This window comes from Zingiber officinale, chromosome 7A (genome assembly GCF_018446385.1).
Source record: "Zingiber officinale cultivar Zhangliang chromosome 7A, Zo_v1.1, whole genome shotgun sequence".
Classification (NCBI taxonomy): domain Eukaryota; kingdom Viridiplantae; phylum Streptophyta; class Magnoliopsida; order Zingiberales; family Zingiberaceae; genus Zingiber; species Zingiber officinale.
The window spans coordinates 138,062,674-138,133,914 of NC_055998.1; the positions used below are offsets into that span (position 1 = coordinate 138,062,674).

At 37.9% G+C, this 71,241-nt stretch overlaps 6 protein-coding genes across 7 annotated transcripts; 2 read left to right on the forward strand and 4 right to left on the reverse strand.

The window, feature by feature from the left end:
• Window positions 1–4,663: 4,663 nt before the first annotated feature.
• LOC122002800 (dirigent protein 21-like) lies at window positions 4,664–5,601 on the reverse strand. Its single transcript, XM_042558136.1, has one exon. It carries the CDS (start codon window positions 5,415–5,417, stop codon window positions 4,761–4,763), a length of 657 nt encoding a protein of 218 aa, XP_042414070.1. The 5' UTR covers window positions 5,418–5,601; the 3' UTR covers window positions 4,664–4,760.
• Window positions 5,602–14,301: 8,700 nt separating this feature from the next.
• On the forward strand, window positions 14,302–40,122 carry LOC122002801 (clustered mitochondria protein-like). The gene is made up of 29 exons (XM_042558137.1): window positions 14,302–14,453; window positions 15,119–15,374; window positions 17,952–18,013; window positions 19,925–20,114; window positions 20,202–20,333; window positions 20,519–20,678; window positions 21,081–21,271; window positions 21,350–21,451; window positions 23,282–23,417; window positions 23,599–23,727; window positions 25,758–26,169; window positions 28,716–28,820; window positions 29,186–29,304; window positions 32,269–32,377; window positions 32,454–32,549; window positions 32,761–32,889; window positions 32,964–33,134; window positions 33,208–33,294; window positions 34,007–34,141; window positions 34,601–34,753; window positions 34,823–34,891; window positions 35,271–35,429; window positions 35,550–35,606; window positions 35,682–35,722; window positions 36,009–36,128; window positions 36,222–36,531; window positions 36,611–36,718; window positions 38,460–38,531; window positions 39,215–40,122. Exons 2-29 carry the CDS (start codon window positions 15,119–15,121, stop codon window positions 39,707–39,709), a joined length of 4,305 nt encoding a protein of 1,434 aa, XP_042414071.1. The 5' UTR covers window positions 14,302–14,453; the 3' UTR covers window positions 39,710–40,122.
• A 253-nt stretch (window positions 40,123–40,375) lies between these two features.
• On the reverse strand, window positions 40,376–41,075 carry LOC122000552. The gene is made up of 3 exons (XM_042554924.1): window positions 40,968–41,075; window positions 40,814–40,893; window positions 40,376–40,727 (listed from the first exon to the last, which is right to left on the reverse strand). The coding sequence occupies exons 1-3, from the start codon at window positions 41,050–41,052 to the stop codon at window positions 40,536–40,538; spliced, it is 357 nt and encodes a 118-aa protein (XP_042410858.1). The 5' UTR covers window positions 41,053–41,075; the 3' UTR covers window positions 40,376–40,535.
• Window positions 41,076–45,197: 4,122 nt separating this feature from the next.
• On the reverse strand, window positions 45,198–46,259 carry LOC121999763. Its single transcript, XM_042554401.1, has one exon. The coding sequence runs from the start codon at window positions 46,257–46,259 to the stop codon at window positions 45,198–45,200; it is 1,062 nt and encodes a 353-aa protein (XP_042410335.1).
• A 4,836-nt stretch (window positions 46,260–51,095) lies between these two features.
• On the forward strand, window positions 51,096–56,807 carry LOC122002802 (squamosa promoter-binding-like protein 15). Of its 2 annotated transcripts, none has more exons than XM_042558138.1 (11): window positions 51,096–51,357; window positions 51,515–52,254; window positions 52,522–52,712; window positions 52,798–53,642; window positions 53,724–53,798; window positions 53,867–53,974; window positions 54,050–54,167; window positions 54,255–54,390; window positions 54,473–54,617; window positions 54,733–55,332; window positions 55,481–56,807. In XM_042558138.1, exons 2-11 carry the CDS (start codon window positions 51,629–51,631, stop codon window positions 55,889–55,891), a joined length of 3,255 nt encoding a protein of 1,084 aa, XP_042414072.1. In that variant the 5' UTR covers window positions 51,096–51,357; window positions 51,515–51,628; the 3' UTR covers window positions 55,892–56,807. The 2 variants fall into 2 exon arrangements, with proteins under 2 accessions (XP_042414072.1, XP_042414074.1); XM_042558140.1 differs by having other exon boundaries at window positions 52,522–52,661.
• A 2,475-nt stretch (window positions 56,808–59,282) lies between these two features.
• Window positions 59,283–62,874, reverse strand: LOC122002803 (protein Iojap, chloroplastic-like). Its single transcript, XM_042558141.1, has 5 exons — window positions 62,493–62,874; window positions 62,214–62,343; window positions 61,020–61,158; window positions 60,761–60,849; window positions 59,283–59,603 (listed from the first exon to the last, which is right to left on the reverse strand). The coding sequence occupies exons 1-5, from the start codon at window positions 62,664–62,666 to the stop codon at window positions 59,482–59,484; spliced, it is 654 nt and encodes a 217-aa protein (XP_042414075.1). The 5' UTR covers window positions 62,667–62,874; the 3' UTR covers window positions 59,283–59,481.
• Between the last annotated feature and the right edge of the window lie 8,367 nt (window positions 62,875–71,241).

Genomic DNA, 71,241 nt, shown 5'->3' on the forward strand with positions numbered 1-71,241 from the left:
AGCGGAAGACCGTCGAGCTCCGACGTTAAATATCGAGAGACGAGCCGGCGTCTATAAACGTCCGAGCGGAAGACCGTCGAGCTCCGACGTTAAATATCGAGAGACGAGCCGGCGTCTATAAACGTCCGAGCGGAATACCGTCGAGCTCCGACGTTAAATATCGAGAGCGAGCGTCTATAAACGTCCGAGCGGAATACCGTCGAGCTCCGGCGTTAAATATCGAGAGACGAGCCGGTCTATAAACGTCCGGCGGAAGACCGTCGAGCTCGGACGTTAAATATCGAGAGACGCGCTGTCTATAAACGTCCGAGCGGAATACCGTCGAGCTCCGGCGTTAAATATCGAGACGAGCCGGCGTCTATAAACGTCCGGCGGAATATCGTCGAGCTCAACGTTAAATATCGAGAGACGAGCGGCGTCTAAACCGTCCGGCGGAAGACCGTCGAGCTCCGGCGTTAAATATCGAGAGCGGCGCCGGCAACGTCCGAGCGGAAGATCGTCGAGCTCCGACGTTAAATATCGAGAGACGAGCCGGCGTCTATAAACGTCCGAGCGGATAGCCAGTCACATGATACAATCAACGATAGCCTGGTTATACGGCTGAGCGGCTCGCTCATCAAAAATGTACGAAAAATCCCTTTGGGGGTAAGGCACAAAGAAAAAGTTGGTCAGTGAAAGTTAGGGATATTAGCATGTAAATGCCGAGCGGTTACGTCCAAAAACTTAGCGGTTGCGCGGTCGCATGATAGATGTAATTAAGACGATCGAATTGAGCCGGACGGAATCGTGGTGCCGAGCGGAAAGGATATAAAGAACACTTTGGCGTGACGAGGGAAAAATGCCTTGCTAAAACAGAAGTGAAAGGAGCAGAAGGTCATCTATTACTCATTAGGTAAATCAAACAAGTCATTACAGAGATAAGTTGGGCCAAACGGCGGGAATACAAAAAAGTTCATGAAAACGCTCCTCACGCATCAAAATCAAAAAGAGCGTCGGGGATGGAGTCCATCACGCTCGCGAGGTCCTCGGGGGGGGATGGTCAGCTCGGCAGGCAGGTGACCTTTGGTCTTCAGATAGCCCACCGCCGCCTTGATAGCCTCCTCGAAAGTGAGGGATATCTTGTCGGTAAACTTCTCTCCGAAGTCTTCCGAGCGGAGGAACGCCTTCCTCCCTTCTTCGGAGCGAGCCGACTCCCCCTCTTGATATTCTTTGAGCGCGGCGTGGGCAGCGTCGTTAGCGGCCTGAAGATCCTTCAAATCTCCATCAAATCTTTGGAGATCGGCCGAGCGGCTCTCTTTCTCGGTGGCTAGCAGGGCGTCCAAATCTTTGATGCGTTGTTCCAGCCCCCTGATCTCCACCTTCATGCGGTCCATATCATTGATGGCCTGTTGCTTCCGAGTGGTCGCCGTTTTGATCTCCTTATCTCGTTGCTTGATCATCGTTTCAAGCCGAACGACCTTGCTCGCCAAATCGGAAGCCCTTTTCCGTTCGGCATCCAGTAGTTTTTTGGCCTTCTCCGGAGCGGCCGTCGACTGCTCGGTACCCCCCGCAGCTTTTTGTTTTTTCAACTCGTCCTCCAGTTCGGCCAATCGATCGCTAATGGCGATCTGCTCCACTCAGTTCTGCTAGCAAATGTGGACAGGTTAAAAACATAATTTAAATACGCAAACAAAGAAACAGAGCATACCCCGGTGGCCTGTTGTAGATTGCTGTCGCCGAGCTGCCCGAGAATCAGCCTGGCTATTCGACGCCGAGCATCCACCCAAGCTTGGGCCAGAGGGCCTGTCAAGGTAATTTGCTGCTCGGGGACCACAGGCCGATCAGCAGCAGCCATGTACGCCTCCGAAGGAAGGCGCAGAACGGTTTTAATTAAATTCTGGCCGCTCGGCTCGCTCTTGGAAGCGTCGGCCTTACCGGACGGCCCACCGGTGGACGAGGAGGGAAGCTCGCCCAAGCGCCTGATACGGCGCAAAGTTCTTGAAGGGCTGGACGGCGGCACCTCAGAGCTGGCCCTCGGAGAACCACGAGGGGTCGGAGTACTCTCGAGGGAAACCGTCCCGGACAGCACCGGTGCATCCGCGCCCCGCTCGGGCTGTGACTCATCAAGTGTAGTTGAGGCAGATGCGGATTCCGGTCGTCGGCGCTTCCGAGTGCGTAGCGGCACGTCATCGGCCGAACGGCCCTCCACCTCGGCTTCGGTAGGAGGTTCTATGTCGCCCGCGGCCTCATCGTGAGAGGCAGGGGCGTCTGAGGCTTCGGGGACAGTTGGTGTCCCCTCACCTTCTTCACCGGCCGGATCAGCTGGAGAAAGGCCCCGTTCGGCGGCCTCCTTGTTCATCACCGCCTCGATCTGGGCGGCCTTCAATTTGAGCTTCTCGGTAGCTTTGGCGCGCCACATGACTTCAGCTGCAGAAGCAAAAAATAAATCAGTTAGAACAAAACAAACGGGAAGATAAGGGAACTTACTCATGCTGCAGGGCAGGTCGGCTGTGGTAGAGGACAAGCCGAATATGTGCATTACTCCCGGGAGGAGTAGCTTGTCAATATGATAGCGCTGGCCAACTAGCCGTTCGGCTGCATGAAGGTAGGCCGCGTCGCCTCTAAATTTGCCGAGCTCCGGTTGCGCCGGCATCGCCGTCTGCCACTTGGTCCGAAAAGTTGGCCGCTCGGGAAAACGTATATAGAAAAAATGCTCCTTCCAATGTTTGTTGGAGCTCGGCATGTTATCGAAGAGTACGAAACCTATCCTAGATTGAAAAACAAAAGTACCCCACTCGGCCTGCTTGGGATAGTAAAAGTAGTGGAAGATTTTTGGATCTAAGGGGATGCCGTTCAGTTTGAACAAAACTATTACTCCGCTCAGCAGCCTAATAGAGTTGGGAACTACTTGGCCGAGCGGAATACGGAAGTAATTGCAGACTTGCAGGAAAAATTCATGGGGTGGGAAGCGTAGTCCGGCCAGAAATTGGTCTCGGAAAAAAAGAACTGTGCCGATCGACGGTTCATGAGGCCGATCGGCTGGTGTGGCTAATACTATTTGGTGGTCGGAAGGAATGTCGTAATTCCGAGCGAGAAGCAACGCGTCCTCCTCATCAAAACGACTTTCCATGTTCGAATACCAAAGACCCGGAGCACCGCCGGTCGACTGCGAGGTGCTAGTCATGGTCGACAGACAAGGATACGGGACCAAAAAGGAAGGTTCAAGCAAGGAATGGAGGAAAACCGACTGAAGGAAACGATTAACAGAAAGAGGAAAACGTTGGGAACGAGAAGGAGGGTCTTACGAGCAAGAAAGATGATCGACGGGGGCCTGAGGGTTGCCGAAGAATCGAGGGGCGAGGTCGCAGGAGAAAAAAAAAAGCGAGCAGAGGAGCGCCGGATGAAGACGAAGCAACAAGGCGGCGGAAACGGTGTCGCGGGCTTTATATCGCCGCCCGGAAGCAACCTCCACCGTCCGATCCAGGTCGTCGATAACGAGGTCATCATCCAGCCGTCCATTTCAAATGGCGGTTGTCCCATCGGAAGTGACGCCACCGTCATACGCTGACAAACGCATGATCGCCACGTGTCAGCGGGATACTGGCCGCATTTAATGAGCTCCCCTTACCGTGCGCAGTGCACGTGATGAACAGTAGGGGAGAGCATAGGACATGGAGTTCAAGAGACCACAAGGCACGGACCAGATATCGCCGAACAGACGAGCATCATTAGGCCTAGTCGAGCGGCCCAATGCAATGATCGTTGTTCTGGCAGATCGGCAGTCCAGTCAGTCGGACTTCGCCTCCTTCGACTAGACTCGAGGGGGAGGCAAGTGATCCGGTGGTAAGAGCCCGGGACCCCCTAACGAGGGGTCAATGCTACGTGGAGGTCAGAGGGCCAGGTGGTCCGTCGAAGAAGGGTGAGCCGACCGGACGTATGACAAAAGGGCAGGCCGAGCGACCTGCCCGTACACGTCTGATAGTGAAAGACGCCCTGACAGGGGTCGGGGTTCCGACGCTCAATGAAGTAGTAAATGACCGAGCGGAAGGCCTAAGAGAAGGCAGGACATAATGGGCGCGCCGGCCGGCTGGCGCCGGGAATTAAGGCCGTCCGGACGACGCTCTTCGCGCCGGTCGGCCGGACGGACGTCCCGGACGGGCGGTGGGTGAAGAATAAGGACATCTTCTGACAACCGTCAAGTCCTATGGCTAGGCCATACTCTAAGTCTGACAACAAGATGCTCTGTTGTCCCATCAAATACGTGATTGAACTGTAGCAGTATGGTGTCAGGTAAGCTCTCTGACAGGTACATGCCGAGGTATGGGCTGCGGACACGTATGCGCCTCGGTGGACGTGCATTAATTCTTTCACCGCTCTATATAAAGAGCCTCTTCCTTCGCCGGAGGTACGCGTTCTTGGATTTTTGGAACCACCTTTTGCTGTCCGCTTACCTGACTTGAGCGTCGGAGGGTCGCCGCCGGGAACCCCTTCCCGGCCCGACTTCTGTGCAGGTTCGCCGGAGATTCGTGCGACCCGACGGAGGCCTACACCATCGACTAGGAGTGCGCCACGTGCCCAACGTCCTTTGGTTCGGCGATTCGGACAGGATCAGCGTGTTTTCCAGAAAATGAAAATGGAAAACGCGCGTACCAAACGCCCCCTTAGATTTTCACATGCGCCTAAATTGCCGTTAAATCTTTTATTATAATACAATAATTGGAAAATCTCGTTGATATTGAGATTTATAAACAAGAGAAGATAATATCACGTTCACAAAATTATCAGTTTTCCTCTTCCATTTTGCTCGTCAAAACATGGACGATGAAGATGAACAATAAAGGAAGGTGAACGGTGTAAGAAGCTGAGGAAGATGATGATGATCCTTCATTCGTGGAGGGGGCTGTGGCGGCGGTCAGGTCTCCCTGCTTGGAATTGCTCCCGGCGAGGTGCAACTCCCACTCCAACACAGCGTCGCCGGTGCTGATGTCGAGCTTGTGCGTCCTCGCGAGCACGTAGCCGAGGGCGAGGCGGAAGGCGCCGGAGCCGCCCACCACCGGCAGCTCCCGCACCGGCGCCGAGAGGAGGTCGTGGCCCACCACCTCCACCGTGCTCGCGTTGGCGAACACCAGGTTGAGGCTCAGCAGCAGCGCCGGCGCGTCGGCCCGCCGCGACACGAAGGCGTAGAACCCCTGCGCCCGGCCGACCGCCCGGGAGTCGGCGGCGGGCCCCTCCGTCAGCGGGTCGTCCACCACGAAGACGTCGCCGAAGCTGAAGCCGGTGGAGTTTGGCCCCCGCACCACCCGCACCGCGCTGGGGCTCGCCCCGCTCACCGTGTCGTGCATGTAGAATCTCATCGACGTCGCCGTCTCCGGCGCGGCCGCTGCTGCCGCCGCGGCGAAGGATAGTAGTAGGAGGAGGTTGGTTCTCAAAGAAGCCATGGCTATGACTTATCGACTTGCGATCTGCTGCTCTCTCCTCCTATGTCTCATATAATCGGAGGACAGAAGAAGGCGGTGGAGAACAGGCTGTAAAGGGCGAACAGCCAGTTTTTTTTTAAGCTTCTGAATGATAAGAATTGCTTCGCACTCACTGCTGTTCCCACCTACTACCGATCCCAACCTCACTTCCGTCAACCCTAACCAAACCTATCTGACTTGGCGTTTGGGGATTGTGGGGTTTGGGGGTTTGTGGGGTTTAGGGTTTGGGGATTGTGGGGTTTGGGCGATTGTGGGGTTCAGGGTTGGGGGATTGTGGGGTTTGGGGTTCCAAGGGATCTTCTCACTGATTGCTTACTCAAGGCCACCACACCCATACGGAACCCAACCGATCTAATTTGGGGTTTTGTGATTTTGAGACTTAGAATTTAAGGTTTAGGGGTTTTAGAATGGTTGTTTGAAGGTCATCTTGTCAACTGACCACTGGTAGGGTAGGTGGAATGTTTTTTTGGAAGAACCCGGCCAATGGAGGTTTTCAGATTTTGAGGTTTAGAATTTGCAGAAATCATGTCCTTGGTTGCTCAAAAGTCATCTTCATCCCCAGTACTCCAAGGGGGTTAGGTGACTCCAAGAGCTATAATCGAGCCTGGACCACTGGTAGGATAGTGGGACTCTTTGAAGTTACTCTTATTAATCCAAGTATCTAGAATCTGATTAATTTGAGAGATGGACGATATTCCCCTAATTCATCCCTTGGCTAAATCGGAAAACACAAATGGCTCCCCACATGACAGCCCAAACTCACAAGCTCGATTGAGCTCGAGCTCAAGTCGAGTCCGAGCCGAGCTCAAGTTTAAAGGGCAACCTGATACACGAAGCTCCCGCCATGTGGGATTCCAGGAAAGGATCCATTGTACGCAACCTTACCCTGTTTTTTACAAGAGACTGTTTCAAGGATTCGAACCCGTGACCTTTTGGTCACATGACAACAACTTTACCGTTGTGTCAAGGCTCCCCTTCACATATCTTCCGAAAATAGAGCTCATCACGACGATAGCCGGCCATGAGGCAAGCCAAAGTGCGAGGGGGCGAGCCGAGCTCAAGTTTGATTTGGAAAAATAAATTAAAAATCTATTCAAATAGGGATTCTTACACCAAATGACATGCTCTAGCCACAAACTCCTCCTAAACTTATCTTTCATTTTAAAAGTAATAATAATTTTAATTATTAAAATATTAAATTAACCTGACTTGACAAGACTCGACGAGCCCTCGAGCCAATGTTAAATGAGCTCAAGCTTGACTTGAATGTTAAATGCGCTAGCTCGAGCTCGGTCAAATTCGAACTCAAGTCGAGATTTGACCGAGCTGCTCACAAGCGGCTCGACTCATTTGCACCCCTAACTCAACGGTCCCATTATTTCAAGCAAGGCGGGTGTAATATTGTCATCTGAAATTACTCTCATGATAATAGTTTGGTAGGTACCATGAGAATGGATTTTTTTTTTCTTTTTTATAATAAATTGATTATACGATTTTTTTATAATGGAATGTAAGAGTATCCATCATATAGGAATTCATTTAAGTGAAATTCATGGAGACAGCAAACTGCAATGTTATAGTTCAAGATGCTTGCAGCTACTACTGCATTCCTTACAGATCGATATGTCGATATAAGGGCGACAAAAATATGAGTTGCAGAATAGGACGCAAGAATAATATAATTAACTTTACCGCACAAAGCCAAAGATATTCATAACAAGAGAATTGTCACTTGTTTCTTTTGTAGTAATATGGGACACTGATGGTTCAAAAAAGTTATGTTTAGATGTAGAATTTACTCTCAAGGGGTTGGCTTTTTATTATTTGTAGAACAGATTAGTGACTAATTACAATGGAATCTCCAGTTCCAAATTCCAAATAATCAAAATCAACTAGCATCAGTATCAAGACTGATCGAGACTGGGAAATTTATGACTAACAGCTTTAAAGAAATAACAGACCTGGGTGGCATAAAATCATCCACAATGCACTCTTCAGGCTACGAAATCTTCCTCTTTAACATTTTTATGAACCTACTAATGATAGGAAGAGATTGTTCTATTAGGATTCTTTCCATGCCTCCACGATTCTTGCTTTCAATAATCTCACAAGTAGGGAGCTTGGGCAATTGAAGGATATGTGGGCATAAAGAAACCCAAAATTAATAAACTTGGCCAAAAGTCATGTAAATATTTTTTGTGATACTTTTTTTTAAATAACAAGCATCTGACATGTTATCCTCCAAATCGCCGGTTAAGGTAACTTCCAATGGGGCTAAGATAGTGTTTAAATCACAAAATATATGGGTATATTGATCTTACACCTTACACCTTTAAGTAAGCTCTGGTATTGAAGAGCCAAAAAATATATATCGCGATTGTAACAAAATAGAGCCAGATGACAGGATGTATTGAAGAGCTTGAAAGTTTGCTGAAGTGCATATGTCTGTGACAATGATTCACAGATTCTACCATTAAGTTTATTGACGTGTTTAAATTATAATGTCAATACAAGGAAGCTTGAATTCTTGCTGAGAATAAGAAATAGGTGCATTCTATGCTTTTCTGGATCCAAATAACTGTTTGTACTAAACATGTACTGCAATGCTAGCAAGGGCCACATATGCATGTCAAAATATCAGGATAAGGCAAGATAAGATACTATACTGTTCCCAGTGCCCACACAAATGACATGGAGAGAAGAAATGCAAAAGATTGCTACTGCAGATAAATGATTCAGAAGACAAACTGAAAACTGTAATGAAATAAAGTCAAGTTTTTCAGTGATGCCGTTAATTATTTAAGGGTTCGCAAGTTCAATAATCACATTCCTGAAGACAAATTATTTTTTCATTAGTTATTTACTGGTTTGCAAGTTCAATAATTGTAGGCAATAATCTGGAGATTCAAACATTATGCCCCAAAGTTAGTACAGAGGAAATAAACAGTTAGTTAACAGCGAAAAACCTGTAACGTTGTCTCTTTTTTTCAGTGAAAATAAGAGAAAAAGGCTAACAAAGACCTTTTTTTCAACAATCAGACAATATAGAGTTCAATGAATCTTATCCATTCATTGAACTCTATGTCAGAGTATATTATTAGTAATATACTAATCAATCAACACAGTCTATATTAGATTATTACATTGACTAATGTTTTTCGGTCAGCTTCTACCCCTTACATTTTCATTCTAATTGATAGAACTCTTCTAATTATAGAGTCTACTGGTCACCTTTGAAGATGAAAATATCCTCCGAACCTATTGCAAGCTACACCTAATTGTTTTCTGATATGAGTATTTTCTTGTTCAATTAAAAATGGTGAAACAATGTGTAAAACCTTTCTGAGGATAGGATGATCAACTTGCTCTTACCATAAGAACCTCCAATAGAGTAGTTTCACAAACTAATGACAACATGTGAATCTAATTTCCAAAGCAATTTATGCAATCTAGAATAAAATTTCAAACATCAAGTTCTTCCAATAAAGAATAAGATTCTTAAGGATAGAAATAATCTTACAAAACGGGTACAAAACCAGGGAAGCCACTCACCTTCAATCTATTTGCAACCTGTCATGCCATCAACTTCCTTTTCAGTAAGATATAAAAAAATTTATAAAATAAAAGGGAAACTTATCCAAGAAGTATGTGATGCTCACCGCTTGAAATATGACTGACAGTCCCACTCCAATTCCAACCCAAAACAGCGGTGAACCTCTACAGTTTCCAAGGGAGATTAAAGGGGGGTGATGAGTCACACGAGTATCATAAACATATATGCAAACAGAAACAAGTCCACCCATGTCAATGAGAATGAAGAAGTTTTTAGTTCAAACCATGGGCAAATGAGTAATAGGGGCTCAATTTCAAACACAAGGAAAAATCCTACAGGACGTACATGGATGACGATGATGAGGCACTGCAACTGGGGCAACTGCGCTACCAGTTGTCATCTGGTTGTTGCCAGAAGACGAAACGCTAGCAAAAAGCTGTTTAGTAACTACCTCTTTCCCTACGCACAAACATTAAGTAACTGTGTTCGCAAACCAAATCTACTAAGAGAAAAGGCAGTGACAATCTTAAAGAGAAGCAGATGCAGAAAAAGAATGAAAAGGTAATCAACATTTGCAAGACATCGCAAAAGAATAATTATAATCTGTGATATTCCGGCACCTCAGTCTGCAAAAAACAGTTTTTACTCACAAACATGAACAAAACTATCTGCAGAAACTTCCGAGACATGAGACGGTCAGCCAATCGAAGGCTGGCGGAAGATCTTTTGAGTTTATGAAGCGAGGCAATACCAACACTAGATGAGGCTCGGCCATTTCTTGCGCTCGCGACAGCGAAGGTAACGAATCCAGCACCTATGCTTCCTACCCTTCTGCTTCTTCTCGCAGGGAGAGATGGGGAGGGAAAAAGAGCAGGTCGCCGCTGGCTGAGAATCTCGTGGGGATTCCGACCCGCGGCGACAGGGGAGAAACTGTCCATTGATGGGGACTGAATGAAACCCCAGAGATCGATCTGCCCGCAATCTGCTGCTGGGTTTTTTTTGCTCTTCCCTGCTCAAGACCAGGAGGGGAGAGGGGTTATCAGTGACTAAGCCGGCAAAAATTAGAAGGACGTCTTTAATTATTAATTTACTTTTTTTTGCAAAAAAATAATAATAATAATATAGCATTTATTATATTTTATCAGTTGAAAATATTTGGATAGAATAAAAAAAAAGACAAAAGTCAATGGATTTTTTTAAAATAACTAGTCAAGATGGTTTTTAGGACAAATTAAAAGGGTATCCATTATGTTTTTATTTTTATTAGATGGACATTTTTTTTTAAGTTAAATTACATATTTTGAAAATACCCCTCAATTTAATGTTGTTGTAGAAACCATTGGCTAGCTTCTACAACAAATTACACGTTATAAAAATTAAATATTAATTTCGACATATTCAATCATATTTATATTATGTTCATTTAAAATATAATGAGTATCATGGAGTATTAATTATTTGATTTACTTGTTGAAATATTATTTTAATCATATTATCATTTAAAAAATTAAAATCCAAATGATATAAAATTATCGTTGTAGATGCTAGCAACTAGCTTCTACGCGATTGAACGATTGTAGAAGTTATTTGTTGGCTTCTAAATATTGTAAAAGTTGGATGTTAGTTTCTTCAATTATAAAAATTAGTTATTAGCTTCTATACGGTTGAATGTTCAAATAGGATAGATTATTTTAAAAGGGGTACAGAGGGGTGCTTATTTAACTTTTTTTAGAAAAAGATGTGCCCATGTAACGAAAATCCAAATTATGGTGTCATTTTGATTTTTGCTCTTGATTTTTTTTATTAAAATGATACCTCGCCCTATGTATAATTACCTAACTACCCTCCACTACATTGTAACATTTTTTTCTTATTATTATCTCTCTCTTTTTCTCGTCTAAATTGGTGCATTATAACATCTACGAACTCATAACTACTACACAATTATAGCAGTTACGATTTCTACAACTAAATTGTTACCCAATTGCAACAGTTATAATTTCATAGGTGCTATCTTATGATTTCATAGATGTTACAACATAGGAAAAAATTGACTAAAATTATTTAGAGCCTCTAGAAATAATTTAAACGGTATTTTTTTAGTCTAAAATCTAACCATTAAGGGTTCAACTTAGTAATCAGTTATAAATATCTGAACGAACTTCGATTTAATATATCGTGTATTCCATGATTCAACCTGAGTCAAAAGTTATGATATATTAAAGTTTATGATTTAACATTCATATTATAACAACTACGAAACTAAAGTTGTTACTATTGAATTGTCACACAGTTTTATCAGTTACAGTTTCATAGCTGCTACAACGTCAATGTTGAATTATAAACTTTCAAAAACCATAATTTTTTTACTCAGATTAAATCACGGAATGTATAATATATCAATTAAAGCTCCATTATAGATCTATAATTAGTTGTGGTGTGAATTCGTAATTATCCAATTGTAGACTCAAAAATATATCGTTTAAATTATTTTCGGAGTCTCCGAACAATTTTAGTATTAAAAAAACATATTGTAACAGCTATGAAATCATAGCAGCTGCAACTAATAATAACTATAACAAATTGTAGTTGATATAAATGTGTGACATTTTAATTATAGCAGTTATGATTTTATAATTATTACGGCATGCCCAATTTACATGGGAAACATGATAATAATAAAATAATATTATATAACAGTCGTGTAATTTTATAAGGAGTGTGATATCCTTTCGATAAAAAATCAACCATCAAGGATACCTAGTTAATGATTCAATAAAAAAACGTCCTTTTGACTTTTGTCCAATTTTAAAAACACTTTGTATTTATCAAATGAATATCTCCTTTTATGAAAAACAAAACAAAATTATGCTTCACTGTTTGAGAGTACTTTTATTTTTAAAGTTGTTGTAATAATTCCATAAGCTGCTAAGTCTTAAACACAATTTTAATTAAACCTTAAATTTTAAACTTCGAAACTTAAATCCTGAATACTATCATATCGAAATACTATTTATCAACATGGTAAAAAATATTTAAACTTTATCAAAGTTATTTTAAAATAATTATAGAAGTCACTAAGCAATTACTACACTGTTATAAAAGTTAATAAATAGTTGCTACATAGTTATAAAAAATATCTAAAATTATAAACTTTGAACCTTAATTTTAAATCACGAATATTATTATATTAAAATATTTTTTATCAACTCGGTTAAAATTATTTAAATTTTATAAAAAATAATTTTAAAATAATTGTGAAAACTATTATAGCTATACCATTGTAGGAGTTATTAAGTAACCGCTTTAATACTATAATAATATTGTATTAATTGTTAGATATTGTAGTAGTTAGTTGTATATACTACAACAACACTAAAATTAAGGGTATTAATGAAAAATGAAATGTTATTTTCATTCTTTTTTAAAAGGCATATACGAAGATTTATATAAATATGAGACGCTCTTTTGATTTTTTTCATCTAAAATATTTTTACTTCAATACTATTTTAATAACTACAATTATTATAATATATACTGTTAAAATATTTTTTAAATTCAATTTGATAAAATAATATATATGTATATATTAATTTAATTACAATTCTTTAAATGGATCAAAATTGTTAAATTTTAAAATTATCTTAAAACTATTAAAAGAGTTTATCGTATGTACCTCTTCGTATCATTATGTACCTCTTCAAACGTTATTATTTTTTTCTACAATTAAAATTATTAGAATGATTATTTAGTTGACAAAATATATTATTATAATAAATATTAAATAATTATTATAATAATTTAAAATTGATCATGTCAAATTTAAATAATTTTAACTAATTTAGTAAATAATTTATTATATAAAATTTATATAAATTATAAAGTTCCCTAAACTCCCTAATAGCAAAATCACCTACCTCCTTAGTCCTTACATCAAAAAATGTATTCATGTGATTATTTTTTTTTTGCCTCAACTCCATTTAATTCCCTAATGCACACCACCTAATTGCCCTTATTTTATAGATATAAAGAGTTTAAAATGAAATATAATTTCTCCTAAATTCAATAACATTTAATTAGAATTGAGTTTATTTTTTAGTCAATTGAGCATATGTTTTTTTCGCTTGACCAATCGATTGAGAGCCTATACCAATTAATTGATTCAAACTTTATTGATTTCACCTAAGTCAATCGATTGGTATGAATACTTAATTTATTGGCCACACATAAAAAGAATCGTCCTCAATTAGATAAAAAATATACTCGATTTTAATTAAATGCTATTAAATTTAAGAAGAATTAAATCTCATTTTGAACTTTTTGCATTTATAAAAAATAATGAGGGCTTCTATTCTCTTGTGATAAACTGATTAATTGTCAATCGATTCCTAATCCATTCGAGTTGTCAAATTGATAGAAAATATATTATATTATAATTAAATGATTTTAAATTAGGAGAAATTATATTTTATTTTAATTTTTTACTTAAAAAATATGACAATTAGGTAAATATGTGTTAGGGAGTTGAAGTAAATTAAAATTTATATATATAAGGAGTGAGGATATATATTTTTTTACCAAGATTAACGACGATAAGTTTACTATTAAAAATTTTAGAATAATTTACTGGACTTTATAAAATGGAAAATATAACAAAAATATTATTTTAATATAAAAGGCATCCTTTTAACGTTTCACGATAATAAAATGATGCTTTTCTTCTTATAAAAGGCATCCTTTTGTCTATGACTACATACATCACTGTTGTGTTTAACAATTTTTTTTTGTTAATAATATCATAATTATCTTAATAATTACTAACGATCAGAAAGATTAACCAGTATAACTGCTAAATCATTTGCTTAAATAAATGAAATTCTGATGAAATAAATTAAGCCCACGCTAATTGAGCGGTCTAATCTAAAACCCTAATCAAGGTCGTCTGTCTCTCAAACATTTGATCACCCGTAAAACCTTTCAGGCCTTACGTGGCGAGGGCCCTACCTACTCACTCCTGAGACAATTTTCACCCGAGTAAAATATCCGTCTGAGTCAGCCCGTAGAGTGGAGCCCGACTGCTGCAGCTAATTAAACCCTTCCCGTGACAGAAAAATGAGTGATGGAACCTTTTCGACGACTTTAACTCCTACAGTACCCGCACCTTAATCGGAGGAAATGTGGAGCCGACGCGGGTCCACTATGGATCCAGGAATTTTGTTCAATAAATGGAAGGGTAGCTTTAGTGGGTTGAAAAGTGCGGTTGATATGTTCCTATACGTGAGAGTCTCGGAGGTTAAATTCCGTAGTAGCCCCTGCTTCCCCACTCAAAGCCAGAGGACGGTCTTCAATCATCATCTCGACCTACCGCCGCCTCCCAAAACCCTTCCCTCTTCTCTCTTCCCGTCGCCGTGATCTTCGCCTCTCCGGTTCTCCGTATCTCACCGGTGATTCTCTGCTGCTCCGGTTCCTTTCTGTCCGTGTTACTTGCTTGGTGCAGTAGGAGTCTTTGATTTGTTACGATGGTTTGGTGGTTCGCATTTGGAGATGCTGTTGCCTGATTAGTAGGGAGATCAGTGGATTTGTAACTTTGATCAAGTTTGACTATTGCCTTCGGTTTTCGATGAATTTTGCTAGAAAATTGTGTCGAGGAAGAGCGTCTTTGGTTTCTGCTATATATGATGCAGAATCTGTATAGCAGTATCGTTTTTTTTTTTTTTTTGCTGATTGATGTACTATCTTCTGTTTTCCTTGTCGAGCGATTGCTCACTAAGTGGTGTGCGTTGTTTCTTTCAGAACGCTGAAATTTACTGATGAAAGAAATCGCTGTCTTTATTTTATTCGTTCGAGACATTTTTTTAAAAATTTTTCTCGCTATCCTCAATTTTCATGCGAGAATTAGAGGACAAAGGCTTTGGTTCTGGTGTGTTCGTATGAATTCATAACTTGTTCATTTTGATTTTTCTTCTGTGGCCTGCCTTTTCAACTCCCGTATTTTTACTACATATGTTTAGCAGCGCTTTGAATTGGTTGAACATCACATTCGCTCTTAAAATACTGGTCTCCTCTTTCTTGTACTGAAATAAATCACATTCTTTTGTTGGATGGGCAGATGGCTGGAAAGTCCAACAGGGGTAAGAACAAGGGCCGAGCACTGAATTCTAATTCTGTCAAGGCATCAGAAACACAACTAAAACCAAATGAGTCCTTGACACCCTCAAACAATGTTTCTGATTCGGTGAGAGCTTCTCATGATGACGAACACGTGGTAGAAGAGTTAGTTAGTAAATCTATTGCAGTACCCGAGAGTGGAGGCAATGGGGAAAGCACAAATAGTCAGACAGTAGCAACAGCCAAACAGGCTGAAGGTATAGTGTTAGCTTCTCATATGCTGTTTTGTTTCCTGCTTTTTGTTCTGTCATTCACGACCACAACTAAGGTGACATACTTGACACAATCTGGTACGCTGTTTATGCAACTAGTTTTGCGCTTTGTCTGACCTTTTCTGGTGGATATTGACCATTGCTAAAGTAAAGCTTTGACTGGACTACCTAAGATGAATAATAATAATTGTGGGTAACTTCATGGAATCTCACATACAATAACATAGGAAGCTGACTAAGAAGAATCCATTGACGTCTTATTCTCAAATTGTAAACACTTCATGAAGAAATTATATATTCTCAATGAACATGTTTCTTAGATAGCGTGGTTTAACTCACAGGTTATATGCATAGTTATTGCAATAGTTTACAGATATTATTAATTTCTTGGATCTGTCATGAGACTCTCTTTGCAAACATTCTTCAATGTCCTACTTTCTACAATCAATTTCTGTAAGTGTACCTTCCCTGTTGAGCTATTATTATTATTATTTTTGAATTGACTGAAAAGGATGTAGTTTTTCATATGCTATTTTTTATTATGGAAAATGATTTTTTAGGAAATATCTTTTTTTTTTCCTTTTTTATATACAATTGGAAATTACAACCCAAAAGTATAGGAAAAGCCACTATTTATACGGTGATTCTCTAATTCAGTGCTTGGAAGTTGGAGCCGGCCTTGATGATTAGTTTCTAAAATGATATAATGATTGGGTTGGTTGTGGTCCTAACTTTGAATCTTGGTAATTTTAGATTTGAGTTTCAGCTCCTACTACTTACAATAAAACCACCTAAAAATTTGAACTGGAACCATCAAATAAAAACCGGGGCTTGTACTACCTAGAATATTCTACAAACATTTTTTCCGTTTCACATATAATTGTAAAGTAGATCCCAAAAAGAAGTAAGTAAAACCATTATTTATATAGTGATTCTCTATTTCAGTGCTTGGAACCAGCTTCGATGGGTGGTTCTAAAGTTCTAGCATGATTGGGTTGGTAATGGTCCTAAACATTGAACTTGGTAACTTTAAAGTTTGGTTTCAGTGTCTAATATTACAACATAGCCATGTAGAACATGAACCCAAATCTTCAAATAGAACTGCACTTTGTAAAACATGCTTGAACGATTATTTAAGCTTATCATTTTCTTGATTTATTAGTAATATATAAATATGTTCAGAACATAAGGCCCACCACTTAAATCCAGTAAGTTCTTACAATGTAGCAGTAACTACCCTATAGACCATTCCAGAACTATACTTATTGGGTAGGTTTCTACACTGAAATTCAGGAATTGGTTATTTTGGTTTCAATTTTAATAGGGTAACAAGTATCAGTCAGTATATGCTCACCCTTAGATAACAGAAATCTTAAAGTGAGCCTAAGAGATCACGCTTCAATTACAACAACAATAATCAAGCCTTTTATCTCACCCAGTGTGGTTGGCTATATGTATCCTCTAATGCCATTGGACTCGATTCCCTACTATATCCTCATATATCTTATCCTATGTTATTGTTTTTTTTTGTGTAGAAAATTACCAAAATGCCATTACTCAATGTTTTTAGCAAGCATTTATGTTAGCATGAATGTTAGATCCATGATGACCATGATGATTCCTATCTTTGTTGCATGACTAAATTCATGAGGGCATTGGCATTTTTTTGCAACATTGACTCAAATTTCTGAGTTCATTAAGGAATTGTTAATGTTCTCAAAAGTGACATCAGGACTGGAACTTCTTCATCCTTTTATTGCCCTGAGGCTATGTTACCTATGAAATTGCATACAACTTAGCGGGGGGATATGGTACACATAGTTGACTTCAAATAGTTATGACATAATCTTGTCATATTGTTTCTGTGGGGTTCAACGGTATTCTTTTCATTAGAAGTGAGATTCACTGTTTCATTTTTCTGAACATGCTGCGAAGAATTGAGATATCTTTGAGCTTTTGTAGCCTTAGAGGCTCCTTCTTCCTGATAAATTTGAAACTGAAGTCCTCTCGTTTGAATATGGTAGGCTCATTTTGTGAATATTGACGAAGATCCATAGGATCCTTTGGATATGTTCAGACTATCTTTCACTTTAGTAATGCTTTCCTCATAGGTTCTTACCTTTCCTCATAGGCTTCTTGAAGGATGTGGATTTCTTTGAACCCTATAAGATTATTGATGGTAAATTATAGAACAATCTCTCTGACAAGTGTGACACTTCAATCATGCACCTTAATTTCCGCTTTAGTGGCGTTCTCTTAGACAGATACGTAATAAATGTATTTAGTGGCTGCATTACATTCTTAAAACTTTTCTATATCTCATTGAAGTTTCTCTTCCCAAACTAACATATAGGATTGTATCATCCACATGAATGACTATGGAAAGCTTGAATATTCTTTTTGATCCATGTGCACAAACTGTGACAAATTCTGGGCAGGAAGGATTCTATTGCATGTTTCATGGATTGTGATTGTTTTGAATATAGTGTTGTTTAAGTTTATAATAGCAATTTGCAAGCAAACCACTAATATTTCATTTGCTTCACCTGTTCCGCTAAGCAGGCGATATTCATCTCTATCCTGTCCAGGTCAAAGCACTTTCAGGTGAAAAACTGGAGTTACAGGTTAGTTTGTCAAACAATACTTCTCTTGGCTAGTGATACCTTTGCAAATACAAATAATTATTAGAGGAATCTCTCAATGCTCTATCCTAATTCTCTTCTTTCTTTTGTGACTGTTGGCTTACTGTGTATAATTTGCCCAGGACAATGTAGTTCACTTGTAGATACTAGAGATGCACCAGCATCCTCTGTATTTTATGTGATGTAATGAGTACAGTTAAATTTGACAGCTTCTTTCAGAGTGGAATGTATAGTTTATGCTAAAGAATTTTTGGAGGATCTATTGTTGTCATCACTAGGAAGATGTTATGTTGGCAACTGTCTTCTATCAGTTCTACGGAATTGACACATTATAAAATTAGAAGTTGTTGTAAAGTTCTCTTTTTGGTTGCTTACATCAACTCAAAATTGGGGATATAAATGGGTTCATGTTTCCTAAAGCAACTCTGGCATGGTTTAAAATCTCAACCCGTGCTAAGGTTTCGGTCTTGGACCGGAATGATACAGTTTCGGTATCGTATCACGTTGTACCGATATAGTTTCAGTAATTTTTAATTATATAATATATTAATTAAAAATAAAATATTTAACATAAATATTTACAATATAAAAATAATCTAGAAATAAATATGAAAATAGATAAATAAATAAATAAAAAATTTATTATATTTTTTAGAATTAAAATAAATTAATTAGATAATTTTATTTGAGTTTAATAAAGCCTCTTTATATTATCCCTATCATAACTAGGAGTTAATTAAAATAATTTATTTAAGTTTTAATTAAAAAAATCCCACCCACCATACTTGGTGAGAAAATCGTGTGACTACGCGGTTGTGGGGTTTGTGTGACTCCGGTGCGGCCGTGGGGGTTGCGTGACTCCTCCGGCGCGACCATGGGGGTTGCACGACCCCTCTAACGCGAGCGTGGAGGTTGTGTGACCCCTCTGTGGCGGACACGGGGGTTGCGTGCCCCCTTTGCAGCTGTCGTGGGGTCGCGTGACTCCTCCGTTGCATATGCGGGGGTCGTGTGACCTCTTCGCGGTGGCTGTGAGGTCGTGCGACCTCCGCAGCGGCTGTGGGGTCGCGCGACGCCTCTTTGCTACCGTAGGGCCTGGTACCGGGGTCATGCCGACGCCGCCGGTGGTGGTGGTTCCAGTGCCGATCGGTGGACGGAATGAGATGTTTAATCCGTTTCGACTGGTTTTGCACAATATTTTAATCCCTAAACTCTGCATTGTAGAATCTCAAGAACTCGAAAGGTATATAGCCTAACAATGACAGGTTTCTGAGCAATTCAACTAAAGAAATTTGTCAATCACATGAAAAGTGGATATGGGCTTCTATTATCCATTATTATCAAATGATCTAATAGGAAGCTGTAGCCCAATTATTTGGAGTTAGTTATGCATAATTTATCTTGTCATTTACTTATGCAAGGTCATATAGCTAACAGTACAAGCTATTTAGATTCTGCCATGATAGATATATTCTCTTTCAACTCCTTTTACCCATCAACACTTATTGATTACTCAAAGGACCTTATGTGGTGGACTAGCTTACTTAGATACCATGCACGGGTCTCGGAAGAAATACATTGAATGTTAAATCTGAGTGTGTGATTGATCATGAAATGTACAACTCAATCCAACACTAATTTGAAGAACATGAATACTGAACCTGCTAAATAGAAATTTTAGCATTTAAAGTTCGATTCCTTTTTCCTTGTAATGCTTCTAGAGTTGTGTTTATCTCTGCAACAAAATGAGCCAGGCTGAGCTCATGCTTTTGATAATTCATGCTGTTTGCGTCAATATTACTCAACTTATTGATATGCCTGACTTTAAGCATACAGAACCTACTCATTTCTTTGTTATTCAGCACTTCACATGTCAGTTTTGGTATTGGATTTCAGCTAAGCCCTGGTGATTCTGTGATGGATGTCAGACAATTTCTTCTTGATGCTCCTGAAACTTGTTTCTTTACTTGCTATGATTTGATTCTGCATACTAGAGATGGGACATCTCATTATTTAGAAGATTACAATGAAATTTCTGAAGTTGCAGACATTACTTCTGGTGGTTGCTCCATAGAGATGGTTGCTGGTATGCAAACTTAATTCGATCACTCGTCTCTGCTTTGCATCTGAGATGTAACTAATGCAAGTGGGAAAATCCATGTATTTTTTGCAGCATTATATGATGATAGATCCATTAGATCTCATGTGGGCCGGGCCAGAGAATTGCTCTCTCTTTCTAGTTTTCAAACCTCTCTGTCAACACATCTGGCTTTGCAGCATGAAAGCACTCAACAAAAAACTGCAGGTATCTCTACGTGATTATACTTTTATGCACAATGACCATATAAATGTCATTGTTAGGTGAAGTTATTTAACCAAACATCCTTAGTGGTTTTGATACAATTTGCCTTCTATATTTGCCATAACATGTCTATGTTTCATCTTTCATTATTTCTTGTGCATTCTGATTAGGAATATTCTGTTACACAGATGCTGCAAAAATGGAATCTGCAGAGCAGGATGGATTGGGATTTATGGAGGATAACAATGATGCTCTTTCTGATTTGGTCTTTTCAGTGCCTTCTAAGGAGATTAAATGTGTCGAGAGCATAGTGTTTTCTACTTTTAATCCACCTCCATGTTACAGGAGGTAAATTGCCGTATCTTCTTAACAACATAGATCATATATGATTGTTTTGGAGCTCCACAGCTTGATTTTGTATGCTAGCTTTAATTTCTTTTCAAAAATCAATACCATGACAAATCCTGGGTTTTTATTTGAATTCCTTCTCACCGCTCATTTTCTTGTCAATCATCGTTGTTGCACTAACCTACTTGTTTCTGGAATCTTTTGTCTTATCTATACTATGTGTCAGAAAGGAACTAAAAATGATGGATGAAAAAGACGTGGCTTTTGGATGTCTTTTATAGTTTATAACCTTTTCTAAAAAACTGATGAACCACATGTAATGGCAAGGGGTTTAGATTTATCAAATGCTACTGGTTTGTAGTGTTCTTTGAAACCTACATGACTAGTTTCTACCTTTTGTAGATTAGTTGGAGATCTGATCTATATGGATGTAGTGTCACTAGAAGGAAACAAATATTGTATCACAGGAACCACTAGAAGTTTCTATGTGAATTCTAGCACAAATATTTTGGACCCCAAACCATCTAAACCTGCTTATGAGGCAAGCACTCTAGTTGGTTTGCTGCAAAAGATCAGTTCCAAGTTCAAGAAAGGTAATCTATAATGTTATAGGTCTTCAATATCATATTTTGGCATCATTATTGATTATGATTTAAACAATAATGTTATAGGTCTTCGTGAAATTTTGGACCAGAAAGCATCTGCTCATCCTTTTGAAGGTGTTCAATCACTTTTGCCCCCAAATACATGGCTAGGATCCTTTCCTATTCCAGGTACTAGTAATGAGCAATAGTAACATAGCTTCTTATTTGATTTTAATTTCTTAGGTCTCTTTCTTGATATTCTAAATATATCTATAATTTAGCTTGTTTTGAATCTACAGTAGTTACTTATTTGGAGATTTATGAATTGTTTCCAATCGAATGCACAAGATATTAAGCACAATTTTTTAATTCCATTATGTGTCTTGATTTTTGAGTGAGACAAAAATATTTTGGCCTTATTTGCATTTTCTTATCAATTGAACTTGCCTGTGAATCCTATTACGCCTCATATTGGTTCAATGGAAATCTGAACTATGAAATGATTTTCACATTGCCTGTCTCAAATTTATCTTATTTATTGGGTTCTTGAATTCTAGTCATCTTAGCATATGGGAAACTGTGTTAAAGATATCCTACTGCAAAGGGCACTCCACAATGTTCTTATTTTTGTTTTAACAGTTTCAGCTAATCCAGTAAATCTTGTGTATCTGCATGTCAGTGCATTTGTAATTCATCATTGGATTATAATTGTCTTAGCAATCAAATGTTTGGTTTTAACTTTTAAGTCTTGGTTTATGTACCAATCTTGCTCCCAGCATGAATTGATACCATATCATGTCTACTTCTAGATACATACAATATGGGTTCACTACAATCTCAACATTTTACTACTTTTTGTATGATTATATACATTCTTTTTGACAATTTCTTGAATCTAAAACCACTCTCAACTACTACAACAGCAGTCAAGCCTTATTCCACTAAGTGGGGTCAGTTATATGGATTATTTTACGTCATTAGATGCTTATCCCCTACTATGTCATCATTTATATTTAAATAAATTTTATCCTTCTAAAACCACTCAATTATTTTAGTAAAAAGAAGATATTTACCCTGTATAGTTTGCTTCAGTAAGGTTGTGAAATTAAATTTTCATAATATAAATTGTCACAATCTTCTAGCAACTTATGATGTAGCAAATTTCACCCTATTTTTCATAAATGATCTAAACATCTTGAAGATTTCAAAATTGATATTGTTTACGTTATTTAGATATGCAATTGCAAATAATAGACAATAGGGCTTAATTTTTTAATTAGTCTCACCAATTTTGTGTTTTCTTATCCTTTGTAGCTTGATGATATGACCATATTTTCCTTGAATATTTTTTAAATATTTGGAAATACTCATTGTTATGCTACAACTCTAGGGGGGGGGGGGGGTAGTAGTATTTGAAATTATTAATATAGGATTGTGTTTATGTTTTTAGTCAGCTTTTATAGCTAGAATGCAATTTATAAGTCTAATGTTTTTGTAAAAGCATTGAACCATTGGTGCTCCAAATCACATAATCTCTCCAAATCCACATGATCTTCATCATCATCCCCTCCGGCAGACTTCCACCAGCCCATTGGACCTCCTTATCTCCTATGTTTGAGAATTCACTGCTCAGACCCACTTGCTGAACCCTTGTTGGTTCTATCTAAGATCTCCACTCAGGTAAATCTCGCAGGAATGATCACTGACCAAGCTTGTTATTGCCTTGCCCTCCTTGACTACTCCCAACAATGGCAGTTACTGCTCATCTGAGCCACTGTTGGACATCTACAGCACCATTGCAGCCACCTACAAATTCTGCATACCAAGGCCTCAATCCCTCCAAGTTTGGGTTTACTTTGTTGTTCTAGATTTTTCTATCATGTTACTATTTTTCTAGATTTTTCTATTATATCTTCATAGTTTGTATTGGGCTTCATAAAGTGTAAGTTCATTGTTCTGTTGGGACAATAAAGTTTTGCTCCATGGTTCTTCTTGCTGAACTGTCATCATCTTCTGCAGAGCATAAAAGAGACCCAGCAAGAGCAGAGGAGGCTCTTACCCTTTCATTTGGGAGTGAACTTATTGGTATGCAGAGAGATTGGAATGAAGAGTTGCAGTCATGTCGGGAGTTTCCTCATAAAACACTGCAAGAAAGGTTTGTTCGCTTAGTCAAATTATTTGTTCCACAGGTTTTGTTATTTAGGTTTGACTATTTTTTTGTGTGCATATTTTTCTATATTTCCTGTCCTGAACCTTCTGGTTTTGATCTTCCTCCAACAAGTTCTTTGAATGGGCTAGTATAATTTTCTGATTTGAAGGCTATGGTTTTCTCTCAGGATACTGCGGGGAAGAGCGCTTTATAAGGTAACTTGTGATTTTGTTGATGCAGCAGTAAAAGGTGCAATGGGAGTCATCAACAGATGTATTCCGCCTATTAACCCAACAGATCCTGAGTGTTTCCATATGTAAGTTGGTCCATGAACATATCTCTCATCTACATATATACAAGAGGATGGTGTGCTCAAACATCCATTGGAGCCCAACAAATATGCCTGCATACTTTTAGTACATTTTTCTTCTAATTCATCGTGGCTTTTCTATTTTACTAGTTAGTTCCATCAATTTATTTATGAACTTCAATATTGATTGCATGCAATTTTGTAGGTGGGAATGCCAGCTTGTCCTAAGCAAAAGCTATTTATTGCCCATTTCAAATTTATTTTTGTTAGTTAGATTTTAATAAAATGAAGTTGTATAGTAAAATATTGCAAATAAAAAGTAATTGTGAAATGTTAATTGCTGCTCCGATTCAGTATTTTTAATTAGCAATTGTTAATCAATTGATTGAGTTATGCATTACAGAGCTTCAACTTTGAATTTTCTCTTGTATTTGCATTGACTGCATTGTGAATTTTTTGTCTGTCTTGACTTATGGGTAAATTTTTGAAAAGTATTCTTCATTCAACGGCATTGAAATTAATTAGTTGGAAATGTTTTTGGGTGTACCAATAATGAAGCTATATTTCTCACATATAACCAATAGATGCTACTTGTTTTTTTGATGTAAATATGTTTCATAGTTCATACTTTTGTCAATTATTCGGTAGCAAGGTTTTGTCTACTGGTCCAATACTGGTTTACCGGTTAAGACAGACAGATGCTGCAGTGGGTTATCCATTATTGAGAGGTGTACTGACTCAGAATTATTGGTTTCTGTCATGTTCTGATGCTCGTGGTTATGTCATACTGGGAACACCAGTGAGCAGCATTTTAACCAGTTTTGTTATATACGTAGGGACACTAGATTCTGATTTATTTTGCTAATTGGGATATATTATGAAAGATGTGATGGGGTCAGTGGTGTCACCATTTCAGTGCTGAACATTTGTGTTTTGCAAGTAATGCTACTATTAAAAATTTATATTCTTTCAGAGTGCTTTCCCTATTTTCTGTGTGAATACTTCATTAGGCCCAAGTAACTATAAAAACAATTGCTTCAGCCAATTTTTTGGTTCATAATCTGCATGAATTGATATGTTAAACGTGTGATCTACCGTTGTAGTATTTTTGCATTTGTGAGTGCAAATTGCTATATTCCTTAAGGGTCTTGCTTTCACTATCTTCTGTGTGCAATCTATAATACATCATATCGTTGTTTGAAATCTCGTCGCTCGCCGAATGATATGGTTGAAACATATCATTCCGATGAATTATTGAAACTTGATACTAATCCACAAAGACAATGTCTTCATTGCGTTAACCATGTTTTATAAATATCATGGACTTAACATTCCTTGGCATGCTATGGGTCAAGATGATGAATTGAGATAATGTTGTATTTTTTTAGTTTGTGTTCTTACAAGATGATGTCCATACTGTGCCATTTCAGATGAACGTTAAATCCAAACTTAAGTATATAATTGTCTTATCTTCTTTTTCTTCATCACTTTCCAGATGAATTGAGATAATGTTGTATTTTTTTAGTTTGTGTTCATACAAGATGATGTCAACACTGTGCCATTTCCGATGAAACATTTAATCCAAACTTAAGGATATAATTGTCTTTATCTTCTTTTTCTTCATCACTTTCAATTTGCCACCAGCACCATATATGGAAATGTTAGCACCAAAACAATATCTGAAAACTCTGGCTCGGTTGGGGATTTTTAACCTTATATCATACTTTGTTAGGCTGCAGGTAACTATAAAAATAACTGTCACAGCCAACTTTTTGGTTCATTACCTGCATGAGTTGTTGATAAGTTCAAGGCGTGACACACACTGTAGTATTTATGCATTCATGAGTGCAAATTGTTATGTTCAGGATGAATTCATTCAATAAGGCCTCTGATCTTCTTTCCTGGTGCTTCTATCATTGTCTATTATGATCTAGTTTGAGATTACTTCACAAAGGATATTGTGTCATGTATATTCATATGAAGCTTTCCTCTTAAAATTTTTATATGGATTTTACTGAACTTGTTCTATTTTGTAGGTATGTGCATAACAACATTTTCTTTAGTTTCGCTGTGGATTCTGACCTTGGACATGTTACCAAAAGTCAAGAGATTCTTAAGTTTAACTCTCAAACTGTTGCTGAGAACTCCACCGATCAAACTTCATGTAATTCTTTGACGAGGACCTTTGATAATAAGTTGGGTGGGGCTACTACAAACTGCAATTTGGTCACGTCCAAGAGCTCAGATGTGGTACAAAACCCAGGTGCTTCAGATATTTCAACTGATGCATCTGCTGAGGCACAGATCAGTGATAGTGAGCAGGCCACACATGCTTCTGCAAATAACGATCTTAAAGGAACAAAAGCCTACCAAGAAGCAGATGTTTCTGGACTTCATAATCTTGCAATGGCTATTGTTGATTACAGAGGCTATCGAGTGGTAGCACAGGTAACATCTTCTCATCAGCTATCTTCTCTTTGCATGGTTCTATTAGATGTTTTCTTGCATGCTTTATATCACATTTTTTATTCGGTTCTTCCTTTCTGCAAAACAGATTCTCATTGAATTCCATTTTCTTTTGAAAAATACTTGTGGATTTCCCAATTCATTGCTGGTGATTTTTTGTTGGCTTTTGGTTATTTTGCATCATTGAAATTGGATACAAAAGAAGGGCACAAAGACATTTATAGCATAGCTAATGGGAGAGAAAGGAAGATAAGAGATCTTATCTAAATAAAATATATTAAAGATGCATACAATAGTAAACGATGGAGAAATAAAAGAGTGATGGAAAAAGTATTTTTATCAACTTTTTAATGAAGGTTTAGGTGATTAATTTAGCTTAAGTAATTTAAGTCGGTCAAATGAGTATAGAAATTTAAATATTTATCGTAGAATTCAAACTTCAGAAGTAGAACAACTTTAAATGTGATGTACAATGGAAAAACCGTTGGATCTGATATTCTGATAGAGGTATGAAAGTGTGCCTAGGGGAACAAAATATTGAATGAGTTACAAAATTATTTAACATGATATTGAAAATAAAAAAAAAACTGATTGGATAAGTACTCTAGTTCTCTTATATAAGAACGAGGGAGACGTACAAAATTGTGCAAACTATAGGGGTTTTAAACTAATGAGTCATACTATGAAATTTTAGGAAAGAATAATAGAAAAAAGATTAAAGAAACCACGGTGTCTGAAAATCAATTTTGGTTCATAATTGGAAGGTCAACAATAGAAGCTATACACCTTCTAAGGCAACTAATTGAAAAGTATAGTGAGCAAAAACAATATCTACACATAATATTCATTGACTTAGAAAAAACTTATGATAAAATCCCAAGAGAAATTATATAGATAATTTTAAAAAATAGGTGTTAGCGTAACATATGTTGAATTGATTAAGGATATGTACGGGGATATAATGACCAGAGTGAAGACTTTAGGTAGATTAATTGAAACATTTCCAATAAAGATAGGATTACATCAAGATCAACTCTAAGTCTATCGTTTTATACTAATTATATACGAACTCACTAATACATTCATTACACAGTACCTTGATGTATGTTGTTTGCATATATTATTTTGGTAGATGAGACACGTGAAAGAGTGAATGTTAAACTAGATTCTTTGTGAGAAACATTAGAAGTGAAAGGTTTTAGACTTGGTAGAGTAAAAGTAGAATATATGGAATTTAAGTTTAGCAATATTAGACGTAATGAGATAAACATTAAGATAGAAGATGATGAGTTGCCTAGAATGGAGAGCTATAAATATTTAGGATCACAAAATGATGGAGGGATTGAGAGAGATGTCTTATATAGAATACAAGTGCGATGACTGAAATGAAGGAGAGCATCAGGTGTTTTTTGTGATCGTAAAGTACTTCTAAATTTTAAAGGGAAGTTATATAAAACGACGGTTAGACCTGCTATGTTATATGACACTGAATGTTCATCTATGTCTCAAGCACATGAGCAGAAGATGAGAGTTGCAGAGATGAGGATGTTAAGGTGGATGTGTGGGCATACGAAGAGAGATGAAATAAGAAATGAGAGTATTAGAGAGTGTGAGAGTTGCATCTATTGAGGGAAAACTACGAGAGACACGTTTAAGATCGTATGAATTTGGACTTAGACGACTAATAAATGTTCTAGTTAGGCAATGGAAAACTATGACAAATACACACATCAATTGTGGGAGAGAAAGTTAAAAAAGACTTGGTTACCAACAATAAAATAAAATAAAATAAAATTTATTTAAGTATAGATGATAATATAGCAGAGGATAGAGTCTAATGGTGTAAAAGGATCTATATAGCCATCCTACTTAACGGGATAAGACTTGGTTGTTGTTATTGGTTATTTTGCGTCGTTGCTAAATTATGTCAAGAAAAATGACTTGTAATTTTTTTTGGTTGGTACACTTTAACCAGTTTTCTTAATTCATAGGTGACGTTTCGGTGGCTCTTTTTTTTTTTTAAGTTGTCCGCTCATTGAATTTTACATTCCTAAACACAACCATTTTACCCACTGTACATGAAAAATCAAGCAAAAAGGAAAGTAAGAAACAAAAGTCAAAGATAATTGGTACCTGGAAAGACACTGCACTGCCACATAATGTTGGATGTCCTGGAATATCTTGGGTGATGGGAGTTCATCATATGGTTCGTTTACTTTTTTCATGATTTACTGTCAGCTTAGGTTCATAGGTAAGTCTTGGTATATTTCTATTTATACTTTTCCTCACATAGAATTAGTCAATTCTACAATAAACATTTAGATTCTTTTTTGCCAATGTTTTCAGTAAATTAATCGACTGCACTTTTGGTTACCATTCTGGTTCCTCAATTATTATGTCTTTTTTATTTCTTTCGCTTTTAGTTGTATTTCTATTTGTTGTTTTGTTTTAACTCTTTATCTAGACTTCTTAGATTGTCTCTTTTATAATTATAGCATAGTAAATTTTAATCGTTTCTCTGATTCCAGAGCATCATTCCTGGTATTCTTCAAGGTGACAAATCAAATTCCCTGGTATATGGTTCTGTTGATAATGGAAAGAAGATATCCTGGAATGACTCATTTCATGCCAAGGTGAATCCCTTATGATATTGGAAACAATTCTTCTTTGAAATTTGTGCACATAACCTAAAACAAGTCCATACTTCTAAGGCCACTTTATCGAGATGTTTGTCTGCTCATGCATGTGTTATCTTGGATTTCCAAGTTTGACCATGAGGTAATGACAGGCATAGTGATGTTGGTTTGACTGCATAAGGAATTCAAGAGTGACACTAGCATAGTGATGTTAGTTTGACAACACAATCAATTCACTAGTCAAAGCAAAATACATGTTCCTCCTAGGATCACACTAGTAAACATTATTTAAACAAGCATGAATTAATATTTCCATTTTCACATCATCAGCCTACCATATTCTGTATTTTGGTTTCTTGTAGGTTGTTGAGGCAGCCAAGCGCCTCCACTTGAAAGAACACTCTGTTTTAGATGGATCTGGAAATGCCATCAAATTAGCCGCTCCAGTTGAATGCAAGGGTATCGTAGGTAGTGATGACAGGTAAGACAAGCATCATGTTGGGAAATGGATGTGTGGGAAGTTGTCATTATTCTTGCAGTGTTAATTACTGATTCATAGTGCTGCATTTCCTTGTTACTATCTTTTTCTCTTATAATTAGGAGTTATTTTGATTGTTTCTATTACAACCATTGTTAATTAGGAAACTATGTCTAGGTTCATTATTATATAAAGATAAATAGGAAGTGTACCTTTTGTGTTGAAAACAAATGTGCATATATTTGATTGACACTGTAGATGCATAATGTGCACAATTTCTCATGAGTTGTCCTTGGCTGTAAAATAGCATGAAGACCTCATAGTATGTGAATACTTTGGGTCTCTCATTTTTTTTAAAGTGCATTGGCTCTACAAATACATCAACAAGCCTCAAGTTCTTTTTTTTTTAAAATCTGCTAGATGGATCTTATCCTACTGTTAAAATGGGATTTACATGCACAATCCTAAATAGTTTGCCTTTCTTGTGCTTTATTGCAGCTTCTAACCACAATTCTTTTTGAGTCATGCAAAAATTTCGCTAAGATAGGATAACATGGTACTCTTTATTATCAAGATATCCATTATATATTTAGCTGTCACAAATGGGCTTGCTCGGTGTCTTAGTTTTTTGGGAGAGTGTTGGAGATTGATTCGGTATTAGAGTGGCTCTTTGCTAGTTTACCAAAATATTTGAAGTGCTTGGTCTAGGAAGCCTTATGTTTGCATGACTTTTGACCCATGAATTTTAAGAATGCATTTGCTTCTATTTTAAGAAGGGGAGCCTTGGCGCAACAGTGAGTTGTTGCTTTGTGACCAAAAGGTCACGGGTTCGAATTCTGGAAACAGCCTCTTGCACAAAAGCAGGGTAAGGCTGCGTACAATGGATCCTTTCCCGGGACATGCATAGCGGGAGCTTCGTGCACCGGGCTGCTTTTTTTTTATTTGCTTCTATTTCATGCTTCTAGCATGTGGTAATTTTCATGGTTTTAACTTTCAATTGGTATTGATTGACATGGTCAAAATGTTGTTATAGCTACCAGCAATGTTGATAAGGTGTTGGCATGGGTAGATATCAATATGTTGTCATACTGACATATCTTCAATAGTACCGACTGAGATAAAATTGGTCTCAGTTGATACTGCTTTGAATCTGTTGAGAGAAGAAGATTTTCTTCCCGTGACTCATTTATTGATTTTGCCTAATGAAGATATCTAAGGAAGAAAGAGGAGAGGGAAAGGAAAGAGGGAAACACCAACTAGAATACCAATAGCAACAAAGAGGAGGGACATTAAAGTCAGAGAAAATGGTCTCAGTTGATACTGTTTTGAATCAGTTGAGAGAAGAAGATTTTCTTTCCATGACTTGTTTATTGATTTTGCCTACCAATTATAGGTGAAGATATCTAAGCAAGAAAGAGAAGAGGGAAAGGAAAGAGGGAAACACCAACTAGAATATGAATAGCAGCAAAGAGGAGGGACATTAAAGTCAGAGAAATGGACATGTTTCCATTTCCTATATGCATTACACTTCTAGTTTTAATTATGCTAGTATAATTCCAACTTCTAATGGCTAATCAAGATATATTTGTAGGCAAATGGAGAAACTAGTTCCAATATGAGATATCCTCAAAGCATTTTTTTAATCTAAGTCTTCAAAAAATGTAGAGTTGACCTCATTAGAATTCTACAAGAACAATGTTTCCATTTAATGCACGACCCTTATAACTTATTCTAAATCTTAATTCATTCGACTTAAGAATACGTAGGCTTATATGTGAAGATAAACAAGCTAGTGGAAGTTATAGTAGTGTCAATTGAAATCAGTTAGCAAAATTGGAACATATTGATTTGGTGCTTAACCAATGTTCATACTGTGTCAGCACGGTGAAATGTTATTGTGCTATCCATGCCGACACAGTTTTTATATTAATAATAATTATATAAATTAACTATTTATTCATTTAATTAATTATTAATTAAATAATATATATTTTAAATAGTAAAAAATATCAAGTAAAAAAATATTTTTTCAGAATATTAATTAATAAAATTTATTTAATTTATTTTAATTTTAAATATATTTTTATATATTTTATTAGGATAATTTAATTAGGATTTATAAAAGGCTCAACTGATTAGTGACTCATCCTTCAATTTTGTTTGCTGGTTTATGGAAATATAAATGGAAAGCATGAAATGGAGCACCAATAAGAATAAAGAGGAATAATGTCAAAGTTGAAAAAATTGAGATATATTCATTTCTTGATTCATGGCTATTCCAGTTCTAATTATGGCGGCCAACTCATAGTTATTGACCAAGATATTTTTAAATATCTGCAGAGAAATCAATTTCTAAACCATATATCCTGAGAGCATTATATGATCCGGGTTTAAAAAATTATTGAATTAATCTCACTAGGATGTTAAGAAAACAAGGCTCTCTCATCTGGTCCATGATAGTTATTTTAATAAGATATAATCATTAGTAGTTGAGATGTTTGATAATTGTTTGTAACTTGTTTTTCTAAATTTTAATTCATTCGACTTTTTAATTTTTATAGGATTACATTTGGAGCCAAACTAACTAATTTAGGGTAAACAAAGTTGAAAAAGAGAATTATAAGACTAAAACTTATTTGAGTTGATCTGAATACTCTTTGAAGTGTGAGTGTCGGGGTGTCTAGGTATCAAACTATACTATTTCGGTCCGACATCCAAACTCTAGCTTGGAATGATAAAGTGTTGGCATGTTGCTGAAACCATATGATCTGGTTGGAAATTTAAATTCTAATATGGATCAATATGATTGGTCTTGATAATTCAATAGTTACCATTTATGAAAAGCTTATGTATTTCTGTGTTTTGAATTCTTAAGAAAGTATATTGTTGCAAAATATATTACCTGGTTCATTGTTTTTTTATTTTACATGTCTGTTTAGTGTTTTTTTTTTTTGTATATTTTGTTAGGCGCTATCTTTTGGATTTAATGAGAGTCACTCCGCGTGATGCAAATTACATTGGCCCTGAGTATCGTTTTTGTGTCTTGAGGCCTGAACTTGTTGCATCATTTTGTCAGGTAAAGTATTCTTTGAAAAAACAAATGCATAATGTGATGAATTAAGAGTCAAGTTTATCATTATTAACTGGTACAGGTTGAAGCTGCAGAGAGGTCAAGCTCTAGTTCTGGAAATACAGCACAAGCTGCAGAAGCACCAAATGACCCAGATACAATTCGTACTGATATCACAGTTCAGTTTATATGAGATGTTAAAATATTTTTTGGTCTTTTCTGTTTGAATATTTTTTAGAAATAATCAGATATATGGCCATTTGTTTCTACTTGAGACTTGGGATAACATAGGAAGGAAACTATTGGTGCAGAAAATTGTTTTTATTGACAAAATGTGAAGACAATGAGAATTAGCCATTTCACTTAGATTGAAAAGGATACTTGTGTAGGTTGGCACGGGAGATCACTTAAAAGAGGAGGAATGTACCCTTGCACCTGTTAGTCATAGTATTTCACCTGATGAAATACTTCTGAATCCAAACGTGTTTACTGAATTTATACTGGCAGGCAACCAAGAGGTAATTGTGTTGCACATTACTATTTTTCCTGTGGTATATGGTTTTGACATTATGATTTCGTCTGCTACTATTAGGAAATTGTTGCAGATGAAGCATTGGTCAGGAAAGCTAGTACTTATCTTGTTGATATAGTTCTTCCAAAGTTTGTTGAAGATCTTTGCTCGCTTGATGTCTCACCAATGGATGGTCAAACATTAGCCGACACACTCCATGCTCATGGAATTAATATACGTTACCTTGGAAAAGTATGCTTAGTTATCTAAATCTGTTGTTCATTGCAATCTGTGTACTAAATATTGGTATATGTATGATCATCAGGTTGCTAATATGGTTAAGCATTTGCCACATCTATTGGATATATGCTCTCTTGAGATTATCGTTAGGTCCACAAAGCACTTTCTAAAGGTATTTTTTAACACTATGTTGACTACTTTTCTTTCTCTGAGGAGGAAGTGATTTCTTGATGAATATGTATTTATTATGAGCTAGGAGTATAATCTAAAATTTCTAGTGTGAGTTTGTGAGAAGTTAATATCTCCTTTTTGTTTTGATTTCTTACCAAAAACTAAATAATATCATATTTTTTGAAATTTCATCTGGGAAGTGGAGAAACACCAGAACCTTTTTTCATCTTGTTCCTAGTTCTATACTTCAAATCAGGAATACCCCTACTCAGACCTTGTGATGGTTTTGGTGGTAATTGTTAATCAATATCTTATTTGAAAAAAATAATAACAGTGCCTGTAGCCCGTGGATCTGTTATCTAGTATTTTTTTTTTTTGCCTCTAAAGAGATCTTTTATGTTTTTGTTATCAAGTTTGAGTTCCACTAGAGATAGTAGATGTTGTTTACCTGTTATTTATTTTAACTGATCTCCCATTTATTTTTTATGCATTGGTATGCCTGTGTGAATCTTGCTCTTAATATAGAATCCAATATGTTATCCTTTCTGTTTTTTGCTGATGTATGTTTTCTTTATAATACTTTGAGTTCAGGCAAAAAATAGTTCATCTCGACTAATTTTTTTATGCTAATTCTTCTTTTGTGTTCCACAATTAAAATTTGCTACTTTATTCATTTAACTGATGGGCTAGTTATTTTTTCACTTCTATGGCAGGATTTACTAAGGGAATCTGAAGATCATGACCTTGGGCTGGCTATTTCTCATTTCTTTAATTGTTTCATTGGGAATGTTTTACCTGTTGGCTCAAAGGGGAATTTGGACAATGTGCAATTGAAAGTCCAAAAGAAAGTATGAAGATTTTCCTTATCACATTTTCCTTCTCTTGCTTTAACAAAAAAGTGGTGTTATTGTTGTAACCAAATGATCGAAAATGGATTTCCTTTGTTATTGAAACTCGTTGGATAGAGACATGAGCTTTATGTTTGTGAGTTGAGCTGATATTCCATGTAAGAAAAACAAGGTTATTCAATGTCTCAGCCATTAGTCTGTTGTGAACTATTGATTCTTGTTAGAGTGGTAATTTTATAATGAGTTACCCCTAGGAATTGAAATAGGGGTGAAGAAAACGATGGAAGTAGCAAAAGTAAAGTAGTGAGGTGATCTTTCAAATGATCATTTGAAAAACTAACCCTTCAGACAGCTGCTATAATTTATTTGATTATGCCTTAAGATTCTGAAAACTGCTTTTTGATGATAGCATGTTTACCTAATGGTTTAATTTCATTGGATTCTTATGAACCCTGGTAGGGACTGGATCATCACTCAAAGCACAAGTATATGAAGGGACAAATGAGGTGGAACCATGGAGATTTTTCTAGGAAAAACCAACTGGCACATGCACTTTTAACTTCTGAAGGACTATGGTCTCAAATTAAAGAGTTTGCTCAATTTAAATATCAGGTAACTTAATTTACAATCTCTCTTCAGGCATAAAGATTACCCACCTAATAATGTTACTTGTTTTTGAAGTTTGAATTACCAGAAGATGCAAGGATTCGAGTGAAAAAGATTGCAGTTATTCGTAATTTGTGCCAAAAGGTTACACATCTTTCCTCCTCTCATTGATTGATTTTGTTTTTATTCTTTTCAGTAGTATTTATTTTTTCTTTCTTGAACAAACCGTATACTCTTTTCTTGCCTCTCCTCTCTGAAAATTATGAATTATTAAACCAAAACTCCTTGTAGTTGCTATTCTACAGTCATTTTTTCTCTTGTAGATTTGTATTTTTGTGTTTTAAACATCACTTTCTCCCACAAAGAATTTTGTCCAATTCCGTTACTTTTTGATTGTAATGATTACCAGGTAAAATTATTTAAAGCTTCTCTTTATTGTTTTAAACACAATATCTGCATATGATTTGTTGACTGTTGCCAGACTATTATATCAAAATCTTATAATTATTGGTTTCTATAACAGGTAGGGATCACAATTGCTGCAAGAAGGTGTGATTTTGATGCTCCATCACCCTTTCAAGCCTCAGATATTTTGAATCTCCAAACAGTGGTAAAGCATTCTGTTCCATCATGTTCAGAAGCAAAGGATCTAATGGAATCTGGGAAAGCAAAGTTAGCTGAGGTAACATGCCAATAACTTTTTTTTGTTGGTTTTGTCATAACACACAATGGTAATTCCTTATAATATTTTCTCTTGTTTAGGATGTATTGATGGCAATATTATCTACCTCTTTTGTTTCAGGGACTCCTCAATGAGGCTTATACGCTTTTTTCAGAAGCCTTCTCTATACTTCAACAAGTAGGCCCTATTTTTTTTTCTTTCCGAGTCCTGTAAATGTTTTATTTTGAAGTTTCTGCACCTTATCTATTACAGGTGACTGGCCCTTTGCACCGAGATGTCGCTAGCTGCTGTCGGTATAAATCTTAATCCTTCCATATTGCTATAATGTTGCGTAACCAATATATTTGACTAATTTAAAGGAACACTGAATATGTAAGAGTAATTAAACCTTTAAACTTTATGGTTCTTTAAGGATGAAAAATTTAGTTCTTCCTCAGAATTATAGAATCTCTGCAAATAATTTCTTTTAGTCAATTGCTAATTCATCTTGAAATTTTGAAAATATTTGTCTTGATCACCTATGCCCCTATTAATTTGTGTACCATGCTATTCTTGATATTGATTTTTCTTTTCTCCCAGGTATTTGGCAATGGTTTTATATCATGCTGGCGATATGGCAGGTGCAATCGTCCAACAGCACAAGGAACTGATTATAAATGAGCGATGCCTTGGTCTAGATCACCCTGATACTGCCCATAGGTAGTGGCTTGCCCTTTCTTCTTCTTTTGCTGTTTTACATTCTCCTACAGTTTTGAGCCTAATAAAGATTTGCTAATTCGCCCTTGATTTCAGCTATGGCAACATGGCACTCTTTTATCATGGACTTAACCAGACAGAACTCGCGTTGCGTCATATGTCCCGAACGCTGCGAATACTAAGTTTATCATCGGGGTCTGATCACCCTGATGTTGCAGCAACCTTCATAAATGTTGCTATGATGTACCAGGATATTGGGAACATGAAATCTGCACTACGGTATTTGCAAGAAGCATTGAAAAAGAATGAACGGCTTCTCGGTCCTGATCATATTCAAACCGCAGTCTGTTATCATGCTCTTGCAATTGCATTTAACTGTATGGGTGCCTACAAACTTTCTATTCAGGCATGTATTTTTGGAAGCACACACTCTAGTATTTGGAGCTATACTGAGTGTTTGCCACTAACTGATCCTACCCTTGCAGCATGAAAGCAAAACTCATGATATACTTGTTAAGCAACTCGGAGAGGAAGATCCCAGGACACGGGATTCAGAAAATTGGATAAAGACATTTAAATTACGTGAGCAGCAGGTAATTTCAAATTTCCTTTGTAACATTACTATTATTGGCTACTTCAATTTGTCAAAATATGCTACTATTAGTTGTGAAAAAATTGCAATCAGAGCATATAATCTTTTTTTTGTTCATGAGAAGTCGCGCAGATTCAGACCCGATCTAGCAATTTACTATGACTTAATTTGCCTTCTAATAGAGGTGTTTTCTTGTCAGTGTTTTAATGTAGAATGACATATTATGACTCTTGTTAGTCTTATTCTATTTACTTTTTGTTAAATTATAATCTTTTATGTTCAACTTGCATTAAGTGTTTTCAGTTTACATGACAGTATGAAAACAAAGTTTACTAGGTTATCTACTGTCTGGTAGATTTTCTTATTCATGTCGTTTTAAATCAACAATTGTGATGATGTATAAGTTTCCATGCCTGACAGATCTAATTATATACATAAATTTAAAAGCCATCATTTCTTTGATTTTCATTGTGCTCTGCACGTCCACTGCATTTTCACTTTCAGAAGGGGACATTTTTCGATTTCAGAATGAATGTGGAAGTTTCTGCTGGCCAGGGTTTGCAACTATTATGGTCTTAAGCTTCCATCTCCCTCCTCCACCTCCCCAATCTCCCTTGCTTAACCTCATGTTCCTTACGTCTCATCTTGCCTGCAGTAACCTATGTGATCTTTGGTTGGAAAAAGTTGCTTCGAATGTCTCTTCATTTCCCCTCACGTCTCCCTTTCATTTCTTGCTATCCACCTTATCCTTTATCTAACCACTGCACTCCTTCATTTCCTTAGATGCCACTGCTGTGTACCCGTAGGTGATGACCATGAGGCCTTCCTTTCCACTTTTTGACCCTGGAAAGAGAATGAGACTGTTTGAAATCACAGCTCGAGAGAGCGTCCATATTTTTGCTATATTGTGTAAAGTGCATATCCTTACTAAAAAAAACGATTAACTAGGCTGGGTAACGTTGAGCTTGTGGTGACCGGCCTGACCCCACGGAAATTTTCCACCAGCTTAGTTGCAAGTCTCATTTAGAGGAAAAATTCCTGCAAATACGCCGTATCTGCGAATCAAACCGTGGTTGCTTGGGAGACAACTGACCACCCTTACCGCTGCACCATAGCCCCGGGGGCAAGTGCATATCCTTACTACATGTCCAAGGAGGTGGTGAAGATGAATATCATGTTATAATCTACTTATTATTGGTAAGTATTCTTGTTTCAAAAATTGTATACAGGAGTATGGAATTTCCCACTGCATAGCAAATGTGTGTTACGCGGCTGGAGCATATGCAGTCATGTTAGAAAATATTTATTTGATAAAAATGATTAACATACATAAACTATATTTATTGGTTTACCCAGTTCTTGCTTCAACTAAAAGTGTGAGGTGGCAATGGAAAGGTAAATCTGGCATGAATTATGCAACGTAGTGATTCAATGTATTATGAAAAGTATATCGTAAAGGGTTAATTGTTTGACATTACTAAGTTTGATATTATGGTAAATCTAATTAGATTATATTGATAATTTATATTTGTTGAGATGTTAAAAGAAAAAATGGTCCTAATAGAAATCCTAGGTACCCTCTGTACCTTTTTAATGTATTATTCCAACAAATAAGAAATTTTACAAGTAGTCCTTTTCTTGACAACATCTTATGCTTCTCAAAATATATGGTTCCGTTCCATTTATGTTCAGTTCTTGACTTTCTTTTGGATTGACATTTGCTTTGCCTTTTCTTGAACCAGGTGAATGCACAAAAGCAAAAGGGACAAGCTGTGGATCCAGCTTCTGCCTTAAAGGCTATTGATGTTTTGAAGGTATCTTTCTTATTCATATATTGATTAGACTTTAATAAGTCATGTAACCTTACAGAAAATGTTTTTACTAGTTTCTATTTCAGCAAGTTGGGTTTATTAAACATGGTTAGTCCTTTTTCTTCACTGTTGTATGCTAACTTTGAATAGATGCAGCAGTATTTATGTCTGCCGTCCAGTCATCATCTTGACCTTTCCTATAGAATGGCATTTTCGTTATTGTTTTCTTCAAGCATTTACATTTCATTATTTGATGAAATTTAGGAGTTCTAGATATTATTATTATTATTTGTTTACAATGTCATCTATACAACTTAATATCCATAAATTAATTATAAAAAAAACAATTTGAACAAAGTTAGGATACCGAAGGTGATTCTTCTGCTGCTTATTAGTTGTTTATAGCTCATGAATTTTTTAGACCTTTACCATTGCTCATGGAATTGTAGCTGTATCGTCTCAAATTTAAATCCTTTAAGCAGTTTGCTTTTCTAGATCCAACAGTTTTTTCTTCTTGTTTTATGATGCTGATGGTGATTCTTTTCCTGTTTAGTTGTCGGGTTCCATTCTTTATGTTCATGTTTTTTTTTTTTAAAGTGTTCTGTTACTCATGAACTTATAGTAATATTGTCTTGATAGTTAAAAGCTTAGAATAATCTTTTATGGTCGTGATTTAATTTGATCAGGCAAATCCTGAGCTGGTACAAGCATTCCAAGCTGCAGCCAAATCTGGGAATTCCAGCAATTTGGTAAACAAATCTCTAAATGCAGCTGTGATTGGTGAGGCACTTCCTCGTGGAAGAGGAGTTGATGAGAGAGCCGCTCGAGCTGTTGCAGAAGCACGCAAGAGAGCTGCAGCCAGAGGCATCCTCGTACGCCCGAGCGCGGCTCCTATGCAACCATTACCCTCATTATCGCAACTTGTGAACATCATAAATTCAAGCACTGCTACCGATACCCCTGCTACTGTCCAACCGCAATCAAACGAAGCTGAAGCAAGCCATGCACAACCAAATGAACCCAAGGAGGCAGCCAATGGTGTCCCCATTCATGACAGTTCCACGAGATCTCCCAATTCAAATGGTTCGGTCAGCAAGGATCAAGCGCCAGTTGGATTGGGGACGTCGCTGGCCTCTCAAGAATCAAAGAAACAAAAACACAAATCCAAATCAACAGTATGAAGACACCAAATATCGAGCTAGTTGCTTTGCAAATCAGTCTCTTGGTTCATCGCAATTGGAGCCATACTCCACCACCGAACCATTGCCAACACACGGCGACTATATTATTAACAGTGTGACGGTAGTTAGAAGCCATAAAACAGCCCAAGAGTGCCTGCCGAAGCTGGCCATTGCAATTTTTCTCCCTCAGTTTGCATTCCAAAGAATCTGTCTAAATTTGAAATAAATTCAGTTATAGGTGATACTATAAAACACTTATCAGGCTTGAATTAGAATAAGTGGTTTATTAAACCCCTTATTTTGTATCCCACGACTGTGTCTGTTGTCTGTTATTCCAATGTACCGCGGTCTGCTCCGGTCACTTATCCAAGGAAGGATGCGCTTTTTGAGCGTCCTTAAATGTTCTTCGCCAACATTTGTTTTATGCATGGAATTGCAAGTTTACTCGATTGTGATGCTTGAGCAATGGGCAATGAATAGTTTCCCCAAGATAAAAAAACAGCAGCAAATAATGTATTAGAAAAGCTAAAGCGAAACAATTTATGTAACAAATTATTTGTTTGAAAAAGAACTAATCAACAAAAACAGGTAACTAGAAAAGACTTTATCCTCTCAGGATCATAATTAATTCTGACAAATTTTTTTCTTAAATAAAAACTTTGCCATTCCATGAACAAGCATCCATTTTGTCACGATAAGTTAAATTAGAAACCTACTTCAGTAGCTCCTAAAGCTATAAAACCTCCTACATTTCCGAAAACAAATCAATAAAATCTATCTATATATGAGGACTGAGGAGAGACAAATTCTGCATGAAGGTGACGCTCTATTGCTCTAGCTGAAGCGAACGGCGGCGGCGCCGGCCGAGGGGAGGCCCGCCGTGGTGGTGGATGGGGTCTGGTCCCGTCGGCACTTGTCTCGCCGACGACGATTCCGCTGAGCCCGGCGCCGCCGCCGAGTTCACGACCGACCGGAATCTTCGACTCTCCTCTTCATCTCCTTCCATTACTTGTACCTTCTGTTTTTCACACGCAAAAAAAGACAAATAAAGTATCGAATGCCATCTATCGACTGCGCGAAGCCACCAGCAATCTCATTTCTTACCTTGAACGAGCCTGTGCGACTCTTCGTCGCCGCCATCGCCTCCGCCTCCGTCGAAGTCGTCATCCTCTTGGCTCCTAAATCTGCATCGTTTCATATATTTGTCGAATTAGAACAAAGTAGCGATGCTCGATAAGGGAAAGAAGGCTGCGCGTACTCGAGCGAGAAGCAAAGACGTCGAGAGGCGAGGAGAGGAAGAGCACGGCCAGCGTAATCAGCAACAAGCTTGGCCTGGTCGCCATGAACAAACTTGTAATGAAGTAGAGAGACAGGAACTGGAAGAGGAGGCAGCAATTAATAAAATGGTTTTTTTTTTCAAAAAAAAAAATCTCTTCTTTTTCAAAATGCCCCTCTATAGAAAAAAGAACCGCAATACTACACCGCTATCGGAGCGTTCTGGTGATTTTAAAAATTCGTTTGGAGTGAAATGAAAATTTTCGTGACAGGAAGCGGGGGAGAGACGGAGGGATTCGCACGTGCGCGCCGAGCATAGCACGTGGCTGTTCGTGGGAGGCCGACTGGCTTACGCGAACGAAGCATCTCCTGACGCCAGCACAGCTAGCATTTTCTCCCACACGTTCACTCGTCCACCGCGTACTCTCTTTCGTATCCGCGTTTTTACTGGACAATATCTCGGGCCCCACCGTTGGTTTTCGCGGGTGAGAGAGGGGAGACGAGCCGCTGAGGTTTTCCGGTTGCCGGTGGCGTTAGTTTGGACGCATTGGTTACATCATACATGGACAATACTACCCCCCCGGACACTGCCAAATTATCAAATTTAAATATGCTCAATAATTTTTTAATTCAAATACATAGTGTTTTATTTAATTCTCAAACAGATTTTTTTTATTATATTATACCCAATTTCAATTTAACTATACTTGAACCAAATTTAAATTTCAATCATGTCCAACTATATTTCAATTCTATTTGAACTAAGGTTCAAACAACTTAAATCGACTTGTAAAAAATATAGCTTGATTCAATTAGTTTACATCCTAATATCCATGATTCATCAAAACAGATGTGGAACGACCAGAACAGACATTTCAGCATGGGAACATTTAATGATGTTTCAAAGTTTCAATAAATAACGTGACTTATTTTGAAATGTCGTTCTCAGATTTTATAATAGTAAAAAATGGATCAAAATGGTTACAATGGATTGAAATTGATTATCTTTGAATGAAAAAGTTGGAAGAGCTTTGACGTAGCCTAATCGAGCAACTCACAAGGTGCCCTATTGAAAAAGAAGATGGCATCGACAACGGCTTAAGGTTTCAGCGCGTGAGATGTGAGAAAAGACATAGGAGACGTAAGTTCGTAATAGAAATTTAGAACTTAGATTTTGATAAATAAAATTTATTTTCTAAAAATATAATCATTTTAATATATAGTATAATAAAATAAATAAAAATTCATTTCAATTTTAAAAAAAAATAAAAAAATCTTTATAATCATATAAATTTATTTTTTATTAATTATTATTAAATTATTATTATTTTTCTAGATTAAACTTTAATTATATATATATAACTGATTTATTATTATTATTATTATTAGCAGCAACAACAACAATAGTATTCCCTTATTGTTGTTTAGTATTTTGGGCATATCCTCAAATTGTGAGTTCATCATTAAAGATTTAATAGGTGTTATTTTCATAATTCTTAAATTGATAATTTAGACTAAACATAAATTATAAATTTTAAAAAATATTAAGTCATATATATATTTATAAAATAATTTAATCCTGCACACTGCACACCTATTTAGTGCAGACTCCTAGCAATCCTCACGTGATCGGACCATCCCAAGCGCCTCCAATGCATTTATGGATCAACAAAAATTTAGCACCTTTTACCAACTTGATATTAAGAAATCTCCGTAACTAGAAATTCATTTAGTATAATTGAACTTTTTCAAACTGTTTCTTTTTAAGAACCAAAAAAACTTGTGCCAAAATAATAAATACAAAAAAAAAGACAGTCCGATGCATAAAACTCCTATCATACGAAATCCTGAAAAAAGATCCATTGTACGCAACTTTACCCTACTTTTTACAAGAGTCTGTTTCCAGAAAATAATAAATGCAAAAAAGAATAAAAGACCTTGGACCCCGTAATGAGTCTTGAAACACTCTTTTTGTATCTCCCTGACCAAAGCCTCCCACATTAGGATTGCTTGTTAGTGATTGATCAAACTTGATGGATTCACCCTGTATTGGAGGCGCCTTGGGCAATTTTCTATTTAATAACGCCTCAATTCATTTTTTTAATTTTTTAATATTTTTTAAATCTTAAATCCTAAATTCATATATTATACTGTATGAATACCTAATTTTTTTTAGTTTTATATTTTTTAACATGAATATTATATGTCACACTTAAACTCTAAAGATAAAATCTAATTGGTTTAATCCCAAAATTAAAAAATAAAATATTATTAGACACACAAAATATATATCCCATGAGCATTTAAAATTTTGTTAATTTTAAATTTTTTTAAACTTGAACACTATAACTCAACCTCTAAACTCTAAAGACAAAATCTAATTAGCTTAACCTAGAGTTAAAAAAATTTTAAAAAAAATGACGAAGGCACGTCAATGCATTGGAGGCGCCGCGAGTAGGTCCAGACGAATCCGCAACGGAGACAAAGTCAAATTGGTTTAACATGGAGCTAAAAAAAATAAACTAAAAAAATTGACGAAGGTACATCTAATACAATGGAAACGGTAAAGTCTGTCATGATTATCGCAACCGTTCAGACGAACCACGCTAATACTAACCACCGTAATGCATGCTATTGGCGCATAGTTCTATAGTTGTTCCATTTTTCTCTATATTTCAGTGACTGACTTGAACGTCAGAGGGCCAACGCTGGAGACCCCTTCCCTGGCTCAGCACTAACGTTACTTGTTTTGCAGAATGGAGCGAAGTCTACACCTGGCCAGCGAAGCCGCCACGTCCCCAGGTTTCCAGCTTCACACTTTCGGATATGATCAATTATTATTATTATTATTATTATTATGGTGGTCTTGTTTAGTGTTTTGGGCATATCCTCAAATTGTAAGTATATCATTAAATATTTAATATGTATTATTTTCATAATTCTTAAATTACCAATAGGCTAAATATCTGCCCGGACCTCCAAAAATAAATCAGAACATCCGGGAGTAACTCCGGATGCCCGAACTTTTGAGGATCACCCAAGATTATGCACTGAACAGGTATGCAGGATCCACGTCCCAAGTTAAATGCCTCTAATGCATTGGCTGCGCCTTGGTCATTTTTTTTTATAACAGTGCTTTAATTCATTTTTTAAATATTTTCTAAATCTCAAACCCTAAATTCATGTATTATATTGCGTGAATACTATTTTTTTTTAATTTTATATATTAGTTAGTTTAAACATTATAACTCAACCCTGAACTCTACAAGTAAAATTTAATTTGCTTAATTCCAAAGCTAAAAAAAAATAAAAATATTATTAGACACCCTAAATATATACCCCGTGAGCATCTAAAATTTTGTTAGTTTTATTTTTTTATTGTAACGTCACGACCCCTCGGTCCCTAAACACTAAAGATAAAATCTAATTGATTAATCCGGAACCAAAAATAAATAAATAAAAAAATGACGAAGGCACCTCTAATACATTGGAGGCGCCTCGAGTCATGCTCAAACGAGTCTACAACGGAAGGTCCGTGTCTATATATATATATATATATATATATATATATATATATATATATATGATGAAATGATATTAGAATGAAAATGGCAGAGTTGATTACTTCCGATAAACCATGCTAATACTAACCACCCTATTGCATGCATAAGTTTTATCTATAGTATTTTATTCGATTTTTACAAGTTACTTGTGACTCAAACTCGAACTGAATTTTATTTAAATTCAAATATCACATATATATATTTTTTAAACATGAACTCAATTATCAATACTTTTATACTATTCAGTTTGATTTTTACACTCCTAATACTAAATCCATGGCATTACCATCTTAATGCTACACAAGAGCAATAAGAGAATCCGAGTTTAAATTCTAAATGAGATAAATATCCTAGAGATCGACTTCTAAATATGCATTTCAAATTTATCAAGAATTAATCGGATGAAACCCATATCAACTTTCCTATGATCGAACTACTGATTACTCAAAGAGATCGTTGTAACATCAAGAAGCAGGCAGCCGACGCAGGCAGGTTAGGAGTAACAGCCAGCAATAGCATTGCATTATTTTGGTAGTAGACGTGAAGCATTCACAAGAAGAAGACAAACAAACAAACAAACAAACAGAGAGAGAGACCATGAAGAGATCAGTCTTGCTAACCTTCATCCAACAGCAGAGTCGTTGCAAGCCTCAAGTCCTTGCAGTGGGGATCGTCGCTGACGGCTTCTTTGGCTCCTCCGCCGAGAAGCTCTCAGGCTTCCCCGTGCTCCTCGATGGCTTGCCGTTGCCTCTCTGCTCCTCCTTGCGTGCTGCTGCAGAAGCTGCCGGAGTGAACTTCCGAGCTCCGACTTCCGCCCTAAGATCCTCCAAGGCCCTCTTCAGAAGAATGCTATCGGACCGCAGGGCCTCCACGTCCCCGCGCAGCAGGGCGCGGGCGCTGGCATCTGTATCCTCGGTGGTGGCGACTGGCTTCTTCCTCTCCGTATGCGCGTCAGCCGTCGAGCGCTCTATCGTGATCTTGCTCAACGACAGAAGCGGGAGCTTGCTCAGCGAGATCATCGGGCCTTTGGGATCGTCGAGCGCGGAGCGGAGCTCCGGCGGCACTCTAAGTCCCCACTTGAACCGGACGGCGGCGCGTTTGGGCAGGCGGAGGATGCTCCTCGAGCTGACCTCGAAGCCGGAGAGGAGCCCGTCGATCCCGCCGCCTCGGCCGGTCGCGAGAGTGGATATGTCGATTGGGCCGCCGCTGAGCTTCTTTCCGGAGCCGATCGGCTCGTGAGCGTGGAATTGTACGAACTCGGGGTTTTTCTCATCGCAGAAGGCCGAGACCTTAACCTCCACGGCCGGAGGGGACTCGGCGGAGACGTTGACAGGCGCGGCGGCATCCACAACTTTTTTGATGGAGAAGTCGCCGAAATTGGGCTTGAGGCGAAGGGAGAAGTCGGGGCGGCCGCTCTGGAGACCGAACTCAGCGGACATCACGAGGGGGGAGTTTCCGGAGGGGGAGCCTAGGGTTCCGGTTCCGGTCTTGAGGACGAGGAAAAAGGGCTTTCGGTAATCGTTGGGACGGTAAGAGAGGCGGAGGGAAGGACCCACGCGGAAGGAGGTGGCGATGTCGAAGCGGACATCTTGGAAGGCGTCGCCAGCGCCGACGGCGAAGCCGGAGAGGAAAGGGAGGCCGAGGACGGCGATGGGGATCTTGGCCCGCACCAGCGGCGGCGCCTCCTCCCGGAACTTGATCGAAGCCTTCATCGACGAATCGGAGGAGGCGATTGATCGGAGCCTTCGTCGACGCGACGGAGGGGTCGATTCGAACGCTTCTTGGCCGAGCAGCACGGATCAGGATTTACTATTTTAAGGGGGTAATTAAAAGACGCTGAGGCCAATATTAGCCTCCCGCACGAACAACTTACCGGAACGTCTACCTCACTATCACTGGTCCGGACAGGATCGGGGCCCGCTTCCTTGCCCATTACTGGTTGATTGGGTTGGAATTGGATTTTGGACGCCAAGCTGGTTTGGTCGAATCGGATTCTCGGCGTAAACGGATCCGTTTCAGTTCAGATCCATTTATATGAAGACTTGATATTTTCACTTGAATATTCAAAATATATATAAAGGGGACAAATATGTCTTCCAGAGAAGGTCTCCACGTTTAGTATTCATTTAGGCTTGATCGAAAAATGTGGTTTAATTTTTTTTTAACAAATTAAATATTAATTTTTTTTAAAAAATATTTTTATATAATTTAATTTTCATATTTTTAATATAAAATTATTAATTAAAATTTTATTTTCATAATAACCTAATTCAGAGAAATATAAATTTTACGATATTAAATAAAATATTATTATCAGATATAATACACCTCAAGTAGATAATAGATAATAAAACAGAGAAAACAATTCTTAAAAAAGGAATAAAATTTTAAAAATAAGAAAAATGAAATAGGATAACAATAAAAAAAAAAAAAGCATGAGCTCAACATATTATCATTGGCAAAGCAAAAAAAAAATGTATAAAATGACGAAATTAAATATCATCTTTAGAAAATAAAAATCACAATGAGACTAAATCAATCATTATCATTTATCAAGAACTAAATAGAAGACTTTTTAAGCACTGAGAAAAAGAAAAAAATAAATCATATTTTTTATTATCTAAACCAGAACAATTACAAATAATAGAATGAAGACAAAGGTCGAATAACATTTGAATTTAATCAAGTAAGGAGCATCATAAACTTATTCTTTTTCATTTTCTTAAAAAATATATATAAAAATATATTTAATATATTAAAAATAATGATCCTAATTTTTAAAGAATGAGATTGCATAATCTTTTATTATGTGTGAGTTTATTTTTTTAATTTTTTTTTTAAATATATTTAATACATTAAAAATAATGGGCTCCAATAAAAATTGGGCCCTAGGCATAGGCCTTAACGGCTTATGCCTAAAGCCGGTCATCATGATCCTAAAAAGAATTCGAATTCGTACTAAATGGATACTGTTATACACATCTACTTGTCTCCTAAAGATATTTAATGGCGAGGCCCGTGCTTGTCTAAATGTTAGTCATACTTGAGATAAAACTCAAAAAAAGATCAAAAGTTATCGATTGTACAATTAAAGAAGTATAATTGAGCATCTGAGTTAGGGACTCTAAACAATCACTCACTTTGAGATTCACAAAAAGGGATAGGGGCCACATGGAAAGGAATATTCGATCACTTGCCATTGCCACCTCAAAACTACACTTCCTTTCAAGTTCTTTCTCCACTCCGACATAACCTTCTTTGATTGATCCATCGAATTTTCATGTTGCTAACTCCCACTCCATTGACTATTGCCACTAAAATCAAATCTATCAATCCCTACCGACTTCGAAAAAGTTGGTCGCACACCTCGACTGGCCTCAAGCTCAAGCCACTTTGCCCCAAGTTCCGATAGTCGTAAAGCTAAGCTAATTTGACTCCATCCAAGCTTCCCAAATTGAAGTTCAAACCAACGAGAGTGATAACCGATGGATAGAGTTTTATATTCGTTGCAAATTTACAAATAACATATTAATTATATATTATCATTATTGTTATAATATTATATTGCCAAGTGTCTTTTTTTTCATAAAAACATTTTATTTTATTTCCAAAATAATTAATTTTTATTGTTTGATAAAGGAATTGACTTGAGCAATTATATAAGTGAATGGATTCTATATGTTGGCCACATGTGTTTGTTTTTTTGATGTGACACTACAAGTCAAATTGTCACTGTTGAGGAATAACTTTTACTTTTTTGCATCATAATTTTTTCCACTATTGATAACTTATATTGATAATTAAATTTAATTTTTTAGGGATTATGTTTTATTTAAAGAATTTTTATGGGATGGTCAATTTTCATTTAGAATTTGTTAATATTTTACAAGAAGAGAAACAAAAAATTTTAGTAAAAAGAATACAAAGAATGGTTTTGAATAATATAATTTCTTTCGAATAATTTGTATACATGATAAATAGAATAAAAATAGACAATTATGATTAAAACTATTGTCTGGGAAAAATATAAACAATTATTGTTTTTATGGCTTATTATCTTTTATAAAAAAATCTTTAACAAAATAATTTTTTTTTAATTAGAAAAGTTGACTATTAAATAGGGATGGTATAATTCAATTTTCATCAAAACTCAAGTTAAATTTGTTTTTTTGAAATTTGTTATGGTTGTGTTGTGCCATGAAGTGTACCTCCAAAAGAAACAAATTTTAATGGATATCATATTTTGAAAGAGATTTCTTTGAGTTGACACTTCAACTAACTAGAACATGTTTAAATTGCTTTGGACTAAATTAATTCGGGATGCGACGAACGACTTTTCCTCACTCAACAATTAATTTCTCAAGTTATTCATCTCACTGGAGAAAAATATCTTATAGTATACATTAACTCCTATGATACTTTTGGTACATCATCTTAAAATAATCACACCAAATAGAAAATCTAGTTATGATTAGAACTAAACTTTTGTATCTTCCTTCGTAAATCCATAATCATACTAATTCAAATAGAAGACTTGAATAAGTTTAAATAAATTATGTTTCACAACTACATAATATATTTCTAGAAATAAAAATAATATACACAAGTGATCATTCTAATCCCATGTTCAATCTTTTATGATACAAGATTATCTCAAACTTTTATCCCATCAATGTGCTTCATATATGTCCCTTGTAATCTTAATTTTCGATGTCCTATATTAGTCATCATATGAGAGGTTCATAGGATGAGCAAGAGTGAACTTATACATTATTTTGATAAGGCTATAGATTATGTTTCTATTATGTTCAAAGGATGTTCATATATTTTTATAATAATATGATATTTTTACTTTGGGCCTACATCATTTTAAATTCATAATCTTTTCTAAATCTATCTAATATTAAGACTTTGATTGAATCTCAACCGTTTCCATATTACACTATCCCTCCCTAAACATATTGGATAATAATTTATTATATAAGGTGCTCTTGATTATAATTTGTTGACTAAGGTAAATTAAAAAATAATAATTTGTTTTAAATTTGTAGTAGTTAGGATCTAACTTAGGAATAAGAATATTTTTGAAATAATAAATATGATGAAATGTTGTTTTATTTATTTATTTTATATAAAAAAATAGTCCAATTCTATATAAATCAAAAGGGTATATTTTCAGATACAAATAAAACGAGGGTGCTTGCTGATATATTCATAAAATTTAATATTATTTAATTGCGCTCTGGTGTCCGCGTGCAGATCGGACGTTGACTGCGACGCGCTGGAAGAAACGGACGAGAAGCAGAAGGACGGCTGTCGCTCGCCGGCTACAGAGACTATCGTACGGTACGGGCGAATCGGACGGCTCCGATTTGACTATCTTTTCGGGTTGCGGTCGTACGGACCCGTTTACGAGGCCGTAACGGCAATTATTACGGTAATAATTATTCGTAATTACTCCCCTCGGAATACTAAAACGTTTTCCCTTGTCTCGTGACTCGCCCACCGTCCCAGCCAATCGTAAGGCTACACCGGTACGACAACGCCGTGGGGCACACGTTTGGTGAGTTTTGTGTGACTAGTTTCGCGGCCGGCAATTACTTCTCTTTGTTTTTTTTCTTTTACGAAAAGTTTTATAACGCCCCTCGAAAATTATTTAATGCGAGTCCAATCCCCAAACTAGAGTAAAATTATGTTATCTATTTTTTTTCGCCTCATAAGATAATCTTTATTTTTGGGTGAAATTTTCAAAAAAAAAAACTCCATTCTTTATTTTTATTTTTGAAAAGTCAAAGCATCTCTATTCCATTGTCATCCAATACAATTCAATACTACTATCCTAATCTAAATCTTAATAAAATATTATAATAATTACAAAATCATAACTACTAAAATATTTAATTTGTATAATTTATATTAGTAAATATAATTTTATAATTGTTACAATGTAAATGATAAAAATTTATACTATAATAGTTATAAAATTGAATTCGTAGTTACTATAATGCAAATTTAATTATTTAATATTTATATTATAATAATTATAAAACATAATTACTATAAAATTATCTATGATTAAATAATAATATAATAGAACAGTTAGATATTTATATAATAGTTATAAAATTAAATTCGTAGTTACTATAATGTAAATTTAACTTATTTATTTAATACTTATATTATAATAGTTATAAAATTAAATTCGTAGTTATTATAATGTAAATTTAATTTATTTATTTAATATTTATATTATAGTAGTTGTAAAATCATAAATATTATTTAATTATGTATGATTAAATAATAATATAATATAACAGTTAGTTATTTATACATGATTGGATAATAAAGATGTCCTTTTAATTAAAAAAAATTAAAATGGGAGGTTCATTTTATTTATTTTTGGATTTTAAATAAAATTGAAGTAAGTGGTTTTGTAGTAGGCAAAATTGAGGGGCTAATTAGTAAAAGTGAATTCCGGAGGTCACATCGAAATAATGCCACGCAGTTGGCTTTTTCTTTCCGTGCAGTTCTTATATCTTGCCCTCGCTCTTAGTGTCTTATTACGTTCCCTGCCACGCCGCCGCTTCCTGGTGGCAAGAGCGGGGGGAGAGAGAGAGAGAGAGAGAGAGAGAGAGAGAGAAGAAGAGTTCCAACCAGAGAGAGAAGGGAGAGCGAACTTAGTCGTCCGGATCTGTTCTTCCCTGCGATCCTGTGCGCAGCTACTTCGTTTCGGGGTGAGAGAGAACGAGTTCAAGCTTACGATCTGTTCGTTCGTCCGACTATGTTGGCCTTGAGAAGCGTGAGAGTTGGGTAAGTAGAACAGGTTCTTTCCTATGTTTTTGATTGGTTTTTGAGGGAATTTTGAAGGTTTGATTTTGCTTGTTTTTTATTTCCATGGTTTGGTTTGAAAAAGCTGTCTCCTTTATTATTCTTGACGGATTATTGGGTTTGCTTCGTGCTTTTGTAGATTGGAATATGCGGAAGAATGGATCGGAGGTAGACGGTAGTGTTTTGACGAAAAAGGTGGTGTTTTTTTTTGGAGCGATCGAGGGGGACTTAGGGTTCGTTTCGTCCGGCAGCAATGGAGGGAGAGGTCGGTGCACAGGTTGCTCCTCCTATCTTCTTTCACCACCACCAGGCCCTTCCCGTTTCCCTCCGTGACGCTCCTCTTCTCGCGAAGAAGCGAGACTTTCCATGGAAAAGTTCCGTTTTTCAGCACAACCGACTGCCGGAGAACCAGGAGCACACGATGAGCGCTTCTGTTGCGAATCCCGTTAGTAATTGGAATCCCAATATGTGGAATTGGGACAGCGTGCAGTTCACACCCACGCCTGCGTCCGACACCGCGGACGTCATCTGCCTGGGATCTCAGTCATCTTCCGCGGCCGCTGCTATTGTCGATCAGAAGAAAGGGGACGAGAGCTCGTTACTTGTAAGAAGTATGGAAGAGGACGATGAAAGGCTAGTGCTGAAGCTTGGAGGCGGAGGATGCTTGGCAGAGGAGCCTGCTGCAAGGCCTAACAAGCGGGTCCGGTCTGGCTCACCGGGGTGCAGCAACTACCCGATGTGTCAGGTTGATGATTGCCGCACGGATCTGTCGAGCGCCAAGGATTACCACAGGCGCCATAAGGTGTGTGAGGTGCACAGCAAGACTGCCAAGGCCCTTGTTGGGAACCAGATGCAGAGATTCTGCCAACAGTGCAGCAGGTAATTCCTACCACCTCAAAATCTTACTCTACAGTTTCCAGTTAGCATTAACCAGTTAAATTTCTGCTGCTACAGGTTTCCTTTTGAGATTTTTTGAAATATATGCTGTAAATCTGCCATGATATGCTTGGTGCTACAACTTAATCTTCATGGCTAGAAATAACAGGCTTATTTGCAATCGTAGATTTGCTGTGTTTAAGTCATATATATCAATCAATTTTCTGAAAAAACTTGAATCTTTCTGATCTGTAAGATTATGTTATTCAGATTCCATCCTCTTTCTGCGTTTGATGAGGGAAAGAGAAGCTGTAGAAGGCGGCTTGCAGGTCACAATCGGCGCAGAAGGAAGACACAACCAGAAGTTGCTTCTCCTATGCTGCAGCCTATGAACCAAGAAAATTCAGCAAGTGGGCATCTGGATATTGTTAACTTGTTGTCTATGCTTGCACGCTTGGAAGGCATGCTGTCTTTCTCGAAAGGGGTGCTAATATTTTGCTCTGTGATTTCCTTCTTTTGCTTCATGTGTTACTACTGTGAATGCAGGTAACTCTCAAGACAAACAGACAAACATCCCTCTGTTTGAAAGGGACCGACTTGTCCAGTTTATCAGTAAATTAAGCGCTTCAAATAGTGGAAACCCTTCTGCCAGATCTTTGGAGCCTGGAGGTTTTGATTTGAACGTATCTCAAGATGCACCACTAGTCTCAATTGAGAAGTCGATTAAGGAGATTGGGGAGATAAATTCTCCATCCGCCACCACTAAGCTACTGACAGTTTTATCGGCAGCAATAGCAGCTACTACTGCTGCTGCCCCTGCAACTGTTTCCCAAAGGAGCAGCCAAAGTAGTGGCAATGATAAGGCTAAGGTTCAAAATGCTGAACCCTCTGGTGATGCTAATTCTCACAATAAATCAACCCATATGCTTCCGTCAGTTGGTGTCTTGCCAGACAACCTCATCAGCAAATCTACAGTCGGTGCATGTCACCAGATAGTTCAGCAAACCCGTCAGAGCTTACCTTTGCAACTTTTTGGACCTGTTGAGTATGATAATCCTCCTGAACTTGGTTCTGCAATTAAATATTTATCATCTGAAAGTAGCAACCCTTTGGAAGAGAGATCTCCATCATCTTCTCCACCTGTTACAAAGAAGTTGTTCCCTCTGCATTCAACATTGGAAGGAACAAAGTATGCACAAGCACTAGAATGTAGGGAAGAAAATGCAACTGTCGAACTGAGTAGTATTAATGGTGGAAGTGCGCCACTTGAGCTATTTAGAGTGTCAGAAATGCAAACAGAAAATGCTACTGCCCAGAGACTACCATCTCGAGGTGGTTACAAATCCTCTGGTTCAGATCACTCCCCATCTAGTTCCAACTCTGATGCTCAGGTAACATGCAATCGATTGCCGATTGCCTTTCAGAACATTTTTTTGCATCTTATTTGCTTATTACACCTTATGACTAAACAGGATCGGACTGGACGGATAATTTTCAAGCTTTTTGGCAAGGATCCAAGTAGTTTCCCTGATACACTACGTTCTCAGGTTTGGTATTTTCTAGAATTTTCTTTTACCAACAACTCGTGTACTACTTACATTTCCCATTGTTACAGGTATTTAATTGGCTCTCACACAGCCCTTCAGATATGGAGAGTTACATCAGGCCTGGTTGCATAGTCTTATCTATCTACTTATCAATGCCATCAGTTGCATGGGAAGAAGTCAGTGCCGTATTTTTCAATTTTTCTAACTTTTAGTTTGGTGTGGAGTATACTGGAAAGTTGTTGGTTTTGCAGTTTGAAGATGATCTTCTTGAACGTGTTGTGTCACTAGTTCAATTTCCTGAAACTGATTTCTGGCGAAATGGAAGGTTTTTACTTCGGACAAATCGACAGTTAGTGTCACACAAGGACGGTATGATTTTTCATTATTACTGTTAGGCAACACATTGCTGCAATTATCTTCTCAAGTAGATAATCATATCATACCTATCTATTGCAGCGAAGATCCGCATATCTAGGACTTGGAAGGCATGGAGTGCACCGGAGTTGACATCTGTGTCACCAGTTGCTGTTGTAGTTGGGCAGAAAACATCCCTTCTTCTGAAAGGTCGCAATTTGACTGTTCCTGGAACCAAGTGAGTTGAGCGCTGCAACGTTTGATAAGAAATGTTTGTACGAGCTCACCTATATTGCTCATATATTTCTTGCATTCAATAGGATTCATTGCACTTATATGGGTAAATACATGTCAAAAGAAATTCTCTGCTCAACATATCCTGGCACCATATATGATGATTCTTGCGTTGAGAGGTTTGACTTCCCAGGAGGATCTCCTGAGGGATTTAGTCGATGTTTCATTGAGGTAACTACGTTAATGTGGAATCAACTTGTCAAATTCAGTAGCTTCCCCTCTTTCTAGTTGCATTTAAATCTAGAACCCCCACTACTCTGAACTGATATTTGAATTACATGACCAGGTGGAAAATGGTTTCAAGGGGAACAGCTTTCCCGTCATTATTGCCAATGTTAGCATTTGTCAGGAGTTGAGAACCCTTGAAGCAGATTTTGAAGATGCTCTCCTATCAGATGGCATCACAGAGGAACAAGTTAGTAATAGTCCCCGTTACAGGTCAAAGGAGGATAGTCTGCATTTCCTAAATGAGCTTGGATGGCTGTTTCAAAGGACACAAAAATCATCCAGTCTCTCCTTTTCTAATTTCTCAAGTTCCCGGTTGAAGTACCTTCTGACCTTTTCAGTCGAACGTGATTGGTGCACTCTTATTCAAGCTCTTTTGGATATTCTTGTGGAAAGAAGCTTAAATGATGATGCGTTAAAACAGGAGTCACTAGAACTTCTTTCAGAAATTGACCTATTGAGCCGAGCAGTTAAGAGAAAGTGCAGAAAAATGGTAGACCTTCTCATCCAGTATTATGTGACTCAAGGGAAAGATGCAACGAAGGTGTATCTTTTCTCTCCAAGCATGGCTGGCCCTGGTGGGATTACCCCATTGCATATGGCTGCATCTATGCAGGACTCAGAGGATTTGGTTGATGCACTCACTAATGATCCGCAAGAAGTAAGCTCCTCCTAAATCTTACTACCTACCATTCTTAGAATGCAAAGGTTCTAGCTGCTTTTTCTCTAATAAATGTATACTTCCATGTCTACTATTTTTAAAACCTTACTGGCATTTTCTCTAATCTGTCGGTCTCTGGTTTTGGTAGATCGGGTTGAAGTGCTGGACTTCGTTACTCGACGAGAATGATCGGTCCCCCTATATGTATTCATTGCTGAGGAACAATATTTCCTATAACAATCTGATATTCAGGAAGCTTGGTGACAGGACAAATGGCCAATTGACAATTCCAGTAAGAGATGGAGCAGTGGTAGGAGTATCAATCACACAGGGTGCCCAAACTGTGACATCGATTTCGTGCGCTCAATGTGCCATGATCGGGGCTAGACAGCTTAGGCGATCCCCCCGAACCAAGGGGCTTCTTCAGCGGCCTTATGTCCACTCAATGCTTGCAATAGCTGCCGTCTGCGTCTGCGTTTGCTTGTGCTTCCGAGGTTTACCACAGATTGGATCAGTAGAGCCATTCAAGTGGGAGAATCTAGACTTCGGCCCAAGGTAGCTGCCTAAGAGTTAATTGTACAAATTCAAAGAGACTAAATATCAGTCAAAGTATAATCCTTGCACGAGGCACCTTTAACCCTGCTCAACTCCTTCAATGCCCTTGTGGGTTCAGCAACAGGCAGGGGCAAAGAGGAGCAATGCAAAGCCTCGTTTGAGCATTTCCCGTGTAACCCAAGGAGGGAATTTTGGTAAGAAGAAATGCAAAATAAAGGCTCCCCCAGACTTGATGTGTGAATAAAGGAGCACAGAATGATGGCCTTTGTGGATCTATATCCTTTCTCTTTTTTCTCACAAGTTGGTAATTGTTGTTTTTGGAGACTTCACCAGTGAAACAAGTCCATGGATTGTATCAGCAACAGATGAATCAACAGATGGGCACTGATTATTCTTTGCTTTAGCTTTCTGAAAGCATTTATCTGGTGACACAGCAGGAGCTGAGCTGGTGGGCAACTGATACACTTAACATCTCTATCTCCTTTTGCATCTTTGTGTGGATGAGTGCTGTGCTGTGCTGCTTTGCCCTGGGACTTATCTGTTGGTCAGTTGATCATTGGTGGCATTAGAAAGTTGGTGGATTGGGGGGAAGAGAGAACATGTGTAGGGCCATGGCCATGGCTCTTGAGATCGTCAATGGTTGGGGGTACAAGTGCTCACCATGCTTTTTTCACGTTTTGTTCCTTTGCAAAAGAAATAAATGTTCAATGGAGAAGAGGGAGAATTGGTGTTGCATAGTGAGAGGAGAGTGAAAAGAAAGGTAAGAATTCATTGCTAATATTAAATGACAATGACAAAGTGAGGTTTTATTGTGTCATTTCTTCACTTTGTACCTTTTTGTTGTTGAAAACTCAACGAGAGTAGTCTTGTTGTACATCTTGTGCACTTTTTTTATAATTATATTATCTTCATTTTCGAAAGGAACTTGGCACAACGGTAAAGAATAAAATAAAGAGTATATGTTAGTTTTAGGTCAAATGTAGTTGATATGAAGAATAAAGATTTGAATTGCTAGGTGTGCTTGCTTTTTAGTTAACTGATCGATCCACTTCATATGAATTTGGAGTAGTCGCTCTCATGGCATAGTCGAGTTAGTATTCGGATGGTAGAATTGACACACGAATTTGGAGTATTTCAAATGAAATGAGTGGAATCCGGATGAAGTGAGAGCGGTTCATCCACTTCAAATAAACTTAAAGAGATTCATTTAAGATCAAATAAATTTGAAATAATTCAATTTTTATTCATTTGAATTTGTTGAATAATTTTACAAAAAGATGTAATCTACGGCCTCCATGACTATCTCACACCATTAGAGAAAGTAAATCAGAAACTCGAAACTAACCATCATATGAGGATAATTTCTCGATTTGAATCTTTTGAATAATGTGACAACATTATTCAAAGGTTCAATAAGAACTATGAACCGTGTGCAATTTAGACGAAGATAATTCTCTAATTTAAAACTCTTTCACCCTCTCAAATAGTTGAATCAGTTCGAGTTCAACTTTTACTTTGTAAAATGACGAGTACATTTTAGATCTTCGAAACTACTTTATTGTTGTTTTAACAATTAATAACAAAATTTTCTTCAAGAATCATAAGTCATTAATTGAAAAGGTAATCAAACATAAGAGTAAATAATTAATCATGTTCTTATTTTGTTCTCGATCGTTTAGATTAAAGTACATATTAAATTCGTTAAGTATGAAACACTATATAATTACATAATAATTCATGCATATCGATGGCGAAACAACGGCAAAACCAAAAGCTGACTTGAATCCCAAGCCATTGCCATTGTTCTTTTCTTGTCGATGGATGAGATTCTTGCAAACGCAGCGGAATGCCTTCTGCAAGAGCTCACGTGACAACCGTAATCTCTCGTCAGATAGAAAGAAAAGAAGAGAAGAAGGCTTATGAACTCAACATGACCCAAATATCTTTAGTCTTCTTGTACAAGTCAAGCCCGATATAAACCATTTATTTTTGAGCTTGTAAGGATATCCATAATCTACTTCCATTATAATATTCACCATCTCATCAAAAGCATAAGGTCTACTGTCACATACTTATTATAACAACATATTTATTTCATCATACATTACTTTTAACATTAACACTCATTATTTATACATCGCACAGTCCACTCAATTATCTTAAAATTATATTATATTAAATAAATATATTTTAAAATATTAAAATTATTATTATTTTAATAATAATCTTACTTTTTTAAAAATAATTTTACTATTTTTAAAAAATAATATTAATTTTTTAATATTCTTATAAGTTGTTTGTAGAATTCAAAAAATTTATAAAAAATGTCTTACTATTTTCATTCATTTCAGATAGACAATAAGATTGTAAGAACTTAAAAAAAATAGATGGGAAAAATATTTAGAGAATAAAATTGGAGAGAGTATTGAGTTAGAATGAAAATATATGTACACATTGATGGATATTTATAGATGAAATTTCAAATTAATCATTAAAAAATTAACTGTTTTATTCAATTTTTAATTTTAAAAGTTATAATCTTTTAATAAATAAATTTTTTTTAAAAAATACAAATATTAGGTGGGCCGCCCCACCTTGATTAATGACATTAACACTAAAGAAGTGTTATAACACCCATCTACTATGGATGCTCTAATCCATTAATAGTCTATCAATATTAACAACCCGTGTTAATGAGTTTTATTCATGTAATCCACATTCAATAATTTAAACTCATACTTAACAATGCATTACATCACTTCAATGAGTTTAATCCTTAATGATAATGATGTGTGACATTAATATATAAGTCCATCTAATCCTTCAGTATCCAAACGAATTAGTCATTCGTAATCATCCCTAATTTCTTAAAAAATTAACCTAATGATTTTACTAAACATGAAATCGCCTCAAATAGACATTCGCGATGCTTTAGTGATATCCGCTTGATATTATCTAAAATTTGAAAAAATATATAGTGATAATTTAAAATTAGTACATCTGTTTTTATTAAACTAATGCATTTTAAAATATTAAATCATTTGCATCCCCAATCTTATTAAGGTCTCAAAGTATGATGCAAAAGGTTACTTACAACTATATATGTAATTAATCATAACCTTCTTCATTAGACATATACGATATAGATCAAATCAAATTCATTCATTCAGTCTTAATTTAGGTTTAGTCTGGTTCAAACCAAATAATCCTTCGATCTAAAGGTCACAAGTTCGACCTTTTGTAAAGTAGGATAAGACTAGTACAATAGACTCTTTGTCAAGAATCGCATTGGGGGAAGTTTCATACACCAAATTGCCTATTAATCAATATTATTCGACGCTGAAATAGTTATTTGACTATACAGATGCTATAACCTAGCAATGGTGTGAGAAGGATTTGATGGCAAACTGGCAAGCATGTTAATTTAACGAAACACATGGAGTGATGAATTGTTCTATAACTCATGAGATTCACAATGCTAAAATGAGTCTCTTCTGGAGGAGACTAAAGCATATCCCAATGTTGAAAATTTTCAGCTAAACTCAATGGATTCAAAGACTACTAGATAGTCATCTGTAAGAGATGGAAAATGCATCAGTTTCGGAATGGGGATTGGTTGTCGAAAGGCAGTTCGATAGATGTGGCATTTCCATAAAACTCTTCCAAGTTGTAGAAAGCTCGCTGCTGGGGAAGAAATATGTGAACTACTACATCACCTGAAGGTTTAATGAGAAAACAGGTAAGCAAAAAAGAAACCTTTTCATCAAGAAAACAACTAAACATTGGTTAAGATAACATAAATGACATAAAATTTCAAGACAGTCTACACGATTTAATCCTCCTATATTTGTTCCATAAGAATTAAGCCACCTTTGGTTTAATCTCTTTTATTTTTTACATGGTATCAGAGTCATTACGGATTCTCACACATGACCCTCTATCTCTCGTACCTTTCTACTTCCTCTTTTGTATCCTTCATACTACGTCTCCACATAATCCAATGAAGCTCCACCTAGTCTTTGGTCGTAGTGCATGTCACCCACGACTTCATGCTCTGTCATAACACCTCACATTATCCACCATGGCATCCTGCTTCATCGCAACACCTTCCGTCACCGACTGTGACTACCTACTCTACTGTGCACCGCTAATAGCGATCTATACCAACCAATATGCGCCCTGAGAACATCTCGACTCCTGTCATACAAATCGTTAAAGGGGGCCATCTCTCATCCCACTTGAGCAGAGAATTAAGCAATGTCAAACCATCCAAAGTGTCTCTCGTTATTGTCCGCTCATCAATCATCCAGGCAAAGAACCGGCCAGAGTGCTTTCGATGTTGCTTGCTTAGTACCATGTTGTTAGAAGTTTCCAGGATTATATTTTCGCTAAGAGTTTTTTTTTTTTTCATCTACAACAGAGAACCCTTCAGCTGCAATCTATTTCTTCAAATGAACACCAGACAAATAGCTTAAACTAACTTTATTAAATTACAACATAAATTCAAGCTTATCTCAACCAAAACGCCTTGAGTATATGGAGATGTTAAATAAAATTTTGACTGAGTCTACAACTTAATCCTCCTTGATTTAGTCTATACGACTTAATCCATTGTTGATTAGCCTCTTGTATTAATCAAATCTGTATAGAATTTATTCGTGTTGCTTGTACCATAACATATTTATTCATTTTTCTATTTGTAATACAATCTTTCATTTTCCTACAATACAAATTGTATCTAAAGTAGATCAAGTAAAATAATTCAGAAAATAAATTCAGATGCAGAATGGAGTTAAAGACGTAAAAGAATAGATTTTTTTCAAGGCCCATCGAATGATGAATCACATAAGATCAGTCAGTGCAACAGACTTACCAAAGTCTAGTAAAGTCCACGAGTTGGGCTTCGTATCACCAGAGGCAATTTTGTCAAATTGCTTCTCAGCCGTGTCTCGTATCCTTGACCTAAATTACATAACACCAAAAAAATGGCTTAAGCACATCAGTAGATACGATATACATCAGTTGATTTACTTAGATGACACACTTTTTGTTCTTTGATGAGCAAAATGTAGAGTGTGAAAACTAGATGAGACAGAATGTTGCAAATACTCTATAAGGAAAAAGATATGTACCCAATTGCGTCAATTTGTGGACAAGAAAATGCTGTAACAATGATAAAGAATCGAGTCCAATAGACCAGCGGCTTCACGAAGAGAACACGAATATCAGCAGCTTTTACATCATTGGCAACCTTAGCTAGAGTCACAGCAACTGAAGAAGTGGTATTCGTTTGAGTCATTGACAAATCATCTACACACTTGAGGTAAAATACAATTTCACACAAGTGCGACAACTGAATCTGCTATAACTTGTTCCTGGTTTGAGATAGGTTCATTATCTTAACATGGAAAGTAACATGTGCTGCAGGCTGTAATGTAGGTGCTACTTGGAGTTGGTCACATGTTTTCTTTGCCATCAATGGCACTTAACAAGAGCATCTAAATACAATTTTAGCAAAATTAAGTAAAATTTGAAGAAAATGTAGTTGAAAAGACCAAAATTGCAAAAATTTCTACAGAAAAAAACTATTGACTGATTAGCTAATGAAGCCTGTGGCATATCTTAACTACTATAACTGGAGTCAATTTACCCAACATAGAATTTGGAATGCATCAAGTCAATGCATAAAAGATATTAAAGAACAGATTTCTGAATCGATTACATTCATATCTTTCAGAGAATAGGTGGTGCAATGACTAATGGTTGCAAACCTCTAAATCATATTGATGCACTTCAGATGTGGATATTTTGAATGATATCTCTTAATATTCAACTGTGCTTTGCTAATTTAACTGTAACTGTACATCTTATGCTTTATAATTTCTTTTTTCATAATTTCATTGCATCCAATTAGAAAGAAAAAATAGCTCTGCCAATACATGAGTGCAAAAACACTTCAGCTTCACCTAACCTAACAACTAATTAGTCTAAGATCAACATAGAGAATATCAATGTGATCTAAAATAATAGCAAATACGGCCTAATAATTACTAAGGATAGCTAGAACAATCTATTATTGAGATGAATCAAACTAGGAGAATAGCAAAATCCAACATTATAAAAAAGTTGAAAGACTGAACCACCAAGAAACACCAACATGAAGCATCTAACAAACTTCCTGTTATGAAACACGATGATCCTAGTCTTTGTCAACTTAAACATCCGAGTCAACTGTGCTATGATCTCTTGTGTTTTTCGCAATGTGTGAAAAACTCAAAGATAAGCTACAACTGGCTCAAAGAAAAGTAGAATGAGATGGGATTTACAGGACAAGCTTTCAGCATCATCATCAGCCTCCGAAATTGGGCGCTTTTGGTCGGTGCTTCTATATACCACCTTTCCATACTTCTTGAACAAATCATCGAACATGTCGTCTGTGTCACCTCCGTTCACTCCCTGCAGGAGAACGCACAAGGGATCAACCAAAATTGGCAAGATACAGGAACAATCTTTCACCTTGAGGACTAAAAAAAGAGAAAGATCACTCCTTTGGCTCGTTTCGACGAGGGATGAAAAGTATAAGAGAGTAGAAAAAAGGGGCGTACTTGATCGGGATGCTTCTGACAATGAATGGTATGGAGAGAGAAAGGAAACTGTCGGTTGAGTTTGAGGTTAGGGCATCGCCTCCTTGTTGTCACCGCCGGCGCCGCCCTCAACGAGTCGAGGGCAGGGAGCTGATGGAGCTGTGCGGAGGAAGGGAGCGATGCTAATGCCTGCATACTATGCCGTATTCGATGGCCGACTTCCAATTGATCGGAAGAGTGGAGGAGGAGGAGCAGACGCCGGCGACGCCAGCGACGGCGGAGGCGGCGGAGATCTAGGAGAATGACAGAGGAGACGGCGAGTTCACGGATAGATAAAGAGGATAAGCGAAAGCGTTTAAAATATCTCGAAGTTAGAAAATACGGGGGACTGGGAAGTTCGCAAATCTAGGATCATATATCTTGAGAATAATGAAAGACATTTCCGGTTTACCCTCCGATATTCAACTAATTAAATATAAAAATTATTTATAGCCACTTGTCCGCACTCTCTTTTCATTGATGGAAAGTAAATATCTCTTTTCCTCTACTTGTCTATTTATACAACCCATTTTTTTTAAAAAAAAATAATTACTAAAATATAAATGTAAATTTACATAAATCTAAATAATTTAGGTTTTACAATAGATTTCGATTAAAATTCATTGATTATTCTTAAAAAATTCAAATGCACTCATTTTAAATCCTGTGAATTTCTGAAGTACTAAAGAGTCCAAGTGTGCTCTCATTTACTATGTTCGAGCTTCCCTAATAGCGCCAAGAAAAATAGTCTTCAGTTAGAACGCTTTGGCACGGTCCTGGTTCTTGTTGACCTGATCTGAGAGCAGGCTAGAACCAAATTAGGTCTAGTCTTCTCATATTAGGCCTACAATGTTCCTTGATCAGAACCTATTCTTTCATATGATTACTGATCCGGTGGTAAGGATCGGGGGCCCACATAGGAAGGGGTCAACGACACGGGAGAGTCAAAGTCTCGGCCGATCGGGGGAAGTCACCTGGCCGACCGACTGGAGTAAATCCCGGGCCGGCGCGAAGATAGCTCGATCTCGAGTCGAGCTTCCGACGCTCACGAGTTTCCCTTATAGAGGAACCGTTGTGCCGAGCGGCCGATCCGCTCGGCCGAACTACAGATCAACCAGCTCGTACTCCCGTCCGAGTATGTGACCGAGTGGCCTTCTCGCCCAGTCCGATGCGCATACACACCCGAGCGCCTTGGAGGCCGAGCAACCATCCCGTCCGGCCCAGTAAGAGACAAAAGACTTAGAAAAGGACAAAAAGGGCAGCTAGTGATATCATTCTTGAGACACCTGCCGCCGACAAGCAGCATGGTCGGCGGTCGGGCCGTACCAAGGATCGTACGGTGGAAGTTTCCACTATCATAGCAGAGATATGCTCGGACGGTTGCGGTATGGCGTCAGACACGCTTTTCTGACACAACCGTTCTGAGGTATGCTTCGAGAAGCGTGCATATCTCGAGAAGCGTGCACGCGCCTCTCCGGGGTCCTATATAAGGACCTCCAGACTTTGACGGAGGTATGCTTTTCTCATCCACTGTAGCCACAGTCTCGTTATTTTGCCTCTGCTTCATCTAGTTGCTGCTTGACTTGAGCGTCGGAGGGTCGTCGCCGGGAACCCCTTCCCGGCCCGGCTTTGTTGCAGGTCCACCGGAGGTCCACGTCATTGCGGAGATCACCCGAAGACAGCATAGAGCGCCACGCCCCCAGTTTTTATCGACCCAGCGCTTGGATAGGATCAAATTGACGCCATCTGTGAGAACACACCTGAATCCGAGTAGAGAAGATGGAAGGAACCGGACGACCGCACACCGTGACGCTCTCTCAGGAGGAACTTGACGCTCTAATTGAGGCACGAGCGGCGAAGATCGTTGAGCAGCAACAGCAAAAGGCGCTAGCCGAGCGGCTAGCACAACAGGCAACATCAGTATCGGGCAGTCGGGCGACGCGAGAGGACCGACCAGAGCAGCTCTCAGTATGGGGGCAGAACAAAGGTCTGACCGGTACTCAAGTGGAAGCGTCGCCCGCCCCGATACCTTTCCATCGGGCCTTGTTTCAAACGCCGTCGAAAGTCGCGCAAGCCAATCTCAACCAGGGGTCTTCATCCGACGAAGCACCCGTTCGTGACGCAAGGAAGGGCAAGGCACCCCGAACGGAGTCATCCCCCGAGCGGATCAACCGTCAGTTCTCCGAAGCCATCTTACGAGGCCCATTGCCAAGGCATTACACGCCCCCGGCGATTGGAGAGTACAACGGGACCACCCACCCGGATGACCATCTGGGTAAGTTCGACAACACAACCACTTTACATCAGTATACAGATGGTGTGAAGTGCCGGGTGTTTCTCACCACCCTTTCTGGATCGGCACAACGATGGTTCCGGAGGATGCCGGACGGATCAAGCACGAGCTTCAGAGAGTTCCGCACGGCTTTCCTTCACCATTTCGCGAGCAGCAGGCGCTACCAGAAGACCAGCGTCAACCTATTCGCCATAAGACAAGGCTCGAGGGAGACGCTCCGAGCTTACATCCAGCGCATCAACCAGGTGGCCATGGATATTCCGACAGTCACCTCGGATACTACGATGAATGCATTCACACAAGGGCTCGCGGACGGCGACTTCTTCCGCTCGCTCATACGAAAGCCGCCCTGTAACTACGACCACATGCTGAACAAGGCTAGTGAATACATCAACGTAAAGGAAGCCCAGGCTGCCAGAAGAAAAGAAGCGCCACCCATGTAACACCCACAAAATTATAAGATAGGTATTATTTTCTTTAGAGCATAGAAATAAAAAGGATAAGAGAAAAGGGAAAATAGAAACAAAAAAAAATAGAATAAGAAGAGGTGAGGTCAAGGATTGAACCTTGAACCTCCCACAATTAATGGAGATAAATTGATGTATGATAACCACTAGAATAATGAATAATATTTGGATAGAAAGGAATGAAAATTTAGTTAAAGATGAGAAGAAAATAAAAGAAAACTAAGCAAAAGAGCAAGAGAAAACCAAGTGGCTTACCTTCTCTTCCTCTTGGTTAAGAGAAGAAGCAAGCAAAAGGTAAATTGCCTACTTCCCTCCCTCTCTCTAGTTTTCGTGGGAATTAAAGGAGTGGGGGAAAAGAGGAGTTGAGGGAATGAATGAAGACATGTTTCATTGGCAAAGGAATAAATAGATTGGGAGAAGAAAAACAAGAGATTAAATTCCTTTTCTTCCTCCTTCTTTCTCCTTCCTCATTCTTCACCGAGACCAAGAGTCTTTCCCTCTCCTTATTCCAAAAGGCTAAGCTAAGTTCCTCTCCAAGAAAACTAAATTTCGAGAAGAAGCCTTCAAGTTCTATCCCTTCCAAGCAAAAGAAGCAAAAGGAGGTACAAGAAGAAGAAGCTTTCTCCTTCCTTGGCACTTAGGATATCTTTTTCCTTAAGAAAAACCACAAATGAAAGGATGTAAGTTTCCCTCACCTATGGTACAATAGCTTGTGTATTTTTCTATGAGATTTGGTTGCCTAAAAACCTAGGATACCTTCATGAAAATTTCGGCCAAGACAAGACCAAAAAGAAAGATCTAGGAAATGTAAAGACCTAAATTTTGACATGCTCAATATGCCTCTTGTAACATGTATCTTATGGTAGGGATTTATCTAATGTTCATATGCTAGAATATTGGTTAGAACTTAGAGTCATACCCCTAGACTCTCGGCCAAACATGAACAAAGGAAATAGGTAAGTTAAGACTCAAACCAAGCATGTTTCTTATTTTTGTTTATGATATGTGCCTCATGATGAGGAAGAGGTTAACCTAATATGCTCATATGATGATTAAACTTCATTCCATGCTCATATGTATTCGGCTATGATATGACTAGGGGCCTAGAAAAATTGTTAAACCTAAACTAATTATGCCATGATCCTCCTTAAGACAAGTTATGAAATTAATATGACATGCTCATGTTGTTCCTTGAAATAATTGTTATGAAATTTGTTTAGGGTTCTCATGCTTTTTATGACACTTGAACCCTAGTTTTAAGTCTTACAAGTTTCGGCCACAATATGTTTAAAGGCCTAGGAAACTTAGCACCTAACCTAATTATGCTCATGTTGTTCCTTGAAATAATTGCTATGAAAGTTGTTTAGGGTTCTCATGCTTTTATGACACTTGAACCCTAGATTCAAGCCTTACAAGTTTCGGCCACAACATGTTTAAAGGCCTAGGAAACTTAGCACCTAACCTAATTATGCTCATGTTGTTCCTTGAAATAATTGCTATGAAAGTTGTTTAGGGTTCTCATGCTTTTATGACACTTGAACCCTAAATTCAAGCCTTGCAAGTTTCGGCCACAACATGTTTAAAGGCTTAGGAAACTTAGCACCTAACCTAATTATGCTCATGTTGTTCCTTGAAATAATTGCTATGAAAGTTGTTTAGGGTTCTCATGCTTTTATGACACTTGAACACTAGATTCAAGCCTTACAAGTTTCGGCCACAACATGTTTAAAGGCCTAGGAAACTTAGCACCTAACCTAATTATGCTCATGTTGTTCCTTGAAATAATTGCTATGAAAGTTGTTTAGGGTTCTCATGCTTTTATGACACTTGAACCCTAGATTCAAGCCTTACAAGTTTCGGCCACAACATGTTTAAGGGCCTAGGAAACTTAGAACCTAACATAATTATGCTCATGATGTTCCTTGTAATAATTGCTATGAATTGGTTTAGGGTTTCCATGCTTTTATGACACTTGAAACCTAGTTCCAAGCCTTAAGGGTTTCGGCCACAACAAGTTTAAGGGCCTAGGAAACTTGGAACCTAACCTAATTATGCTCATGATGTTCCTTGTAACATTTGCTTAGGTTTCACATGCTTGAATGTTGTTTTTAACCCAATGTAATGATTGATAAGATTTGGCCATGATAAGATTTATAAGCTTAGGAAACCTAGAAACTAACCTAAAGCATGCTCATGATGTTTCCTTATGGTATATGATAGGATATTGGTTTTAGGGTTCACATGCTTGTATGTTGATTTCTAATCTAAGTCACATCTATATGTTTCGGCCATTACATGACATTAGGGTTAGAAATTTAAATATGATTTCCCATGTATCTCACATGAAATGTTTATAATGTGGTAAGAGCTTGTTATGCTTCTATGTTTAATTATGTACACTTATGATCTATGTATGATGGTAACCCTTATGCTATGCTGTGTGTTATGATGATGAGCTGTGTGCCCAGATTATGCATGCTATTTATGATGAGCTGTGTGCCCAAATTATGCATGTAATTATGATGTGCTGTGTGCCCAAATTTTACATACCATTATGATGAGCTGTGTGCCCAAATTCTGTATGGTATGATATGATAAGGGATATGATGTGCATGAAATATTAAGAACCATGATATGTATGATATGCTACTTTACTTTATATGGCTTGTACCAAGGGTGAGCTCCATAAGCGCCCCGGGGTCGATGGACTAAGAAACGGGCCTCGTTAGGGATGGACTGCTAAGTGCTCCTAGGTCGATGGACTAAGAAACGGGCCTAGTATGTATGTCTTGTAGGGTTCAAGACTTGCTACCTTGGACCTACATAGGACGCGCGCATTTATGTATGTGGTACAAGCCGGGGCCCTAATCATGTTATTATTATGTTTAAGTATGTATGTAATAAGTTTTCAAAGGACATGTTGCATATATTATTGCATGAATCATGTTTTTTGAAAGTCATCTCACATAACACTTTATGATTATGTTACGATATACCATGATGCTTATGATTAGGACATGTTATGTTAGGATGAACTTTATGATTATGTTATGATATGCCATGATCATGATTATGATATGCTAGAATGTACTTTATGATTATATCATGATATGCTATAATGCTTATGATTATGTTATGTTATGCTAGAATGAACTTTATGATCATGTTACGATATGCTATGATTATGATTATGTTATGCTAGGATGCATGATATGATATGCCATGATACCTTACGATTATGTTATGATATGATGCTTCTATACATGATATGATGAGTTGTCTTTATGCTTTATGCCTTGGAGATTTAATTATGCTATATGGTTTTTGTGAGTAGGAAAGGATCTTACTGAGCCTTGTGTGCTCATAGCTTACTTTCCTTGTACCACAGATAAGGGCAAAGAATGGATATACTAAGGGAGCAGCAAGAGAGGGCAAGAAGGACGTGTGTAGTAGTGACTCGGCTAAAGAGAAAGACCTGCTTCTAGTTAATAAGAATTATATTTATGTCACTCTTTTATGACTCCATGACATTTCATCATGCTCTTTGATATTATGGTTTAAGTTTATGTTAAGCATGTTATGTGACTCATATGATAGGTAGTTAGTGATGATGATTTGAAAAGTAAAGAAAAAGTTTTAAAGAAAAAAAAATTATACTATAGATAAGACTTCCGCTGTTTTAAGAAGAAAAGATAAGTAACCTCCGTCAGCTTGAGCAGGAAGGGGCGGGGCGTTACAACCCAAGCCACCGGCCACGACTGAGCGAAGGCCACCCACCAGCTATCAACCACCGAGAGGACCCCGTGCGGAAGTAGCACACCCTCATCAGGGAGCAAGGTCGCACGTCGTCCAACACGTGGCAGCCGATCGACCCAAGCAAAAAGGGAAGGTATGGACTCCCATGTTTTGTTCGCTCCATCAGTCAGCAACCCACAACACGTGCGATTATCGGAGCCTCCCCTCGATCGCTCACCCTACGCCACGAAGCTATCGTCGCCGATCACCTTCGTCGGACCGACGACACCGACAACAAAGCCCCGGTCAGCGCGGTGCCAGAGAGTCACCTGAGCGACATCATCATCGCCAGCCAAGGGTCAATCCCCGAGCATAGCAGGAACGGGCAAGGCCTTCCGCTCGGGAGGAGGAGAATAGAAATAACACAGCTCGGGGCGAGATCAACATCATTGCTGGCAGACCTATAGGCGGTGACTCAAACCGGGCTAGGAAGTCACATGCTCGGCACCTCAGGATTCATGCGGTCTGCTGCAGTCAGAAGCAGGTGAGTGGGCCCGAGATCAGCTTTGGGCCTAGAGACCTCGAGGGTGTCGAAGTCCCGCACGATGACGCCCTCATCATCCTAGCGGTAATAGCTAACTACACTATCCACCGCATATTTATTGATACAGGCAGCTCGGTTAACATTATTTTCAAGAAGACATTCGACCAACTTCAAATTGACCGAGCCGAGCTACTGCCAATGACAACCCCGTTATACGGGTTCACTAGCAATGAGGTTTTGCCGATTGGGCAGACCAGATTGACTATCTCGCTAGGAGAGGAGCCGCTCAGGAGAATGCGGACAACTAGCTTCATCGTGGTCGACGCCCTCTCCGCATACAATGTGATCTTGGGGGCGACCGGCTCTCAACGAGTTCCGAGCGGTCGTCTCAACATTTTGCCAAAAAATCAAATTCCTTGTGGGAAATCGGGTGGGAGAAGTCCGAGGAGATCAAATGGCAGTTCGGCGATGTTATGTGGAGATGGTCCGAGCCGAAGCAAAGGTCGCTCGAAAAACACCACGCATCGAGGTAAACGCTATAACCGAAAAACCCCTATTTTAGTTTATGAAGAAAAGGAGGAGGTACAGATCCACCCGGCCCGACCGGAGGCCACGATGTTCATAGCCTCTGACTTGGGGGCAAGCCAGAAGGAGGAGCTGACCAGATGTCTCCAACAAAATCGTGACGTCTTCGCTTTGTCAACTCATGAGCTGTCGGGAGTCTCGCCGAGAGTGGCGCAGCACGAGCTTCATGTCCGGCAGGACGCTCGGCTAATGAAGCAAAGGAAGAGGGACTTCAGTGTCGAACAAAATGTCATCATCCGAGTTGAAGTTGAGAAGCTTCTAGAGGCCGGCCATATACGGGAGGTGCAATTCCCGAGCTGGCTCGCAAATGTGGTGCTAGTCTCCAAGGCTAGCAACAAATGGAGAGTCTGCATCAACTTCCGTGATCTAAACAAGGCGTGTCCGAAGGATTTTTACCTGCTGTCCCGGATTGACCAAATAGTGGACTCAATCGCCGAGTGCGAACTGATATGCATGTTGGATGCTTATCAGGGTTACCACCAAGTGCCGCTCGTCCGGGAAGACCAAGAGAAAGTCAGTTTCATTACGACGGACGGTACTTACTGCTACAACGTGATGCCATTCGGACTGAAGAAGGCCGGAGCTACGTACCAGCGTCTCATAAACAAGGTGTTCCGAAAGCAGATCGGGCGGAACTTAGAGGTATACGTAGATGACATACTTATTAAATCACTTCGAGCGGCCGACCTGTGTGTAGATATAGAAGAAACCTTCTGGAGGTTGAGAACGTACGGAGTCAAGCTGAACCCCCAGAAGTGTCTATTCAGAGCCAAGAGCGAACGCTTCCTGGGATACATCGTCATCGAGCGTGACATCGAGGCGAACCCTAGAAAGGTGAATGCATTGCAGGATATGCCGCCACCCAGAAATCTCAAGGAAGTTCAGCGTCTTACCGGTCGGATAACAGCATTGTCGCGATTCATCTCCCGGACGACCGACCGAGCCTTGCCCTTCTTCAAGATTCTGCGCCGAGCTACCAAATTCCAGTGGGATGAAGAATGTGACCGGGCGTTCGAAGCTTTGAAGGTCTATCTGAACTCTATGCCTGTATTAGCCAAGTCAATTATCGACAAGCCGCTCCACGTCTATTTATCATCATCCGAGCAT

Bases quoted from the DNA above. Each gene is read 5' to 3' on its own strand.
- LOC121999763 (XM_042554401.1), bottom strand. From the start codon at position 46,259: ATGAAGGCTTCGATCAAGTTCCGGGAGGAGGCGCCGCCGCTGGTGCGG.
- LOC122002803 (XM_042558141.1), bottom strand. From the start codon at position 62,666: ATGCAGGCATTAGCATCGCTCCCTTCCTCCGCACAGCTCCATCAGCTC. The intron at 62,344-62,492 runs GTACGCCCCTTT...GTTCTCCTGCAG, and splicing joins GTCAGAAGCATCCCGATCAA to GGAGTGAACGGAGGTGACAC. The intron at 59,604-60,760 runs GTAAGTCTGTTG...TTAAACCTTCAG, and splicing joins GTGGACTTTACTAGACTTTG to GTGATGTAGTAGTTCACATA.
- LOC122000552 (XM_042554924.1), bottom strand. From the start codon at position 41,052: ATGGCGACCAGGCCAAGCTTGTTGCTGATTACGCTGGCCGTGCTCTTC. The intron at 40,894-40,967 runs GTACGCGCAGCC...GAAACGATGCAG, and splicing joins CGTCTTTGCTTCTCGCTCGA to ATTTAGGAGCCAAGAGGATG. The intron at 40,728-40,813 runs GTAAGAAATGAG...TGTGAAAAACAG, and splicing joins GTCGCACAGGCTCGTTCAAG to AAGGTACAAGTAATGGAAGG.
- LOC122002802 (XM_042558138.1), top strand. From the start codon at position 51,629: ATGGAGGGAGAGGTCGGTGCACAGGTTGCTCCTCCTATCTTCTTTCAC. The intron at 52,713-52,797 runs GCATGCTGTCTT...CTGTGAATGCAG, and splicing joins TATGCTTGCACGCTTGGAAG to GTAACTCTCAAGACAAACAG. The intron at 54,618-54,732 runs GTAACTACGTTA...TTACATGACCAG, and splicing joins TTAGTCGATGTTTCATTGAG to GTGGAAAATGGTTTCAAGGG.
- LOC122002800 (XM_042558136.1), bottom strand. From the start codon at position 5,417: ATGGCTTCTTTGAGAACCAACCTCCTCCTACTACTATCCTTCGCCGCG.
- LOC122002801 (XM_042558137.1), top strand. From the start codon at position 15,119: ATGGCTGGAAAGTCCAACAGGGGTAAGAACAAGGGCCGAGCACTGAAT. The intron at 34,754-34,822 runs GTAACTTAATTT...TTGTTTTTGAAG, and splicing joins TTGCTCAATTTAAATATCAG to TTTGAATTACCAGAAGATGC. The intron at 35,607-35,681 runs GTAGGCCCTATT...TATCTATTACAG, and splicing joins CCTTCTCTATACTTCAACAA to GTGACTGGCCCTTTGCACCG.